The following is a 72089-nucleotide window of genomic DNA, read 5'->3' as shown; positions in this document are numbered from 1 at the left end:
ACTGTTCCTGCCGATGCTTTTAACATTATTCATTGACAACCATGTGCTGGTTTTTCCATTAATCTATTGTGGCTTTTTATTTTGCAAGCATCGATTTAACATTCATTGAGGGATTAATCACACTGGCGTCCTTATTGGACACCAATTGGATTCATTTGTTCATTTGTTAACTCATGTATTTATGCATGTGTTTGTATAAGAAATCATGATGGCGGCGCGCATTGTTGCAGCGGCTCACGGCTCTCCTTTTCAGTGTTTTTTTTTGTTGTTTTCGTATTATTTTTTTATTACTTGTTTGTGCACTATCGGTTCTGCGAACATCCGCTACACAAGCCAGAACCTTATGGACATTGGTGACCAGCACCAGATACCTATTTTGAGAGTCTTTCATCATACGCACAATATCCCAGACGACATAGCAAGACTGCCGGGCTCTCCGTGGATTGTTGTCGGGTCTAGGAGGCGGCGCAGACGGAGGAGGGAGAGGAAGCAGAAGCGGGGACGCAGGTCCGGTGTTATGTTAAGGTTAAGAAAACAACCACACAAGCCACCTTTACCGAGCCTGTATCTCTCCAATGCCAGATCCTTAGTGCATAAAACGGATGACTTGGAATTACAACTAGCTAGAAATCGCTACGTTCGTGATTGTTGTATTTTGATTATCACTGAAACCTGGCTTCATCCGAGGATACCCGATGCTAGCATACAGCTAGCAGGTCGCACTCCGTTGGGACAGGACTGAGGACTCCGGTATGTGCATGAGAACTGGTGTAATAACGGAACAATGACAGATAAACACTGTTCCCCTGACCTCGAGTACATGTCTGTAAGATGTTGGCCCTTTTTTCTACCGAGAGAGCTAACAGTAGTGATCATTACGGCTATGTATATTCCACCTGACGCTCTCTCTCTCCTGTTGAACACCATTAATGAACAATCCCGACGGTGTTCACATAATCGCAGGAGACTTTAATAAGGCGAACTTGAAGACTGTACTCCCGAAATTTTATCAACATGTCAAGTGTTCTACTAGAGGGGAGAACACTCTGGATCATGTTTACTCCAACATTAAGCATGCGTACAGAGCTACACCTCTCCCCCACCTCGGCCAATCAGACCATCTCTCCCTCCTGCTCTCCCCAGCCTACACCCCCCTCAGACGCAGTGCCACGCCCATCACAAAGACCGTTACCATCTGGCCTGACGATGCACTTTCCAAACTACAGGACTGCTTCAGACAGACAGACTGGGATTTATTTGAACACCAGGAGCTAGAAACATTCACAGGAACGGTACTGGACTATATCAAGTTCTGTATCGGAAATGTGACTGTGGACAAAAACATTCGGGTTTTCCCAAACCAGAAACCCTGGATGACCAACCAGGTCCGTACACTCCTCAGAGCCCGCGATGCTGCCTTCAGGTCTGGTGATAGAGCTCTGTACAGAGCCGCTCGTGCCAACCTGAAAAGTGGTATTAAGGAAGCCAAGGCGGACCATAAGAGCAGCATAGAGTCCCACCTGTCCAGCAACAATACACGGGAGGTGTGGCAGGGCATACAAGGCATCACAAACTACAGAGGCCGTGATGCGACAACAGGAGACCTGAGTGCGCCACTGGCAGAGGAGCTAAATTGCTTCTTTGCTCGCTTTGAAACATCACAACAGCAGCACTCATCTGCTCCAGCCCTGCCTCCACCCCCATTTGGCTCTTGCACCAGTCCAGCCCTGTCCCCATCCCCTCTTGGTTCCTGCACCACTCTACTCTCTGTGAGGGAGCACGATGTCAGACGGATGCTCCTGGCAGTGAACCCCAAGAAGGCTGCCGGCCCAGACGGAGTAACTGGTAAGGTGCTCAGAGCGTGTGCCCATCAGCTCACCCACATCTTTACCAGAATCTTCAACCTCTCCCTGACCCAAGCAGTCATCCCGTCCTGCCTAAAATCAGCCATAATTATCCCAGTGCCGAAGAAGTCTCCCACCACCAGCCTAAATGATTATCGTCCTGTGGCCCTCACTCCGGTTATCATGAAGTGCTTTGAGAGATTGGTTCTTCGGCACATCAAGGATTATCTCCCCCCAGACTTCGATCCCTATCAGTTTGCATATCGCGCAAACAGATCCACAGAGGATGCCATCGCCGTAGCTCTCCATTCTGCGCTGAGCCATCTAGAGCAGCAACAGAGCTACGTCCGGATGCTTTTTGTGGATTATAGCTCGGCTTTTAACACAATTATTCCGGATATTCTTATCACCAAATTGGTCACTCTTGGCCTCCCCCCCCTCACATGTGCTTGGATAAAGGACTTTCTCATTAACCGGCCCCAGATGGTGAGACTCAGACCCTACCTCTCCTCCACTCGCAGGCTGAGCACTGGCTCCCCACAGGGCTGTGTGCTGAGCCCCCTCCTGTACTGTCTCTACACCCACGACTGTAGTCCAGCCCACAATAACAACCTTATCGTCAAGTTTGCTGACGACACCACAGTGGTCGGACTCATCTCAAAGGGAGATGAGGTAGCTTACAGAGAGGAGGTCCTGAACTTGGCAGCCTGGTGTTCAGAGAACAACTTGGTTCTAAACACTAAGAAAACCAAGGAGATCATTGTAGACTTCAGGAAGCACAACATCGACCTAGCCCCCCTTTTCATCAATGGTGAGTGTGTGGAGAGGGTCCACACCTTCCGGTTTCTTGGCGTTCTTATCTCCGCTGACATCTCCTGGACAGACAACATCACAGCGATTATCAAGAAGGCTCAACAGCGGCTACACTTCCTGAGGGTCCTCAGGAAGTACAACCTGGATTCCAATCTGCTGCTGACCTTCTACCGCTCGTCCGTTGAGAGCCTGTTGACATACTGTATCACAGTATGGTACGGCAGCTGCACCGTGGCAGACAGGGAGAGGCTTCAGAGAGTAATAAGAGCAGCACAGAAGATCATTGGCTGCCCTCTCCCCTCCCTGATGGATATTTACATCTCCCGCTGCCTCAGCAGAGGAAAAACCATCATTAAGGACAGCTCCCATCCTGGTTCTGATCTGTTTAACCTGTTGCCCTCAGGGAGACGTTACAGGTGCATCAGAACAAGGACTAACAGATTCAAGAATAGTTTTTTCTCAAAAGTCATAACCACTCTAAACTTACACATGCATTGACTTCACAGTATAGGTATATAGCATCTCAGAACTGTGCACTTTATAGCCCCCCTCACCTCCCCCCCTGGGCACTATTTATTTTATCTTATGTTGTTATATTTATTTTATTTTATTTATCTTATTTATCTTATGTACATGTTGGCACTGAAAAAAGGAGTGGCTCTTAATCTCATTGTACATGTGTATAGTGACAATAAAGGCATTCATTCATTCATTCATTCAATCATTCATCATTCATTAACCCGGAGATGTATGCATTTGGACCAGGGCCTCGTTTACAAGGGGGTCCTGGAAAACAGTAAAATCGCAAAAGTCCAAAACTTAACTTTATACTTAACCAGCAGCCTACAGAGATCAATGACCAGAACACATAAGACGCGTATCTATCTGTTAGTGTGGACTGGAGGAGAAGCATTGGCAGGTTGTTCTAAGCCATTCCGTCACACGAAAACCAGAGAAAGAAAGGTGATCAAATTCCATCTTCATACCATGAGGCAAACAATTCCACGCCTTCGGGAGCTGTTATGCAAAAGATAATTCTCCCGTACAGTTGTGTGCAAATATGGGTTAGAATTTAGACACCCTAGAGAGGTATGGTAAAGCATATGGAAGCATTGTAAAGCACAGAGGGGTATGGTAAAGCATAGGGAAGCATTGTAAAGCACAGAGAGGTGTGGTAAAGCATAGGGACGCACTGTAAAGCACAGAGAGGTCTGGTAAAGCATAGGGAAGCATTGTAAAGCACAGAGAGGTATGGTAAAGCATAGGGAAGCATTGTAAAGCACAGAGAGGTGTGGTAAAGCATAGGGACGCACTGTAAAGCACAGAGAGGTCTGGTAAAGCATAGGGAAGCATTGTAAAGCACAGAGAGGTATGGTAAAGCATAGGGAAGCATTGTAAAGCAGAGAGGTATGGCAAAGCATAGGGAAGCATTGTAAAACACAGAGGGGTATGGTAAAGCATAGGGAAGCATTGTAAAGCACAGAGAGGTGTGGTAAAGCATAGGGACGCACTGTAAAGCACAGAGAGGTCTGGTAAAGCATAGGGAAGCATTGTAAAGCACAGAGACGTCTGGTAAAGCATAGGGAAGCATTGTAAAGCACAGAGAGGTATGATAAAGCATAGGCAGGCATTGTAAAGCAGAGAGGTATGGCAAAGCATAGGGAAGCATTGTAAAGCACAGAGAGGTATGGCAAAGCACAGGGAAGCATTGTAAAGAGCAGAGAGGGATGGTAAAGCATAGGGAAGCATTGTAAAGCACAGTGAAAGCATGGTAAAACATAGGGAAGCATTGTAAAGCTCAGATAGGTGTAGTAAAGCATAGGGAAGCATTGTAAAGTACAGTGAGGTGTGGTAAAACACACTGTTATTATGAAACATGGCAACGCAGGGTAAACTGTGGTACGTGCATAGTGTAAACACGGGGAGGGAAGGCACGGGAAAATGGCAAAAATACAAACTTGTATAGGAGAAAAGAAGAGTCTATTGATTTAAATTCGTCCAAATTAGGAGGAGAGATTCGCTCGCTCTCCCTCTCGACTCTCGCATCAGAAGAGGAGGGGCGGGGCCGTTCCGAGGAGCAAAAACCACCGTGACAATAGAACATAAGAACATAAGAAAGTTTACAAACGAGAGGAGGGCATTCAGCCCATCTTGCTCGTTTGGTTGTTAGTAGCTCATCAAGCAGCTTCTTGAAGGATCCCAGGGTCTCAGCTTCAAGTGAAGCGAGTTAGAGACTGAAAGGCAGGCGAGGGAGTGTGTAGCTGTGTGTCACGGGTGTAGCGGAGGGATAAAAACTGCGCAATTTCAAATCAGGTCGGCTTCTGTTTTCTTCCTTGAGAAAAAACAAAACAAAAAAAAACCTACCTATTTGGAAACCGGGAGGTGCTTCGGTCGTGTTTGGGATGCAGTTATATTAAACGTGAACAATATAACTGTTAAAAAAAGCGAAATATGTATATTTTTGGCGAGACAGTGCTGCTGTTGTTGTTATTGCGGTTGCACGTTTGCAGTGAAGTTATAACATAACTTATGTTTCCAGCAGAAGTGGATTGCGCACAAAAGAAGAAATAATGTTAAAGAAAATCGTTCGATTCGTTGGCTGCGGATCGTCTTACATAATTTGGTTGCAATTTCAGACTGCGTTGCTGAATGACTGTCAATCAGCAGAATACAACTGGAGTCGGCATTGTTATTTTAAAGCTGCAGAGAAAATATACGGATATATTTATATTTACATCAATATATTGCGTGGCGTAACAACATATCGCCACCCACAAACAAGGTAAGCGTGCCGGAAAATAATATAATAGGACTTTATAGTTCACAGCTTTTAACAGTATAACGTGACGAACATTTTTTTTCCCGCTTCTCTATTAAAATCCATAATGTGTGTATATTTATGTATTTATTTATTTATTTGTTTATATACTGTGTATTGTGTTCGTATATCTAGAAAACGTTGCACGGATTTATTTTATTTTATTTGCAAAATAATAATAAAATACAGCAGTTTTGCAATGTTATTTTTTAAGCAATTATATTCATTTAACAATTAAAAGCATTTGGTGGTCGTTTAAAATAGTGCGTGACACACTTCTGCAGCAAGATGCGTAGCCCTGCTTCTGAACTTAGTAAAGATACAAGAGCTGTTGTGTGTGTTTGCGTCTCAGTGTTCACTTTGTAATGGGAGTAGTTTTACGTGAACTGCTGCGATTTTGATTTGGAGTCTTTTATAATATTGCAAAACTGTTATGTGGCACAAGCACACTTATTTCATATATAACACGTGCATACATGTTTGTTTGTGTGTGTATGTGTGTGTATATATATATTTTATTATATATGTATTACATTACAATGTTTTTTCCAGAGTTGCTTTCTGGGCCTAGAAAATAAGGACGAGTGTCGCATTTTCGTTCTGAAATGTCATGTGGTTACATTGTAGCGCGCGCGTGTGTGGGTTTTTTTTTTTCCAGGAAGAACATTTTGATTATTTTTTTTTGTCACCTCCTGAGGTGACACAGGCCCGGTTTTTGGGATGGAACCGCATAACAGTCTCGCGTTTTGATTGGTCCATCTCTGTCACATGAATATGTCGTCACACGAGTGGAAAAGCGTACAGGCATTTTTAACATTGTGATCAGAGAGAAAGAGTGAGAGAGATCTGCTTTCCACAACCTTACCATTCAAATAAAATTTGGTATTACGCTGCACTGATATAACAAACTATGGGTGATTACTTTATATGAATTATCATGTTATGCACGAATGTAAGAATTGGCTTTCTGTGGTGGTGTACTTTTTTCTTTCAAGTAGCATATATCTATAATCGTTTTTGCGATATATTTTAATATAAAATGTATACACTATTGCAGTTTTGTTACAGGATACATTAGTTTATCTCTAATGTAATCACAGTTTTACATATAGACTGCCTCTGTTTTCATTTACGTCCCAAATTCTGGGCCGCTTTGCTTTTCAGACAATGTCCCAAATTCTGGGCCGCTTTGGTTTTTAGATAACGTCCCAAATTCTGGGCCGCCTTGGTTTTTAGATAGTGTCCCAAATTCTGGGCCGCTTTACATTTTCGAATTCAGCCCAGTTTTGGGGACTCAGCTGACAGCCGAGTTTCTAAGTCATCCATGCAGTTTACCATAAACTGGATCGTGAATTCATTTGAGAGTAACCCTTAGTACATGAATCAAAGTTAATGTATTTTTTACTCTCCCCAGAAATCTTTTTTTTTTTTTTTTTATGAAAATACAAATAAAATGTAAATGTTATTTCTTATTACATGAAGAAACTACATTGCACTGAAATAGATACGTGAAAATTAATTAAAGCATTCGTTTTCCTTTATTAAAGACTACTTTATTAAAGACTAATAGTGAAAATAAATGATTGTAGTAATTTTTCTTTTACTCTACCCTTCCCAGTCTTTTCCCCACCCCTCTTTTGCGCAAAACCTGCACTCAAATTCCTCTCCACACACGTGTACCACCATGCAACCCCGGCACGCACACACCCACCATTCAACCCCTGCATGCACACACCACCATGCAACCCCTACATGCACACACCAATATGCAACCCCTGCACGCACACACCACCATGCAACCCGTACATGCACACACTACCATGCAAGCCCTATATGCACAGACCACCATGCAACCCCTGCACGCACACACCACCATGCAACCCCATAGCAATTCTTTGCAAAATATATTTTCGGGTATTCAGCCCCATTCATGTCTATGGCAGTGTTAAAAAACACTTTTTCAGTGATATCTCTCGAACCAGAGCACGCAGAACCACCATTCAAAGTGATATAGACTCAGGGGAGCACCCCAAACCACCCCCTAAAACGGTGTGGTGGTTCACCCAAAAACTCATGTCATGAAAAAAAAATTCACTTTGCCAAGCCGTCCTGGCATCTGAACCATGAAAATGGTGACTCCTTGTGTGGGGCCCCAGGGGCCCTGCCACAAAAAAAAAATCAAGTTCCTAACCCCCACAGAACCCGAGATACGCCCTGTCAAAAATGTCAAAAAACTACCCTTTTCGGGGTCATATCTCCATGACCCTGGGGCCTAGATACTGGGTTGAACTTCCTAGGGTCATGTCTGGGGGCCCTCTTTCACAGGGAGCCACCTGTTTTCAAATGCTACATTTTCAACAAATTTACACATTTTCAGCATGATGGCATGTCAAGGATGCATTTCCAATAGCTTTTGAGCTCCAGGTTGGAAAAAAAGTCTAAACAGGTGTCCTTTCTAGCTGGGGACACGTCGCTTGGAGGGATCGACAGGGGCCCCGAGGTGGACCTCTGTACCGATTTTCAAGTCTCGGGGACCCCCGTAACCCAAGATATAACACCCTGAAAAATGTCTATGGGAAATCCCATTATAAAACCCCTTTGGGGCAACGCCCACCATCTGGCGGTGGGGTGGCGTATGAACCCGTGGCCAATGTCTTTCTTTAGCTAAGACTCTTGTGCACGCAAAGAGTGCCCTTCTGAGTTCGTTGGCCCAGGGGTCGTGGAGATACGGGTACGATAAGAGACCACCCCCTTCCCTATGGCAAATCCCATTATAAAAACACCATGGGGGTAAGGCTCGGCCAATGGCGGTCGTGGGTCATACGAACTCGAAGGAACCCATTTTCTTTAGCTAAGACTGTTGTGCATCTAAAGAGAGTACTAGCGAGTTTATTGGCCAAGGATTTGTGGACTCATGGGGTACGACAGGAGGACCCCCTCGCCCCGACTGCAATTTCCTATAGCAAAATACATACAAAAAATGTCCATTATATATAAGACCTGAAATGTTCTCATTTTGTAGTGTATTTATGCAACAGAAGCACCAATTTCAGTCCATTCCAAATGTTTTGTGATCACAGTATCAGCTTGAGTGTATCGGAGCATAGTTTTGCACCAAAAGCGAGCAGAGGCGAAAAAAAGCACTATATACCCTATTCTTTAAAATATCACTTTGCAGTGCAAATTTGAGGAACGCAACCACTTAGCAACTTGCAAATTGGTACTGCAATTTAAAGGCCTGTAGTGTCAGACTGGTAGTCCCTAACTGATTCAAGTGTTTTTGGAATGATTCCTGCAAAGACTGATTTATAAGAAAAAAGAGAGATTGACAAACAGCATTTTGCTTTATATGCAGAAATGGGCAACTACAAGAGGGTGTCAAACAAGCTGTGAATGTCCTAGGAGGCTACTGAGTACCTCTGGGTATGAATCCAGATGCTCGCAGTACCTGTTCTTAGATGTCCGAAACCACTGTATCGCTGTATAACTGTATACCCTATAAATATCACTTTTTATTGTGTATTTGAGGAACACAACCAATTACAAACTTCATTTGAATTGCTGTGCTATCAGAATATCAGTGTATAACTTTGCTGGGTATTGCAGTGTATGCTGGGTATCAAAAGGCCTTCACTTTTACAAAAGGCTGTCAAAATTTAAAAAAGGCCGTCAAAGTTACAAAAATATAGGTGTGCTCCTAACCCAATACTTGTCTTTTTAATTCTGTGCATCCAAATACTTGTAGTTAAAAGTTTTAAGACTTAAGCCTACTGTTTGTTGTTCTGTCCTAAACCAGCAGTTTGTCACCCAAATTTATTAAACAAATGGGGAGGGGGTCATCAGATTATTCTCCATTTTATTGTAACTGAGGTACCGTTCAGTTGAGCGAAAATTGTAAAGGGGTACTCAAGCTGAAACCTCCAGATAGAAGGGGTACAGTTCCAAAAAAAAGGTTGAAAACCCCTGACCTACAGTATAAACTATCAGGAATAGATAAGGGAAATGTTGACTAATACAATACAATAGGATTTATCTGAAGTTGTTGAAGGGCACTGGTCTCTTAAACCCAGAAGTTCTGATAAACTCCTACGGCTCACTATATATTGATGGACATTACATAAGCAAATGAGATGGTTTTTTTTTTTTTTTTTTTTTTTTGGTATACCATGTTCCTAAATGTTTTCTGGGGAGAGTAAAAAATACATTAACTTTGATTCATGTACTAAGGGTTATTCTCAAATGAATTCACGATCCAGTTTACGGTAAACTGTGCATGGATGACTTAGAAGCTCGGCTGTCCGTTGAGTCCCCAAAACTGGGCTGAATTCGAAAATGCAAAGCGGCCCAGAATTTGGGACGTTATCTAAAAACCAAAGCGGCCCAGAATTTGGGATGTTATCTAAAAAACAAGGCGGCCCAGAATTTGGGACGTTATCTAAAAACCAAAGCGGCCCAGAAATTGGGACGTTATCTGCAAACCAAATCGGCCCAGAATTTGGGACATTATCTGAAAAGCAAAGCAGCCCAGAATTTGCGACGTAAATGAAAACAGGGGCAGTCTATATGTAAAACTGTGATTACATCAGAGATAAACTAATGTATCCTCTAACAAAACTGCAATTGTGTATACATTTTATATCAAAATATATCGCAAAAACGATTATAGATATATGCTACTTGAAAGAAAAAAGTACACCACCACAGAAAGCCAATTCTTACATTCGTGCATAACATGATAATTCATATAAAGTAATTACCCATAGCTTGTTATATCAGTACAGCGTAATACCACATTATATTTTAATGGAAAGGTTGTGGAAAACAGATCTCTCTCACTCTCTGATCACAATGTTAAAAATGCCTGCACGCTTTTCCACTGACATATTCATGTGACAGACATGGACCAATCAAAACGCGAGACTGTTATGCGGTTCCATCCCAAAAACCGGGCCTGTGTCATACCTCCACCTCCTACTTCTTTTAGTAGTGCAATAATAACTGGGTAAATTTTTATAAGGGACCTGAGTGCTTCTCAGCATTCCCAATGAAATAAAGTTTAAAGGTTTCGCCAATCGCCCCGAATAGAACACACCCGGGTCTAACAAAAAATGTTCAAGAAAAACAAACATGTTGTTCTATTCACGTACAGCATGAACTTGCAGTACCGTTAATAATCCGCAAGAGGGCGCCAGATGCGTAGAAAACGGCCCCCGGAGCTTTGTAAAGACGTCATCGAACGTGACTTTGCTGCAGAGAATACTAGATCTCTGTGTGTTTAACACGCCTGTGTCTGAAAACAAACACTGGAGGGGCTTATAGGCTTTTGATGCCATGGCAACCACGCTCACTTATTTCTATTGAAATCTATTAACGCGTTTGCGATGTCATTGACTATATAGTTAATGATTATTATTATTATTATTATTTATTTCTTAGCAGACGCCCTTATCCAGGGCGACTTACAATTGTTACAAGATATCACATTATACATTATTTCACATTATACAGATATCACATTATTTTTACATACAATTCCCCATTTATACAGTTGGGTTTTTACTGGAGCAATCTAGGTAAAGTACCTTGCTCAAGGGTACAACAGCAGTGTCCCCCACTGGGGATTGAACCCACAACCCTCCGGTCAAGAGTCCAGAGCCCTAACCACTACTCCACACTGCTGCCCTGATGTAGCGATCTGCTAGTCCTGTCTGTAAAACCTGCAGGCGTCTGTGTATCCATTTATTATTATTATTATTATTATTATTATTATTATTATTATTATTATTATTATTATTATTATTTATTTCTTAGCAGACGCCCTTATCCAGGGCGACTTACAATCGTAAGCAAATACATTTCAAGTATCCCAGTACAAGTAATAATACAATTAAGTGCAAGATAAATACAATGACTTGGTTCTAGCAAGTACAAGTATATGACAAAATCTGATTCAGTAACGGAGCAGATGACAGTGTCAATGATAGTTACATCAGGATATAATTAAATACAAAATACTACAGATTAAATAACACTTGACAGAAATTACTGCTGTCCTGTTTCTGGTCATCTTGTATAAATTCTACATGCGTCCATTTTCAAAAGCGAAAAAGCTTAATAAGATGTTGCCTCCTTTAGCTGTGGATTCACATTGAAATCAGTTTTAATAAGCCCTTTTTCCGTTTGGCAGAGAATGGAGCAGGCTCTCACGGAGCAGCCAATCGGAGGGGAGAGGAGGCTTGTATCTGGGCGGATTTGCTTCAGAGAGGAGGGAGGATTCATGGAGTTCAGTGGGCGTGTCACTGCGGGTGGGCGGGGCCTCCATTGTATTTTCTCCCCAGATTCTCAGAAGTTTTGCCGGATATTTTCAGAAAGAAACCACAACGTGAGTAAGAGATCTGGTGTTTGTTCCACACACAGTATTGTTTACTTAGTGCGCTAGCTGAGAGCTAGGTTTCTTTTGTTTGTTTTATTAGTGGTTGTTTTGCCAGCGCGGTGTGACAAAAATAAAAGCAACACGGGTTTCAAGACTCCAGCCTGATCATTTACACTGTCCTCGACCACAATCAGCACAAGCGAGCCATCAGCAGTTTAAATAGAGTATATACATGTCAATGGTGCTCAATCACTGAGGACAGTACATCAAAACAAGTCCTGGTGGGTAAACAGCTTGTTATATGATCACAATCATGTTCACTCAAGGCAGCAGAATCCTATTTAACTGCAGTGTACTTGAGAAGCGATCGTCTCGTGAGGGTGCCTCGTTTAACAGCTTCATACCAGGAGGTTCAGATCCCGGCTCAGCCATTGACTCCCTGTGTGTGTGTGTGTGTGTGTGTGTGTGTGTGTGTGACCCTGAGCAAGTCACTGAACCTCCTTGTGCTCCGTTCTTCGGATGAGACGTAAAACAAACGAGCTCCAATTGGAATTGACTGCAGCAGCAGCAGTTGATGCATAGTTCACCCCCTAGCCTCTGTAAGTCGCTTTGGATAAAAGCATCTGCTGAATGACTGACTAAATTGTAATAATAATAACAACAATATACAGACGTGCTCAAATTTGTTGGTACCCCTCCACAAAAAACGAAGAATGCACAATTTTCTCTGAAATAACTTGAAACTGACAAAAGTAATTGTCATCCACCATTGTTTATTCCATATTTAATAGAAATCAGACTTTGCTTTTGATTTTTTTTATTCAACATAATATTGTAAATAATAAAACAAATGAAAATGGCATGGACAAAAATGATGGGACCGCTAACCTAATATTTTGTTGCACAACCTTTAGAGGCAATCACTGCAATCAAATGTTTTCTGTAGCTCTCAATGAGACTTCTGCACCTGTTAACAGGTAGTTTGGCCCACTCTTCCTGAGCAAACTGCTCCAGCTGTCTCAGGTTTGATGGGTGCCTTCTCCAGACTGCAAGTTTCAGCTCTTTCCATAGATGTTCGATAGGATTCAAAGCAGGACTCATAGAAGGCCACTTCAGAATAGTCCAATGTTTTGTTCTTATCCATTCTTGGGTGCTTTTAGCTGTGTGTTTTGGGTCATTATCCTGTTGGAGGACCCATGACCTGCGACTGAGACAGAGCTTTCTGACACTGGGCAGTACGTTTCGCTCCAGAATGCCTTGATAGTCTTGAGATTTCATTGTGCCCTGCACAGATTCAAGGCACCCAAAACATAACCGAGCCTCCTCCATGTTTCACTGTAGGTATGGTGTTCTTTTCTTTGAAAGCTTCATTTTTTGTCTGTGAACATAGAGCTGATGTGACTTGCCAAAAAGCTCCAGTTTTGACTCATCTGTCCAAAGGACATTCTCCCAGAAGGATTGTGGCTTGTCAATATGCATTTTAGCAAATTCCAGTGTGGCTTTTTTATGTTTTTCATTCAAAAGTGGAGTCCTCCTGGGTCTTCTTCCATGGAGCCCACTTTCGCTCAAAAAGCGACGGATGATGCGATCAGAAACTGACGTACCTTCACCTTGGAGTTCAGCTTGTATCTCTTTGGCAGTTATCCTTGGTTCTTTTTCTACCATTCGCACTATCCTTCTGTTCAGTCTGGGGTCGATTTTCCTCTTGCGGCCGCGCCCAGGGAGGTTGGCTACAGTTCCATGGACCTTAAACTTCTTAATAATATTTGCAACTGTTGTCACAGGAACATCAAGCTGCTTGGAGATGGTCTTGTAGCCTTTACCTTTACCATGGTTGTCTATTATTTTCTTTCTGATCTCCTCAGACAACTCTCTCCTTTGCTTTCTCTGGTCCATGTTCAGTGTGGTGCACACAATGATACCAAACAGCACAGTGACTACTTTTCTCCATTTAAATAGGCTGAATGACTGATTACAAGATTGGAGACATGTGTGATACTAATTAAAGAAACTAATTAGTTTGAAATATCACTATAATCCAATTATTTATTATCTTTTCTAAGGGGTACCAACAAATGTGTCCAGGCCATTTTAGAATATCTTTGTAGAATAAGCAATAATTCATCTCTTTTCACAGCTTCTTTGCTTTATTCTATGACATACCAAAGGCATGCAAGTATACATGATAAAATAGCTTTTAATTTCATCACTTTTCAGGAGGAATGAAGCATTATTTCAATGAGCTGTAAGGGTACCAACAAATTTGAGCACGTCTGTATTCGGTACTGTTCAAAAGTTTTGCAACAACAACTGATTTACAGCAAGACTAAGGCCCATGTTTCCTCACTCAGATGCCTTACTTAAATACCCTGGCATCACTGAATAGATAATTCTCTCCTCTTTAAACATATGTTCAATATTTTAATGAACAGTTCATCTCAGAAGTAGCCTGCTCCCCCGAAATGCTCTCCTGTTTCTAGGAAAGCAGCACCACTGTGATGGGGATTTTGTTGCTGGATAACTTCACTCGGACTCCTCGCTCACTAAATCTCTTGATAGCCCTGAATAGACAACAGTCTCCTCTTTAGAAATATGCCAAGGATTTTAATGAGCAGTCTGTCCTGCAAGTGCAGTGGTACTCCAAATAAGATCCACTTACTACCCTTGTATAACCAGACAGTCATGTGATTCAGCCATCAGAAATGTCTTGGCATCAGATTTTAGCTTATTTGTATATAGATGGCCATTTCAATTGCCTCCTCTCCTGTCCTGCAGAACAGGATGCTGGTTGGAGGGAGTGGGTCTTGGACCTCCCTGCAAAGGATCATTGGTAGATCTCCCAGAATTCAATGCTGAAGATTTCCCAAGAGCTGTCAAGGTAAGTCCTGGGTTTAATTCTCATGATCAGAAACAATGTCTGACCCATTTTCAAATGGCTCCAATACTGTAAAACAGGACCGGCATTTTGTCTTGTTATGAACATGTTTGCAGTTCTGGCTTTTGTCCATGAGGTGGGGATAGCGAGCTGATATTCGCTGCACTGATCCTAGGTGTAAAGCAGCTGTAAAGAAAGCAGGCTTTTTTGCGGTTATTAATGTAATGTGATCATTAATCGATTTTTATTTTTTTAAATTAGTATTCACAGTGTTTATTAACTACACATAGTCTAATTATCTTAAAGATTTCTTGATTTGAGGTTATTTGCGTAGATGGTGGTGTTTTTAAACCCAGAGAGAGAAGCAATTCTTTAAAATATAAATGCTTCATTTTGCGGATGTCTCACTGTGTGCATATTTAAAGCAGCTGATGTTTGCACTGTGCGTATACTGATGACAAACTGAATGGAGTATTAATGCTAATTGTGCAGCATGTACAGCTCTAGATAAGTGCTGCATCACCCTCTATAGAGAATGAACTGATTCTGCTTCATAAAGTGGAATGAAACTTGCTGAATAATGTTACCGTAAGATATTGAATCACACACCACTTTGTAGTTACCAAAATGGAATTATGTGACATTTGGAAATCTAACATGAAATACTACTGTACTGCTATTATGGCTTCCGGTAGAGTTTTATCCCAGTCCTAGGGTTAGATCATTTCAATAACAGGCTTCATTGAGGGGAGCTCTGAACCCCAGGACTGGGTGCAGCAGCAGGGCTAGTGTGAGTTTGTAACCCTGCTCAAACTCCTGGCTCCTGATCATTTCAATAACACATCTTACAAAGGGAGCTCTGAAAAGGGCCAATGTGAGCTTCAAGCTTGCCGCATGATTGCAAAGGTGTGTGAATCAAGCTGAGGGAGGGGGCTGTACCAGGGTGAGGTCACACAGGAAGCAGGGGGTGACAGGGCAGCGAGGCTGTCAATCACTCTCTCACACACGCCTCTGCACTGACCACATCAAAGGGAGTGTGCTGTGAGTGGGGGGGCATTACGTCAGTCATTGCATCACACCTATGGGGGGGGGGGGGGGGGGCGGATACACGTGTCTCTTAGACGTTAACTGAGGGATTTTTGTACTCTTATAAATAAGTGTCCCCTAGTAACAGCACAGCAAAGTGTAATGCAGCACAGTGGAAGCATTGTAAAGCACAGAGAGGTCTGGTAAAGCATAGGGAAGCATTGTAAAGCACAGAGGTGTGGTAAAGCATAGGGAAGCATTGTAAAGCACAGAGAGGTCTGGTAAAGCATAGGGAAGCATTGTAAAGCACAGAAAGGTCTGGTAAAGCATAGGGAAGCGTTGTAAAGCACAGAGAGGTCTGGTAAAGCATAGGGAAGCATTGTAAAGCACAGAGAGGTCTGGTAAAGCATAGGGAAGCATTGTAAAGCACAGAGAGGTCTGGTAAAGCATAGGGAAGCATTGTAAAGCACAGAGTGGTGTGGTAAAGCATAGGGAAGCATTGTAAAGCACAGAGAGGTCTGGTAAAGCATGGGGAAGCATTGTAAAACACAGAGAGGTCTGGGAAAGCATAGGGAAGTATTGTAAAGCACAGAGAGGTGTGGGAAAGCATAGGGAAGTATTGTAAAGCACAGAGAGGTGTGGGAAAGCATAGGGAAGCATTGTAAAGCACAGAGAGGTCTGGTAAAACATAGGGAAGCATTGTAAAGCACAGAGAGGTCTGGTAAAGCATAGGGAAGCATTGTAAAGTACAGAGAGGTCTGGTAAAGCATATTAAAAAATAAATTAAAAAAAATAAAATAAAAAAAGCCGTGATAACCCTATGCATATTATAACCATGGGAAAAGCGTGTGGTTTAGTGGAGACTGAAGCTGCACCCTGAAGAGGGCTGCATTCTCCCATTTATATATCTGGAACCCTCCTCTGTAAACCCAGTGACCGGAAACTACACCCCCACCCCCTGGTTCTGCACTCTGAAGAGGTCCTCTTTGCTGTAAAGAGAGGCCAGTTTAGGGGGACTTTTAATGTGTAAAGTCAACTGCTGCTTGCTTCCTGTTTTCCCACCCCCACCCCCTAAAGAAAACACAGACACACCCTCCAACACAATGAAGACATCAGATTGATTAGTAGATGATTATCTCAACCCCTTTAGATTTGATATCCTGTCCTGCAACTAATTACTTCAATACAAAGCACTGCTGTTGGACAGTGTTGGTGATTTGGATGCAGGGGGTGGAGGTTGGCATTAAGAAAGAGATGTGTTTTTTTATTTATTTATTTTTTATAAATCCGCGGAAAGCAAAGAGCAAACTGGGGGTGAGGGAGGGAGGGAGGGAGGGAGCAGTCCAGTCTCCATGTCACAAGCCTGCCCTGGGGCTGAGAGAGAGAGGGGACAGAATCGGGGGGGCAGGGAAGAGAGAGGGGACAGAATCGAGGGGGAGAGAGAGGGGACAGAATCGAGGGGGAGAGAGAGGGGACTCTGGCCTCCTCTCGTTTGTAAACTTTCTTATGTCCTCTTGAGTATAGAGGTTGTCTTTAATTCAAATACAGTTAGTGTACAGAAAACTAACATTTAAAAAAAAAAAAATGATTCGGAACAATATCTTAGTGGCGAAGTAATTTAATGAATTGCCCTAATTGCGATTCTTTGAAAATCCTAACCCTAACCCTATTCTTAACGTGTGTGTGTGTGTGTGTGTCAGCGAATGTCTGTGTCATTGTCAGTGTGTGTGTGTGTGTGTGTGTGTGTGTGTGTGTGTGTGTGTGTGTCAGTCCATAAATAAGAACTGATTTAAATCTTAAACTCGGTATTGGAATTCTCTCCGCTGTCTTTCTACACCGAAGCCTTCCTTTCGTTGGCATTAATAAATCGGCTTTTAAGTTTCGACAGCTTTCACATTGCATATTGTAACGTAAAGCAGGTTCAGGCTTCAGTCTGTCTCATCTCTCCATATATCTGCAGAACCGCTGATGCACTTGTAATGAAATGTGGCTCTAATCGGACCCTGAGCTTGTATCGTGGTCTCTGTCTGTCTGTCTGTCCGTCCTTCCATCTGTGTAACTCTTTTTGATTGCATAAATCTGGATCAGGTTGTGATTTGATATTTCGTTGCCTTTTCTAATTCAACGCCATTCTGTACACTCTGTTGTCGTCATGCATAGGTAGGTGTAGTGATAGGAGCTGTAAGGGAGGCTCAGTGTATTTAAACATCAAACAGACACAGCTGGCGTGTGGAGCTGTTATTGGAGCAGGGCCGTTTGTACAGGAGTCCTGCACACCCACTGTGCATGAACACATCATCATCATCCCTCCCGGGTTCAAACACAGGGCAGCGTTGCCGGGCTCAGACACACAGAGCCTGGGGGTGCATCTCCCTAGAGATGGAGATATAGGGGTCTCACACACACACTCACACACACAGAGACAGACAGACAGAGAGACACACAGACAGACAGACGCAGAGACACACACACACACACAGACAGTTACAGACAGAGAGACACAGATTGAGAGAGACACACATACACAGAGAGACAGACACACAGAGAGAGAGACATACACACACAGAGTGAGAGACACACACACAGAGACAGACCGATGGAGAGACACAGAGAGAGAGAGTGAGAGACACACACAAACAGAGACACACACAGACACAGGCGCACGTGCACACACACGGAGACACACGTAGAGACATGCACGCACACCCAGATACCGATACACATACACATTCATAGGCAAACACGCAGACAGACAGACACACACACACACGTTTGCATTGCTATATTTGTGGGGACTTCTGTTGACTCTCACTATTTTTTTACTAGGGTGAAAGTCGACAACAAACTAAATATTGTGGCACTTTTGTTATTTTTTTTTTTTAAAGACATATATAGTTCTTAGAAACATGTTTTACAAAGTGGGGACGTCCCCACAATGTCATTTTTTCAGGAGTTACTGTCTTTGTGGGGACATTTTATCAAATTGTGTGCACACTGATAGCAATACCTGCCCACACACACACACACACACACACACACACACACACACACACACACACACACACTCTTAGTTTCCATTTATGCTCTCCAGTCCTACTCTCTGCTAAATTTGAATTACTGACCCATGAAAATACAACAGGAGAACATAATACCAGTTGCAACAACAGAACGAAAGCCATGTGAACACGAGTGAGGCTGGCCTGGGACATGAGGCTGTCTGTCCTTTGCAAGCCCCAGCATCCTCAGGAGAACAGACTCCTCTCCCCCTCCTCTCTCTTTCCCATACCTCCTCCATTGAAGCATTCCCGACGGTTTCGATCGGAATTTCCTCTGCGGGTCTGGGCTTCTCTGGAGTGCCACTCGTGCGGCTGATCTCATGGCGGAGTTAACCCCTCGTGCGCTGACTGGCAAAGCTGCCCATTCCAGACCTTTTTCAATGGTCTAAAGAGAGACGGGTCTGGTTAGTACTGCTCCAAGCGCCCCCCTAGGGGAATTTATTAGCATGACTGCATCGCTTAGAAAAGCCTCATCCCACTGTAGCTGCCCTATGCGTGTGCCACCATTGTCCCTCATTAGAACACAAAACCATTATTCCATTGTCATTGTAGTGCCACTGTGTCTGGATTTCCATTGAAGATCATTGAGGGTGTTAGCATGCTGTGGTCCCATTCTACCAATGGCATCCCATTGTAGCTGCCCTATACTTGTGCTACCATCGCCCCTCAGTATAATACAGAATCATTATTGCATTGCCATTGAAGATCATTTAGGGTTTAGTTGGCACACAGTGGTCCAATTCTACTAGCCTTATCCCATAGTAACTGCCCTGTTCTCATCCTCCCATTGCCCCTCAGTATAGAACCATTACTATTGTAGTGTCTCTGTCCGCACAGACCAGCAAAGAGCTTAACAAATACAGCTCTCGGCTGCCTAAATCCTTATCTCGCCATCTGTCCCCACCCCACTTCCCCTGTCTCTCCGCTAATTAGAATCGCTCGGCAGTTTAGGAGATTGCTGAACACAGACGCTGCTTAACGCGACCACAAGATTTAGGAGGTTTCCCTATAACCCCCCCGCCCCCCACCCCCGACACACACAGACGGTCCCGTGCAGATGTTAGGCAGGGCTGTGGTGTTGGGACAGCGTCGTGTGTGGCACCAAGGGGCCCCCAGTATAATTGGGGCAGCCACAGTCTCCTGACTCTGCCTGCTAATTGCTGTCTGATGTGTTTTGTACAAGGGAGGTCTGTGCTGCATAGCACCCTGTAGAGACACATACATACATACATACATACATACATACATACATACACACACACACACACTCTCACACCCATACACACTTGCACACACACGGTACTGTAAAGCACAGTGATAGCATTGTAAAGCACAGAGAGGTATGGTAAAGCACAGAGAGGTATGGTAAAGCACAGTGATAGCATTGTAAAGCAAAGAGAGGTATGGTAAAGCATAGGGAAGCATTGCAAAGCACAGAGAGGTGTGGTAAAGCATAGGGAAGCATTGTAAAGCACAGAGAGGTGTGGTAAAGCATAGGGAAGCATTGTAAAGTACAGAGAGGTCTGGTAAAGCATATTAAAAAAACAAACCAGGGTAAACTGTGGTGAATGCATAGTATTGCTGTGGGAATCATTGGAAACCTGCAGAATACCGTGCAGATCTGCTGGGGTACGCTATTGTAATGGCAGTGTCACACAAGCAGGCATCAAGCTACAGACCCATTCGTCTCCATGGCTCATTTAAAGCAGCAGCCAACACTTTAAACATGGGAGAGAATACAAATAAACATTCATGGACTTGCTTGGGGCTAGCCCCCCTCTCCCCCTGCCCATTAATGGGACATGATACAGTTTGTGCGCACGCTTGTTTACACCAATCGGAAAAAAAGAAAGGAAACTGACATGTCTGCACCGAATGACCATTTTCTACCAGCTTATCATTAAAATTAGTTCCCTCCCTAGTCCTCCTTTACCGCGGTAAACTTGTTTGTAAAGTAGGCCAGCCCAGAAAACACACACAAACTAACGGAAGCAGACTCCCATCTCACAGCCACATTTTCATCAATGGGATGGAATTGACCTAAGGTGCTGCAGCGTGATTGGCTGTGAGTGCAGGGGGAGGAGGGGGGCGAGCGAGCGTGCCTGGAACCCTCAGGAAGAATCCAACAGCAGCACCTGTATCGCAGTCGATATCATGTTCCGCTGGTATCCACGGCGACCAGACTGCTGTGAGATCCCAAACACACAGGCAGTGCATTGTTCCGGGGTCTGATAGCGATCTCGCATGCAGACAGCAGGGTTCTGAAAGATAAAACAATTGTAATAGTAAAGCACAGTGTAGGAAAGACAGCTGACCTGTGTAACCAATCGCTGGGGAGCGGCCACTGCAGAACAGGATTGTGGGTATTCCAAACGGAAACATTGTTTCTCTACACAAAGATATCTTTAAATTAGCGATTTTGGGTCGAAACTAGAGTTCCCTTTCAAGTCGAAAATAACCATCAAGGTATGGGACATTGCCGTCAGACAGTAGGGATTGGCTGAGCTTTATGTCAAAGCTGCCGATAGGCCTCCGCGCAAGCTGCCGTGTAAGCCCGCCCCCCTGGGAGCTTACTATACGCAGCGCGCGGAGAGTCACTTCCTCTTTTGCCTTCAGCATCAGTAGCGGTAGGACTTAGAGCTATTTAACTGATTGTACTCACTAAGCTTAGGCTTGAGAAGCTGGTTTATCCCCTTCTCCGAGTTTATTTCAGTTATTATTGTTTATTATTGTGTATTTGTATTATTATTTAGGATATATTTTGTTTTTACATTATATATTCCTTTTCGCTTTGCTTCGGCATTGCGTTCTTCGTGGTCTCCCCGTCTTTCTTCTGTTCCTTTTATTATTATTGTGTGGGTTTTTTGTATATATATATTCTATATATATTATATTTATTGTGTATATATATATTGTTATATATTTACATTGTGTGTTGGACGCGTGTTGCGTTGGCCTTGGCCACGCGCAATTGCATCCTCGGTCTAGCTTAGGCTAAACCGTGTGTGTGTGCGGGTAGTCTGCTCTGCAGTGTTCCCCCCCGCGGCGCGTTCCCGCCACGTGGTATTGCACTACACTCCCTTTCCTTCTGCAGCGTCCACACAAAAAAAAAAAAAGTTTTTCCCTTCACTATACAGAGGAAGACAACCACCAACGTGCAAAATCCCCAGCACCTTTCAGGTAGGTATTGCACAGCATCAGACACTGTACCAGCACTTTGCGTCTCCGCTTGGCGGGTCAGCTGACGCTTAGGCGTCTGTGCTAGCGTTCCACGCTCGGTACTCGCGCTTCGGCGCTCGCGCTCCGGCGCTTTTGGTGTCAGCGCTTGGTGCAGCGCTTTGGCGCTTTGTGCAGCGCTTCTGCGCTTGGTGCTTAGTGCTTCTGCACTTGGGGCTCAGTGCTCGACGCTCGGCGCTCGGTGCTCGACGCTCGGTGCACGTTCCATCAACGTCGACGCTTCGGCGCTCGACGCTCGGTGCTCGGCGCTTGGCGCCTCGACGCACGCACCCTCGACGCTCGACGCATGCGCTCGACGCTCGACGCTCGGCGCACGCACCCTCGACGCACCTCGGTGCTCGACGCTCGGTGCTCGACGCTTCGGCGCTCGACGCTCGGTGCTCGGCGCTTGGCGCCTCGACGCACGCACCCTCGACGCTCGACGCACGCGCCTCGACGCTTCGACGCTCGGCGCTCGACGCTTCGGCGCTCGACGCCTCAACGCGCGCACCCTTGACGTCGACGCACGCACCTCGGTGCTCGACGCTTCGGCGCTCGGTGCTCGACGCACGCACCCTCGACGCCTCGGCGCTCGACGCGGCGGCGCTCGACGCACGCACTTCAGGTGCTTGACGCTTGGTGCCCAGCGCTCGACGCGCGCACCTCTTTAACGTCTCTTCGTGATTGACGTCAATACTAGACGCTTCGGCGTTTTACAATGTCTGGGTTCCACCGTTGTGTGACCTGTCAGGCCAAGTTGCCTGCCAGCGACCCTCACGAGGACTGCGTCGCATGCTTAGGGCCGGACCATGCGGCATCTGCCCTGGCAGACAGGGCATACTGCCAGCTATGTGCGGGGTTTCAAACACGCACCCTGCGCCAGAGAGCTAGGAAGGCGGTGGGAGGTCGTTCCCCATCCTCGGGCTCGTCCCACACCGTCTCGGCCCCTCCATCTTCTATCGTGTCGCTGCCGGCGACGTCTCAGCCTATGAGCTTACAGCTGGTCAAAGGTCTCCAATTAGGCGTGCTCGGGAACGTTCCCGCAGCCCCTCCTCTCGCGGGGCTCGCCCCCGTCGGGAGTCGCGATCCAGATCTCGATCGCCTCGCCGGAGAAGGCACTCCCGCTCCCCTCGAAGGGGTAGACGGCATCAGGACACATCTGGGGTGGCTGAGCTCACCTCCAAGATGTCGCAGTTTATGGAGCTCATGATGGGACAACAATCCCTCCTCATGACCCTAGCGAATGTGGCGCCTCGGGCCCCAGAGATGGTTACCGGACCCAGCGCTAGTCAGCCGATGGTTCCTCCACCAGTGCCCCAGGAAGTAGAGTGGGACGCCGATGCTGTCTCAAGGGACGCATCTGACGCAGACCCGCTCTTCGAAGATACAGAGCCTGAGGTGGCATCCCAGCACTCTGGGCAGGACGACCCTGAAGTGCTGGATACTAATGACCCTATCTGGTCAGTGGTGGAGAGGGCAGCCCGTCATCTAGGCGTGGACTGGCCTGCATCAGAGCCAACACGTCGCTCTCTATTTGAATTGCCATCGGCTCCGCCCCTTCAGTACAGGATGCTCCCGGCATTCCCGGATTTTATTAAGGAGGTGCAGTCCACCTGGGGAGCACCGGCCTCCGCCCCTGCGACTTCTCGCAAGGCTTCGGCCTTCACCATGCACGGGGCGAGCGAAGCTGGGCTGGCGTTGTTTCCGCCAGTGGGCGCCGCGTTCGCCGCGCTAGTAAAGACGCCGACACTTTCGGGGCTGGCTAAGGACCCTTCCTGCCCTAACAGGCAGTGTAGGATTACGGAGGCCCACCTAAAAAAGGGTTATGCCGCGGCTACAGAGGCAGTTAGACTGTCTAACGTGGCCAGCCTCCTGACAGTCTACCAGGCGGCGCTGATTCGCGACCTGATTCGAGTCCCCATCCGTCGGGCTCAGAACCGAGCTGGGTGCAGTTGCACAGCTTTTGGTCAGGCTGGCTCAGCTAAATGCGCGAGCACAGGGCAGGAGCATTGCTTCCCTCGTAGTAGCAAGGAGGCAGCTATGGCTCTCACAGGCCAGGGTACAGGAGCCTGATAAGGCCCCGTTGCTAGATGCTCCTATATCCCCGGGGCACACGTTTGGCCCAGCGGTGGAGGAGATGCTGCAACGCTCCGTCAAGGCGCGTGAGGCGTCGCAGCAGTTGGCTAAGATGTTGCCAAGCAAGCCTTTCCAGCCAAGGCGGCCGCAGGAGCGCCAGTGGCGCAGGGCGCCACCGCAGCAGCAGGCGCACCCACAGGGCAGTAAAACCGCCCCTTTGGGGGTTGCAGCACGCAGCCAACCCGCGTTTGCAAGACCGCAGCGCGGAGGGTGGCGCCCCAGAGGAGGTAGCAGACCATGCCCTCGTGGCTCTGGCCCCTCGTGAGCGAGCGCAGCCTAAGCAGCCCTGAGAAACCCCGGCAGCCGTTAACCCACCCCTACACTGTTCTACAGCTCCTGTTCTGGCAACAATGCACCAACGACATCTGGGTGCGCAAAACTATACTCACCGGGTACACCCTTCAATTCCGGTTAAACCCCCCCCCCCCCCTTCAGGGGAGTGGTGGTAACTGCAGTGAAGGACTCGGTTCAGTCCTCAGCTCTAAATGCAGAAATACAGGCATTGCTCAAGAAGCGTGCCATTCAACTAGTAGACCCTGCTCTGATCGACCAGGGGTTCTACTCCAAATACTTCCTTGTGCCAAAGAAGGATGGCGGGCTCCGCCCTATTCTAGACCTGCGTGTACTGAACAAATACCTACGGGTGTTGTCGTTCAAGATGCTTACGCACAGGCACATTGTCCAGTCTGTCCGGCAGGGCGACTGGTTTACCACCGTAGACCTCACAGATGCGTACTTTCACGTTCCCATCTGTCCGGGTCACAGGAAGTACCTACGTTTCGCATTTCAGAGCAGGGTCTACGAGTTTTGTGTCCTGCCATTCGGCCTGTCTCTAGCTCCTCGAACCTTTTCGAAGTGTATGGACGCCATTTTAGCCCCCTTGCGGGTTCAAGGCATTCGACTGCTGAACTATCTGGACGACTGGCTCGTATGCGCGCAGTCAAAGGAGCAGTTGGCACAGCACACAGTGATGGTTACAGACCATCTTCAGCGGCTAGGTCTGAAGGTCAATCCAGACAAGAGCCGCCTCGTGCCCAGCCAACAGACCGAGTTTTTGGGTCTGCATCTGGACTCAGTGTCCATGGAAGCGACCCTATCGACACAAAGAGTTGCCTCATTAGAGCGGTGTCTCTCCCTATTCAGGTTGAGAGAAACAGTCAGCATGGAGCTCTGTCAGCGCATGCTGGGGTTGATGGCTGCCGCCTCGCAAGCCCTTCCTTTGGGCTTACTACACCAGAGACCTCTGCAGGCCTGGTTCAATGCCTTCGCGTTGCACCCGCGGAGAGACAAGCACCGCAGGTTGAGGGTATCCCGAACCTGCTGGGAAGCATTACGCTGGTGGAAAGTTCAGTCGAACATCCGCCAGGGCGTGCGCTTGGGTCCCATCTTCCGAAGGGAAGTTATCACAACCGACGCTTCCAACCAAGGTTGGGGAGCAGTCTGGAACGGGACAGGGACCCGTGGTGTGTGGTCAGGACCCTGGAGGTCAGCCCACATCAACGCTCTGGAACTCAGAGCAGTGGACCTCGCCCTTCGGCACTTCTTGCCAGTGCTTCTAGACAAGCACGTGTTAGTGCGGTCAGACAACACCACAGTATTGGCGTATATCAATCGCCAGGGCGGATTGCGGTCCCCCGGTCTTCACCGGATGGTAACGCGGCTGCTGCTCTGGGCTCAACCGCGGTTAGCCTCTCTGCGTGCAGTTCATCTGCCGGGCAGAGCCAATTACGCAGCGGATCTCCTGTCCAGAGGAGGTCCTCTTGCGGGCGAATGGCGTCTTCACCCTCGGGTGGTAGAGCGCATTTGGGACTGGTTCGGCACAGCGCAAGTCGATCTCTTCGCTTCGCGAGAGACCACGCACTGCCCCCTATGGTTCTCGGTGAAGGACCTCGACAGCCCCCTAGGAGTCGATGCACTGGCTCACGAATGGCCGCCAGGGCTCCTGTACGCATTTCCACCGATTTCGATGCTCCCCGCCTTCTTGGAGAAGGTCAGGGTAGAGCAAGCGACAGTGATTCTGATCGCTCCTCGGTGGCCTCGGAGGATATGGTTCCCGAGTCTAGTGCAGTTGTTGCACGGTCGCCCGAGGGAGCTCCCTCTGCGAGCGGACCTGTTGTCCCAAGCCCAAGGAGGGCTATGGCATCCGAACCCCAAGCTCATGCAGCTATGGGCTTGGCCCCTGAGCGGGAGCGCCTGTCAGCCTTAGGGCTTTCGACGGCGGTTATATCCACTATTCAGAGTGCGCAATATGCGTATAAGTGGCAATTATTTCAGAGTTGGTGTCTGGCTGAGGGCCATGACCCGGTCTCCTGCCCTATGGCAGTGATATTACAGTTTATCTATATAGATTGAACTAATTGTGCTTCATAAAGTCACACCGCTTTGTAGTTTTCCATATACTTCACGACAACTGACAAATGTGACATTTCGAAATCTAACATGAAATACTACTGTACTACTATTATGGCTTCCAGTAGGCTTTTGCGATATCATTTTGTAGTTTTTCTTTGATTTACATGATGTTAAATAAAATATCTAAATTATGTTGGTATAGTTTTAGTTTTTCAGTGTCTCAATCCTAAAATTCTAGGTGATGCTAAACTTTTGGCCACAGCTATAAGCTCCTCTGCTTCCTAGTATCTGATTGATCTCCAAACTTGAAGGATCCCAGTGATTCTGCCTCAACAGCATGACTAGGTGACCCTGAGTAGCCCGTTCCACCCCCCTCACCGCTCTCTGTGTGTGAAGATTTATTTGCAGTTTTGCTTTTGTTGAGTCTTCTATTGCCTCTTTCTGCTCTGATGCGAGTTGATCTGTCCCGATCGCATTTCTGAACCGCGTCTCTTCTGCCCCCCCCCCCCCCCCCCTGCAGGCCACCAGGATAACAACTTCTGCTCTGTGAACCTCAACATTGGCCCAGGGGTCTGCGAGTGGTTTGCTGTTCACGAGAGCTACTGGGAAGTGATCAGCGATTTCTGTGAGAGGTGAGTACGGGCTGAACAACATCCCTGGTCTGCTTTAGCCAAGAGGAAAAAAAAAAAGTTTGAGGTAAAACCGGCAGGGAGTTCAAGCTGAAGACTGTCAAGTGGTTCGCTAGTGTGAGTGATTCACTCGATACCTCAATTAGTCAGATTTTAATACGAATGCATTTATTAAACTTCAATGCCAGCATGTGATATTTAAAGGGATGAATGCACAGAATTAGTCTACTAGAGCCACAATAGCATTGCAGTAGTATTTCATCTTACACGCCAAATACATTCCAATAACCCTCATAATCCTTTTTTCCTTCCCTCTCCCCAGCAGGCCAGGCTCAAACGGCCCAACGTCTCACCAGCAAACATTACCTGCGTGCCTTACAACTCTCACCAGCACCACCACCCTCATCACAACCAGCAAACTCTGCTGCCTCCCCCACTGACACCAGCCCGCGGCGAGTGCGGGAGTCGGCACAGAGCCCAAGAGGAAGGCGGCAGGTGGGGGAGTGGCCTCTTCCAGGGAGGGTGTGGGCGGCAGCTGGGGGGCCCTGGGCCCCGCGGACTTCCTGAAGCTCAAGGGCCTCTCGGATGGGCCCCCCAAGGAGCTGAAGATCCGCCTGATCAAAGTGGAGAGCGGGAGCGGTTCATCGCCTCCGAGGTGGAGGAGAAGAGGAGCATCCCGCTGTCCCAGATCACCATCCGTAACACGGCCAGCGAGGTCATCCAAGCCTGCAAGTAAGTGGACTCGAGAAACAAACCGGGGCTGTCCAGCCCATATCGGTCAGCCAGGGCTGTTCCTCCACTCCGGGGTTAACAAGTAAAATGAGATTGTGAATTAGGTCCTGGCGGAGGTTTAATTTGGTTCAGTTAAACGGTTTGGAATGGCCACCCCCCTCGTGTCTTAAACTATATGATCACCCCCAAACAAGTAAGTGGACTCCTGAAAGCAGGACTGTCCAGTCACGGCACTGGGGTATCTTAGACGTGACATTCGCTAATATTAAAGTGATAATCAGGAGCCTGGTTTAACAGTGATGGACTGGGTTATTTAGCTGTCCGTTCATGGAAATACTACAGAACTCTGAATGTTTCAGAAGTGCTGTCTATCTACTCTGCACACTATAGATGTAGTTTATGGGTTGGTGTCTTCTATATATAAGCAGCTATTGATGCAGGGGTGTCCAGTCCATCACAGAGGGTCCTGGAGGGCCATTTTTCAGCTCCAGGTTTGTTTAACAGGTAAAATGAGATAATGAACTATTTTAGGGTCCGGAAGGAGGTCTAATTGGTTCAGAAAGACAATTTTAGAGCAGGTTTTGAAACTCGGACTAGCAGTGGAAGGGCCAGCTTTGACCACCCTGGTGTAAACGCTGAGAAGTTCTGAAACACTGGAGGAACGATCCTGGCCGTCGCCCCCAGACTAACGGGTGTCCTGTTTTTGTTTTTAATTTCCAGTAATGCAAAAATCAAAGGGAGCTTTTAAGAGTCGTATCTCTTGCCTTCGTTTTCTGTGAAGCCCGTGATGTGAAACTCGGGCAGCCCCCAGGAGAGACTGAATCCTCCCACTCCCAGTATCTACGTGAGTGTCCCGGTGCAAACTGATCGGCTCCAGAAAGGGCAGCATTGGGGCTTCACTTGGTTGCTACACTGCCAAAAGTTTTGCATCACCTACAATTAAAACTATATGAACATCATTTTAGATATTTTATTTACTCATCATGTAATCAGTCAAAGAAACTATAGAATGACATCTCAGAATTTGTCAGTTTTTCGTTAAGTATATGGGGAAAACTACAAAGCGGTATGTAATTCAATATGTTAACGTAACATTATTCAGCAGGTTTCATTCAGCTTTATGAAGCAAAATGTGTTAATTCTATAGGTTGATAATGCAAAACGTTTGTTTTTAAGCTCACGTTGCTCTCCAGTGGCTGCAGGGGGGGTGACACCTACAGCTGCTGTTCTGAGTTTGATCTTCATCTCTGTGTTTGTCGTTCCAGCTGGAGAGAAAGCGGGACAGGTTCTCTCCGGTGCTCCTGCAGTTCTGCACGGACCCCCAAAACCCCATCACTGTCATTAGAGGGCTGGCTGGAACCCTGCGCCTCAGTGAGTACCCCAAACCCCAATCCCATTACACACACAAGCAGTGTGTCCACTTCACAAGGGCCCCCTTTTCAAAGCATTTACTCCAGTCGTTAATCAACTCCTATGTTTTCATGAAAGTGGTTTTGAACAAAATTAGAACCGCACTACTAAAGTTTACACGTTTTCAAGCTCCCTTCAAATGCTTTCCTAAGTGTTTTTTTGTTTCTCTTTTTTGTAAAAATCTACGCTATTATTATTATTATTATTATTATTATTATTATTATTATTATTATCATTAATGTATTTTTCTATTCAAACAGTAGGAGTTGATTAAAGAATGGAGCTGATGCTTTTTTTGTTATTTTGTTAAGGTTTGTGAATAGGAATAGTCCAACGCTGGTGACATGTTCATTTATTACTTCTTTCTCTCTCTCTCCCCCTCTCTCCACTCTCCAGACCTAGGCCTCTTCGGGGATCACTCGGTGGAGGTGCGGACGCAAGTCCAGCAGCCTTCCGATGAGCCGACTGGAGACAGGCAGACCTGGCCGTGCGAGAGCAGCCGTTCTCACACCACCATCGCCAAGTATGCCCAGTACCAAGCCTCCTCCTTCCAGGAGAGCCAGCAAGTGAGCCCAGCCAGAGTACTGCCTGCACCGCGCTTCCTCGCCACTGCAGCAGAGGACACAGTTTTAGCATCACCTGCAATTTTAAGATTGAGAACTAATAATAATAAAACAAACTAATAAAAGAACATCATTTTAGATCTTCTATCATGTAAATCAAAGAAACTACAAAATGCAAAAGTCTATACCGGAAGCCATAATATTAGTACAGTAGTATTTCATGTTAGATTTCGAAAATGTCACGTTTTTTCATGTCACACTTTTTCGTTTATGGGAAAATTACCAAGCGGTGTCTGATGCAGTATGTTAACGTGACATTATTCAGCAGGTTTCAATCGACTTTATGAAGCAGAATTAGTTCATTCTACAGGGTGATGCAAAAGTTTTAGCCCGAGCTGTGGACGGCTGACACTGTTCTTGAACTGTGTGTGAATCCCAGATAGCAGTGACTTGATTGTACGGCGTTCGCGTCGCTAGTCGATCTCTTGATTTCTCGACGAGGTTGGATTCTCCACACTAACTTGCTGCTTCGATTGCAGAAGGAGAAGGGAAGTGGTGAAGAGGAGGATGAAGAGGAGCCCCCTGTCGCCCCGGAGCCCCCCAGCAATGAGCAAAAATCATCCTAATACTGTCATACAATTCTGATTGTGAGAGCTCACGCACACACGCAGTGCAATCGGGATCATACAAGTGAACACAACTGAAGCCCCTTCAGTCACTGTGTGTAATCCTGACACAAAACCATGAAGTACCACCTTCATTTTTTCTGTGCTCTGATCACAAGCTGTGTGTATTTATTTATGTCATTTGATGCGTTACATTTAGACTTGCCTTTAGGGGTTAACAAAATGAGAGTCAGTTATCATAAGAATATCGCTAAAGAGAGAATTAAAACAACATGTCGACGATGCCAGTTAACAATGCTCCAAAAACTGTAGGGCTGCTTTAGAGTACACTGTAGGGCTGCTTTAGAGTACACTGTAGGGCTGCTTTAGAGTACACTGTAGGGCTGTATTTCTGCAGAGACTGCAATAACTAATCTACAGCTCTGGCCAAAAGTTTTGCATCGCCTAGAATTTTAGGATTGAGACTTTAATTAAAAAAATAAATGAATCAATAAAATAAACTACATGAACATAATTTAGATATTTTATTTAACATCGTGCAATAATATACCAGAAGCCATAATAGTAGTACAGTAGTTATTTCATGTTAGATTTCAAAATGTCACATTTTTCTATGTCAGTTTTTTGCTAAGTATATGAAAAAGTACAAAGCAGGCGTGTCATTCAATATGTTAACGTGACATTCAGCAGGTTTCATTCTACTTTGAAGCTAAGTGAGTTTATTCTGTAGGGAGATTACATTTGTACAGTGCACTAGACTGTATTGGTATACTATAGTATACCACAGGGTACTACACTACATAAGATAATATTGCACAGTAAGTATTATAGTATTGTGTGGTTTTCTACAGATAATTATGGGGGAGTAACAAACTTTTAACATCGACATTTTCTTGCAGTGTTTTTATTTCAGTGCTACGGATCAGAAACCCGTGGGGAAGATTATCAAATTCGGGACAAACATTGACCTGTCAGATGCCAAGCGGTAAGTCTCCTGGCTTCTCACGTAACACTTTACTTTAGGAATCTGTGATTTTTACAATTATTATTATTAATTAATGAGTCTTAAGGGGTGAGCTATGCATCATCAACAACTGCTGCTGCTGCTGCAGAGTCACTTGCAATAGGACCTTGTTTGTTTTACGTCCCATCGAAGGACGGCGCACAAGAAGGTTCAGTGACTTACTCAGGGTGACAAACACACACGCGCACACACACACACACACACAGCGAGTCAGTGGCTGAGTCAGGATTTGAACCTCCTGGTATGAAGCCCCACTGGACCAGCAAGCCTCACAATAGCAAAACCACTGGCAAGTGTATAATAATAAACCTATAAAGACACACAGATACACACCAAGGCAGACAGACGACTAGTATCTGTTGTAACTGATTTATGAACAATAGCAAAAGAAACAATGGTAAAAGTGTATAGTAATAGAGTTCTTATTTTCTAATCATATTCTACAATTGTTAATGGCATAATTAATAACGTGTTTGTAGATTTGTTTTTAAAGCACTTCTAACCTCAGTGTTGCTACTTCCGTCTCTTTGTGTGGCTCTGAGATCTCTCTGGAACTTTCAAGTCACGTTGAAACACCATGTGCTGCTCTCAGACTAAACGTGGGGGTGTGCTGCCACCTGGTGTGCAAACAGTGGTATTGCAGCTTGCTTTGTATTGGGGCACACAATGGATTTCTTTTTCATTTGGTCACTACTAACTAGATGAGATTAAAAGTTCCGCACCACACAGCGTTAATTATGTTTCGGTGACCTGGTTCTGTTAAAAGTACATGCAGAACTTAATGATTTTTTTTTATGTGTAAATTCAACACTTGAATCAAGTTAAGACAAAAAGTTTAGTGTTAACCGCAGAAAAAAAGGTAGCTGGAAATATGAACCTAACATAATGCTGAGTTAGAATCATATCTGAGTGTAAAACTGAACCTGATTGCGGGTCTTTATGGGCAGTTTATAAAGTGCTGCGGTTCTGTTACAATATTTTAAAATCCCAACGGTGAGAAGCACGATTGGAAGGAAAGAGTTTGCTTTTGCTGCCCCTCGGACTGGAATAAACTCCTCACCTGGCTCAGATCCACAGTGTCACTTTCTCTCAGTTTAAGAGGCTGCTGCTTGATCGCTTGAAGCAGCCTTGTGATTGCACTTGATGTGATGTGAATACAGTAACTCATGGAGTGTGAAGCAGTGAGCTCTCTGCATGCTTGTGTGTAGGGCAGCAGTATGGAGTAGTGGTTAGGGCTCTGGACTCTTGACCGGAGGGTCGTTGATTCAATCCCAGGTGGGGACACTGCTGCTGTACCCTTGAGCAAGGTACTTTACTCAGATTGCGCCAGTAAAAACCCAACTGTATAAATGGGTAATTGTATGTAAAAATAATGTGATATCTTGTAACAATTGTAAGTCGCCCTGGATAAGGGCATCTGCTAAAAATAAATAAATAACTGGAACTCTCTCCTCCCTCCCTCCCTCCCTCCCTCCCTCCCAGGATGCCTTTGCAAACCAGCTGTTTGCAGCTGAAATGGCTTTTCCAACAAATAAATCAATACTGTTCTGTTCCCTGATATGTGGTCATTGCTAACCCCCATCCTCTCCTCCTTCCCCCTCCACTCTCTCAGGTGGAAGTCCCAGCTGCAGGAGCTGTTCAAGCTGCCCTCTTTCATGCGCGTCTCGTCGAGTGGCATGAACACGGTGCAACTCTACATGAAGGTCCCGGGCAGCTGCACCCCAGGTAACGGGACCCAGAAACACAGACCTTCACAAAATGCATCCTCTAAAGGACTGGGGTTCTTAAAATGGGATTGCTTCTGCTTGGTGGGTGGGGCTGCATCAGATTTTACTGCTGCTATTTTTTTTTTTTTGCTAAACAGCAATAAAACGTTTAAGAGATTATTTGACCTTGACTTGTATAGCGTTGTCCATTGTTATCGTTCTATAAAATACTGAAACCTTTTTAATCACCTGAAATGTAAATCTCTTCTGTCAAGTTGTTTAAAGCCTTCAGGACCTCCTTCAGTTAAACAGGTTCTGTTTGCAATGCATTTAGGAACATAAGAAAGTTTACAAACGGGAGGAGGCCATTCTGCCGATCACAGCTCTGGCCAAAAGTTTTGCATCACCCTCTATATAGATTGAACTAATTGTGCTTCATAAAGTCACACCGCTTTGTAGTTTTCCATATACTTCACGACAAAACTGACAAATGTGACATTTCGAAATCTATCATGAAATACTACTGTGCTACTATTATGCCTTCCAGTAGGCTTTTGCGATATCATTTTGTAGTTTTTCTTTGATTTACATGATGTTAAATAAAATATCTAAATTATGTTGGTATAGTTTTAGTTTTTCAGTGTCTCAATCCTAAAATTCTAGGTGATGCTAAACTTTTGGCCACAGCTATAAGCTCCTCTGCTTCCTAGTATCTGATTGATCTCCAAACTTGAAGGATCCCAGTGATTCTGCCTCAACAGCATGACTAGGTGACCCTGAGTAGCCCGTTCCACCCCCCTCACCGCTCTCTGTGTGTGAAGATTTATTTGCAGTTTTGCTTTTGTTGAGTCTTCTATTGCCTCTTTCTGCTCTGATGCGAGTCGATCTGTCCTGATCGCATTTCTGAACCGCGTCACTTCTGCCCCCCCCCCCCCCCCCCCCCCCTGCAGGCCACCAGGAGAACAACAACTTCTCCTCTGTGAACATCAACATTGGCCCAGGGGTCTGCGAGTGGTTTGCTGTTCACGAGAGCTACTGGGAAGCGATCAGCGATTTCTGTGAGAGGTGAGTACGGGCTGAACAACGTCCTTGGTCTGCTTTAGCCAAGAGGAAAAAAAAAAGTTTGAGGTAAAACCGGCAGGGAGTTCAAGCTGAAGACTGTCAAGTGGTTCGCTAGTGTGAGTGATTCACTCGATAACTCAATTAGTCAGATTTTAATACGAATGCTTTTATTAAACTTCAATTCCAGCATATGATATGAAAAGGGATGAATGCACAGAATTATCGATTTTTGTGTGTCAGTCTTCCCTTTTTGCTCTGGTCTAACAAAATTGCTTTTACTACCAGTTTTGATTAGGTAACAAGCTCAGGTGTGTCTTAATAAACTCATAGTGAAACCAGGAATGGATCAAACTGCTCTGCAATGAGAGTCTTATTTTCATCCCTTTGATAACCAGCATTATTATTGCAGGGATGGAAATAAGACTCCTGTTGCACAGCAGTTTCACACATTCAGGTTTTACTACCAGCTTGATCAGCCCCAGTGTGTCTAGGCGACAAGCTCAGGTGTGTCTTATTAAAATTCGTAGCAATAACAAGGACTGGATCAAACTGCTCTGCAATGGGAGTCTTATTTCCACCCCTGGAGTCCAGTGGTTATTTCCCCTTTCCGTTGGGGCTCGTGGTTTGGTTTGTCAACCACAATCACGAATATTCAAGGTATATCCTCTGTTCAGGTAACAGACCATCGTAGTGACGGGAACGTTGTGGTGCACATGTTTAAAGCTAACTTGCATGTATTTTTTTTTCCTCAGTCACGGAGTGGACTACCTGACGGGGTTCTGGTGGCCGGTGCTGGAGGATCTGTACAGGGCAAACATCCCAGTGTACCGGTTCATCCAGCAGCCGGGGGACCTGGTGTAGATCAACGCCGGCACGGTGCACTGGGTGCAGGCTGTGGGCTGGTGCAACAACATCGCCTGGAACATGGGGCCCCTCACCCGTGAGTGCAAAAAATAAATCACACAAATCAATCATTTTATGATTTGCAGACTGCATTACCAGTGCCTGGCCAGCAGGTGTCACACAGGAGCTGTGCTCAGATTGTGTTTAGTCAGACTGTATCTCACTGCACCAGGGATGGAAGTAAGACTCCTATTGCATGGCGGTTTCACCCATTCCAGGTTTTACTACCAACTTGATTAGCCCCTGTGTGTATAGGTAACAAGCTCAGGTGTGAATTATTATTAAACTCCCAGTGAAACCAGGACTGGATCAGACTGCTGTGTAATATGAGTCTTATTTCCACCCCTGTAGAGTGTATTGAAATATGGTGAGCAGGCACTTCTGAACTTTAATAAACCAGCTTCCTGGACACCTACATTTTAATAGGTGTACATAAACCATCCAGAGGTACAGGGGCTGCACACATGACCAACACCAGCGACCCTCACCTGATTGTCAGTACCTGATTTCTGTGGCGAGCCCCTTCTGAACAGTGGAGTAATCAGTGTGCCCAGCACTGTTGAAATCCCCACACTAGATTGAGTTTGCACAGCCCTGTTAACAGTCGCACTCTGATCTGCAGCATACCAGTACCAGCTGGATCTGAGCTACGAGTGGAACGAGGTGAAGAAGGTGGTCCATCGTGCCCATGATCCACCTGTCCTGGAACATCGCCCGCACAGTCAAGGTGTCCAACCCTGACGTCTACAAGATGATCAAGTATGTGCCACCGCACTCTCACTCCAGCTCCCGCGCAGTCACTCTGACTCTCACTCCCGTACGCTCACTCCTGCACTCACTCCTGCACTCTCTCACTCCTGCACTCTCACTCCCACACTCTCTCACTCACACTCTCTCACTACTGCACTCCCACTCCCGCACTCACTCCCACTCTCTCTCTCACTCCTGCACTCTCACTCCCACACTCTCTCACTCCCACTCACACACACTCACTCCCGCGCACTCACTGACACACACACTCACTCCCGCGCGCACTCACTGACACACACACTCACTCCTGCGTGCACTCACTCCTGCGTGCACTCACTCCCGTGCACACTCACTCCTGCGCACTCACAATCTCACGCACACACTGACACACACCCACTCACACACACACTGACTGACAAACACTCAGTCGCGAGCACACACTGACACACACTCACTCACTCACTCGCGCGCACACACACACACTCGCGCGCACACACACTCACTCGCGCTCACTCACTCGCGCGCACACACTGACACACACTCACTCCTGCACACACACTGAAGGCCAAGGCACGCTGGATCCATCTGCTGCTTCTAGTCCTTCAATCAATGACTCTCCCTCTCCCCCTCTCCCTCTCTCCCAGGCATTGCTTGCTGCAGTCCATCAAGCACTCACAGATCCTGAGAGCCCAGCTGGTCCAGGATGGGAAGAAGATCTCGTATCAGAGCCATGTGAAGGACGAGCTGGCCTACTACTGCTATGAGTGTGATGTGAGTTGTTGTTGTTGTTGTTGTTGTTGTTGTTGTTGTTGTTGTTGTTGTTGTTGTTGTTGTTGTTGTTGTTATTAATTAATAATAATTAATAAATAATAATAATATTATTAATTTATTTGTCATTTAGCAGATGCTTTTGTAGGCTTTACAATGCTTTCCTATGCTCTACCAGACCTCTCTGTACTTTACAATGCTCCCCTATGCTTTACCAGACCTCTCTGTGCTTTACAATACTTCCCTATGCTTTACCAGACCTCTCTGTGCTTTACAATGCTTCCCTATGCTTTACCAGACCTCTTTGTGCTTTACAATGCTTCCCTATGCTTTACCATACCTCCCTGTGCTTTACAATGCTCCCCTATGCTTTACCATACCTCCCTGTGCTTTACAATGCTCCCCTATGCTTTACCATACCTCCCTGTGCTTTACAATGCTCCCCTATGCTTTACCATACCTCCCTGTGCTTTACAATGCTCCCCTATGCTTTACCATACCTCTCTGTGCTTTACAATGTTTCCCTATGCTTTACCATAATAGATAGGGGTCCGTGCAGAACTGCAGGAGCACCGTGGAGAACCCGTCCCGTTTTCTCTGGAGCTGGAACAAACAACACAGAGATGAAGATCAAGCTCAGCATAGCAGCTGTAGGTGTCACCCCCACTGCAGCCACTAGGGGGCAACGTGAGCTTAAAAACAAAAGTTTTGCATTATCAACCTATAGAATTAACACATTTTGCTTCATAAAGCTGAATGAAACCTGCTGAATAATGTTACGTTAACATATTGAATTACACACCGCTTTGTAGTTTTCCCCGATATACTTAACGAAAAACTGACAAAAATTGAGACAGAGACTGGCTCAGTGACCACAACCTGGCCATCGAAAAAGGCAGTCACAGGCAAACCTGGCTGGCCAGGGAGAACAGGCTTTGTGATCACTGTGAGACAGGAGAGGTCAAGACAGAGATTTACTTCCTAACACACTGTGAAAAATATAAAAACATAAGGGCCATTTTCTCCACCAAATTCGGCGATACCCAGAAGCTGTCAATCTTGCTGGTGGAAGACAAACACACAGCCAAATACTAGCTGGTCAATATGTGGCGACCTGTCATAGCCTGAGGGACAAACCGTGAACATGTCACACTAGACAGGGAAAAGAAAGAAGGATGGAGGGAGGGATTCTGTTTAATATACAGGGAGTGAGGGAGGGGGGGAAAGGGGGGTACTGTTTAATATAGAGAGAGAGAGAGGAGGGGGGAGGGGGGAGTTATTCAATATATAGGAAGGAGGAGATACTGTTTAGTATTAAAATATATGTTTTCTCTGTTTATGTTTTAGTTGTTTATGGCATGCATGTGCTTCGGCAACACAATTATTTTTATTTTCATGCTAATAAAGCCAATTTTAATTTGAATTTGAGAGCGAGAGGAGGGGAGAAAGTTCTGAACGTCAGTGAACCAGCAAAAACAATGAGCTCTTACAAAAATCTAAATATTTTGTTGTTTTTGAATGAAATGGATCACAAGATAATAGAAATCTAGTCAAAGTAACACATATTAGACAGAAGAAGCTTTCAAAACAATTAAAAATAAATAAATAAATAAATAAATAAATAAAATCAGATCCCTCAAGACAGAAGCTATCACCAAGGAAAGAAAGGAGAGGACTACAGAATTAAATAATCAAAGAATTAAATATCGATTTAACAGAGGTTTTATATGAGAAGAAGAAAGATAGAACAGGAAAGAACAAAGGAAAGAAAGAAAAGTAAGACAAAGATAGAACGGGAACAAAAACGAAACAAAAACAGTTATAGCAGCTAAGAAGGTAAGCCTATGTGCTACAATACTTGACATTATAATATATATATATAAATATTATATACAGGAATATAAATAAATAAATAGAATATTCCAGTATGAATGTACAATATTTCAAACAGCCATATGTAACATTTTCATTTGAACGGTTACCATGGCAACTGCAAACTCTCTATCAGTTTCTTCAGCTCATCCCCTCCCCCCTCGAAAAATTACTTTGAGAATCTATACCATCCAGCTGAGGACACACTAAATTCTGATCGGGCCACTATCACCCAAAAATTAAATGATTTAGAAAAAAATTATTAAAAACATCCAGGATGGCAAGAGCCGACAGCCCAAATTCATAAACTAAAGTCCAGTAGTCACAGCAGCCCTAAGCTGCAGGAGGCCATGCTAAAAATATTTAACTTAATTCTAAGAGCTGGGTGTTTCCCTGGTATCTGGAATCAAGGACTCAATAATGTTATTTAATCTGTAGTATTTTGCATTTAATTGTATCCTGATGTAACACTGTTATCTGCTCTGATATTGATTTGTATTTTGTAATATACTTGTACTTACTAGAACTGAATTCATTGTATTTTATCTTGCTCTTAATTGTGATTCTTGAAATGTATGTTTTGTTTAAGATTGTAAGTTGCCCTGGATAAGGGTGTCTGCTAAGAAATAATAATAATAATAATAATAATAATAATAATAATAATATTATTATTATTATTATTATTATTATTATTATTATTATTATTATTATTATTATTATTATTATTAACAACAACCCCTATTCATAAGAATGGGGACAAATTCGACCCCAACAACTACCGTGGCATCTGTGTGAGCAGAAATCTGGGGAAGTTATTCTGCAGTATCATTAAAACCCCAGGTACTAGCCTTCCTTACAGAACACAGTGTCCTGAGTAAGAGTCATAATGGCTTTTTTGCCAAACCAACGCACCTCCAACCACATTAACACCCCACACTCCAATCAACAAAAATGTACAAAACTAAAAAAAGGAACAATTTTGCTTGTTGATTTCTTAAAAAGCCTTTTACTCACTCTGGCACAAAGGACACATTTATTACCTCCTTCTAAGCGGTGTAGGGGGTAAAGTCTATAATGGAATAAAAATCAATCTCCACAGAGAAAAAATGTGGATTGAAAATTGAAAACAAAGAAAAACAAAGTCCTTCACTTAAGGGGCATGGGGTGAGCCTCACGCTCCACGATCCTGTTCTACGCAGATGCCCTGGAACTAGATGACTTTGCTCTGCTATCGCCCAGAGCAGGGGCTGTCACTGCTGGAGCAGTACTGTCAGAAATGGGCACTGAAGGTCAATCTAGACAAGACCAGAGTTATGGTATTCTCTCTCGAAATTCAAATTAAAATGTTCTTTATTGGCATGACTGTATTACAAGAACAGTATTGCCAAGTAAATGTATAATACAACAAATAAACATTACTAAATATTAAACATCTATGAGCAGAACACAATTAATAAATACAAATTAATTCTATAGGGTGATGCAAACCTTTTAACCAGAGCTGTAGATTCAGTGGTAAGCAGAATAAACTCATATTATGTATTCTCAACCCAAACTCAATTCCTAAGTGTCTACTTAAGGTTGTGTACTTACTTGTTCAAACCTTATTTTTGTGTATCTAATAAAATGCAATCATTGTATTTTTGAAGGGCTTTAAGTAGAGAATCTGCTGCAGTGATTATAGGTAATTGCAGGACATACACACGAAACGGCATTCATTAGTTCTGTGATTTGCCTTTTAGCATTGTGCTGTGAATTCATTTGCAGCAGCAATTTCTGCATGACATGTTTTGCCTGTTATATCATGCGCTACTTGAATCTATAAGTGGTCTCGGGGTGCAAAGGACTTAAATATGGGTCAAAGGTCAAGTATAATCGATGCCATTTTGAAGTCACTGTTGTGGTATTATGCCTTTTTTTTCGATTGGCTCAGGATGCAAATACAGCCTGCATCTGTGTATTTCATATAATATATATATATATATATATATATATATATATATATATATATATATATATATATATATAGATATAGATATATATATATATATATATATATAGATATATATATATATATATATACACAGTGCCTTGCAAAAGCAAGATATTTCAGTTTTTTATTTTTCTTAAAAACATTTTCCAACATAAAACCAATGTTACCTTACAATAATTGATTTTGAGTTTCAGTGTTTTAAAATATCAAACAGAACAAAATTTCTATGTACTATTTGTAATTCAGTAATATGAGAGAATTGGTCAGGGGTCTGAATAGTTTTGCAAGGCACTGTGTGTGTGTGTGTATATATATATATATATATATATATATATATATATATATATATATATATATATATATATATATATATTACTGTTTGTCAAATTAAATTTTAAATGAATGTAAATTCATCTTTGTTCAATAAAATATTCATATGCATAGGCTTCGTGTGGAATGTTATTTTTTATGATGACGTTTTAGGGGGGTGGGGGTCGGGATGGGGAGTTTATTATTAGTTAAATTATAAAAAATTGAGATTATAAAAAGAGATGTTTCTCAGGAATAATTTGTAATAATTATTTTCAAACCTTTGTCAAAGAAGTCTTGAATTCAATATTATTTCATTGTGATACATCAACAAAATAAAAGTGAAAGTATAAATATCAAATTGCTATGCATACTATTGAATATATACATACTGTATTATTGGTGTTTGTGCCACACCCTGCCGTGGGGTCCGTGGTGGCTCTAGCAGCGGAATGACGCGAAGAAGGTGGTTTCTGTATGCAGAGCTCAGAGTTCACGTCTATGAAATCTAAGGTGCATGTGTGTAATAGGCTATGATATATATATATGTAGAAATCCTTGCATTCAAGTTTGTTTTACTGAAATGTAATAAACATATGTTATGTTTCTCCGTACAGTATGCACTTTAAAAACACTTACAATTTGAACTAGGCTTTAATTGACTTCAGTTACACAAGTTCATTGTATGCTTAAAATTAATCTATAATAATCTAGCCATCTGAGAGACATCGATGAAACACTGAACTAACTGGGTTCAGTATCTCACTGAGGCTTCAAATCATTCACAGGAGCTCATTGAGGCTTCGGATCATTCACATGATTCAGTGATTCACGAAGGCTTCAGGTGATTCAAATGGTCATCTACTGCTTCACATGAAACAAACAAGTGTTTTAATAGTTCGATACAAAACATTCTGATATATTTCAGCATTATATGCTTAGAAGTGTTAAAAATGACAACAGGACTCTAAAACCTAATGTTACAATACCACCTACTTTATGTAACCCTGGAAATGTTTAAATCCTGATTCTTTCAATCAAAACTCTTTTTACAATGTAGGTAGATGTGTTATTTTGCTCAGTTAAAACACACACACACGGTTAACCCTTTGTTAAATTATCTGTAGCATGTCTGAAGGAAGTAGAAGACATTCAAGAGTTTGGGAATGTTTCACCTTGTTTGCCATTAACAAGGTAACATGTCTTTGTATGCGGCTCTTCTGTCCTACACCAAGAACACCTCAGGGATGGTGCGACACTCGCGAGCAAAGCATACTGAACAGTATAATGTGCTTCAAGACAGTGGTAGTGCTACACCTTCAGCACATCGTGTACCAGGTATGTTCCATTCAAATTCAAGTAATCACTACTTTTCACTGGGGTGCTTTTGGATAAAATGGGCATTGATACACTAAGGAATACAAGACAGTAGTACAGCACAGTACAAATAATAAGAGAGCAGTTAAGGGGCTTACATCAGTAAAAACACTGGTGCCAAAAAAGAGATGTGAATGGGGTTAAAACTGTAGAAATAAATGGATGAATCAAAGTTTATTATTATTATGTAATGTTTTTTTTGCCTCTTCAGGAACGGCCATGAGAAAAAAAAAAAAACAAACTGTATGATACGCGGGTTGATATGATTACCAGGGACTGACAGCCTTTAGTGGTTGAAGATGAAGGCTTCAGAAACTGTGTGCAGGTTAGTGATCCTCAGTATACATTACCAAGCAGGAAGACTCTCAAGAACATGGTTACTTGTCAGTATACCATTCATAAACAAACAGTAATGGAGGAGGTGCAGAGAGCTGACCATGTTTGCCTAACAACAGATTAAATCTAAGTGTGGACAGAAGAGATCAATTTTTCAAGGAGTTTTTGTTTATTTTTATATATAACTTGGCTATATACACACATATACATTTAGAATGTAAATTTCATAATGTTTTTTTTTTTTCAAATGAGCAACAAATGAAACGTTTAGTAAAGTTCCAGTATTTTTTTTAATCAAGATGCTGCGTCTTGTTTTTACTTTTTAACAAACATTTTAGTTGTATTTTTCAACCCAATGATCATAGCAGCGTATACAAATGGAGCTAATATATTATTTAACGTTGGATTTCAAATGCCGATTTTTTTTTTAAATACTTTACTATCATAAATTATTAGCTAAATTAAACTTTTAGTTTTGTATTACAGAAAATGTAATTACTTTTCTTAGGCTACAAGCACAATTCATCACCGGGGATTCGAACCCGTGGTTTAGCTAAACTTCCCTAAACGATTTCCCATTCATTCTCTATGGTAGTGCTAAACTACTACGGATGTAATACTGCTGCCGCCGCTACGTGGTTTTGGCGCTGTTGTGCAGGTCTGTTCCTAAACCAGAGCTCCCGCCTCAGCTCTGCAGAGTGAGTACAGTGAGTGAGATATGAACAGCATAACCTGCTCGCGTAGCTCGGAGTGAAATACGTTAAAATGCGGTTATTTTTGTTTATTGTTGTTGTTGTTGTTGTACGAGTAAGTAAACGTAAAAAGGAGCTATTCTAACTATATTTATATAGAGAATAGAAAAATATATATAAAGATATAAATATCCTTAATTTCTGTACACTGCAGTTTAACCTCCTCCAACATAAAACATATTCTATATACAGTTAATATGTATTGATAATTGATTGTATATTATTAAACATCATTCTGCCATAAACATCACAACTTTCTCGCGTAGCTCGGAGTGACAGGAAGAATGCGGTTATTGTTGTTGTTAATTATTATAAGAGTGAGTCAATGTCAAAAAGGAGCTATTCTAACTCTATATTATATAAATAATATTGTCTCCAAATACCGTTAATGTGACTTGAATGCGGTTATAACTGATTTTATATTATTATTATTATTTGTTTGCTTAGCAGATGCCTTATCCAGGTTGATTTAAATTTACAATTGTAACTGCAATACTTTACAGTAAGTTATGTGCAAGTATAACCATGTAAATATATGGACACTTATCACTCTTCCTTAAATGCGCTTTACTTGCTCTTATCTGTCCCCTATTTTACTGCATTTAATCCTGTACTTTACAGAGTACTGTACTGTAATCTGCCACTAGTGTTATTCAATCTGTATTGTTTTGTATTTAATTATATCCTGATGTAACTATCACGGACACTTATCTGCTCCATTATTTAATCGTATTTTGTCATATACTTATACTTGCTAGAACCAAAGTCATTGTATTTTATCTTGCTCTTAATTGTATTATTACTTGTACTGTGATTCATGAAATGTATTTTTGTTTACGACTGTAAGTCGCCCCGGATAAGGGCGTTTGCTAATAAATAAATAAATAAATAAATAAATAAATAAATAATCGTTTAAAAGCATTAGAGACAGTGTAGTTAACTGAAGGTTTTAAAGTGAAAATAGTTACAAGTAAGATCAAATACAATATAATTACAATTAAAGCAAATGCAACCTGTGCAGATACAAAGTGCCAAACAGACAAGTGCAAGAACAAAACAAATATTTGCTGGCTAGCTTTTTTATTTGTTTAATTTATAATAAGTTAATAACCAGTGTGAAGAGAGTTTCATTTAAATCTGTTAATTGGACACAATTTATTCTTCAACTCCTAACAATAAACATATGTATAGTTTAACCAACTTGGTTGTTATTGTACAATTATTATGTATTAATTTAAAAGAAAAAAGCATGTGCTCACTCACTCACAGATAGATTACAACTAAAGTACAGAGGGAGCTTCTACAGAATTGACTGGAAAGCTTTTGAATTTGCTGGTTTGTTTATTTAAGGTCATACAGAGGTAGTGATCAAGTGGGAACTCTTTAAAGTGTTTTCACAACAAAGGATTCTGGCATTTTTATTTTACATTTTACAAAAGCAGACTCTGAAAAGTTGTCTTTGTAGACTGATTGTCTACAAAGATTCCATAAACTCTCACAGGTTATTCCACGTTGGCCATCTGTGTAACTAGATATATAAATAATATGCAATATGTGTATGTGTGTGTGTGTGTGATGTGTGTGTGTGTGTGTGTGTGTGTGTGATGTGTGTGTGTACATAATCAATCAATCTATTTTATATAGCGCCTTTCATAGTGGACCACCATCACAAAGCGCTTATAATATAATGCATTATGTTGCTGCATTTTATTTTTTTATGTATTTAGTTTAATGTTTTATACTGTAAATAGCTTAATTTGCATTCAAAATATCCTAATGATGTCTAGATCATTACATTTCAGTAGTATAGTCTCTAAGTGTGCTGAGTTCTGCCAGTCTCTGCAGTGCTTCCAGTGTTATTACTGGTATTATTATCAAATGGGTTAAAATTATGATAATACTGTAAAATTTTATATATACAAGGAAAGCTAAGTAACAGAAATATTAAAAGTTAAATATGTCGTGCAGCAAAAAAGTGAAATAGTTTAAAAAATAGTTTTTAAATAGTGAAAAAAAAAAGTTTATTCCAGTCTCCTAGTGCTAATGATGTGTAATGCCCAGGGACAAAAAAAACCTGAAAACAGCCTTATGCAGCAGGATTTTCTGATACACCTATTCTCGACTGGCTCAATTTAAAGCATCTGCAATTACACTGAAGCACTGGTTTACTGGTGATATATAAAATGTCATACTTAAGTTACAACACAAATTTTCGCGCTGGGTGTCAATCTCCTGGAGATACAGCTTCTGACATGTCCCTTTATTGTTTATCTAAATCTGAGGGAACACGGAGCCCCTTTGCGGCTTGGAACTTGGTTTCAGGAGACGAGGTTTCAGGAGACTTTTTTTAAAGAGAAGTTCTATCTACAGAACAAAAGAAAATGGATTTGCCCGTGCCTTTCTCCAACAAGTACTTCAAACCTCGGTTCCCGAATCGCACTTACCTGGAGACGGTTCGGTTTTGTGTTCCCGCAGCTTAAGTGTTGCTTGCATATAAAGGCGAAACCATGGCAACTTGTCATAAACATTGCAGACAAAGAACTTACATTTTAGAGTAAAACTGACCAACATATGTTTTAAAAATGGCACATTGTGTTATCGTTGTCCTTAAAAAGTTTTTTAGATGCTTAACTGTTGTGCACATAAGTAGCAACACAAAATTCAGTAAAAAATGGGTAATTGTATGTAAAAATAATGTGATATCTGTATAATGTGATATCTTGTAACAATTGTAAGTCGCCCTGGATAAGGGCGTCTGGTAAGAAATCAGTAAAACAAAATGTTCTCGAGGGCGGAGCTACTGTAGTCTAAGCGTGCATTTCTACAACGAGACGCTGGATGATGCTGACGTGCTTCATATATACTCGAATCTGGAGTATTCAGAAACACTTAGTTTGTACCTGCAAACAGGACACTTGGGAACTGAGAATACAGACTACAGAAAGACAACATTAAAGAAAAAGAAACGAATACGTAAGTTGATATTATTATTATTATTATTATTATTATTATTAGTAGTAGTAGTAGTAGTAGTAGTAGTAGTAGTAGTAGTAGTAGTAGTATTTATTAGTATTATTATTATTAGTGTTATTTGTATTACTGCATTAGCCATGGAATCGTTATATATATATATATATATATATATATATATATATATATATATATATATATATATATATATATATATATATATATATATATTATATATTACTACAGTACTAGTTCTTAACACAACAGTAGGTCTACTAGTGACGTTTTATCATATGTTCTCATCTGTATGGAAAATATATGGCTACTTTTGAGGAACTGTTTATACTTTTAAAAAAATAAAAAATAAACACACATTTAGTGTCAAATTACCCAAACAACAATTCCATAAAAACAAAGAGTACGATTTTTTTTTTTTTTTTTACTGTACTGTCATTTGAACTTTAGTGTTTGTGTCACAACTGTAAGTCTGCTGAATACTATCCCCCATTGAACAATGCCATCTATTTATTTCACAAAGCAATTTAAGCTAAATTTAATATATATATATATATATATTCTGCTGGTTACAAAACTGATATTTTACTTTAAGTCAGCCTTCATTTGTGCAAATCTTGGACGGAAACAAACAAACCTCTTACCCTACTTTTTTTCAGATTAAACAAATCGACCCGTTCCATCAAGGTAAGCCATTTGTTTTTATTCATTACAATGTCTCTAATTGTCCTTTGATTAACAGTATATGCCTCACTTAGGAGAGAAAACATTTGCAATGTCTTGCTGACTTGCTTTCTTATTTTCAGATGCTTACATGCAGATTTTATGTTGTGCTTTCGGAGCGGGAGTTTTGATGACATTGGTATGAACGTTCAGTTAACAACAAATTAGGAAAGCGAGTCAAAGGTTAACTGCATAACTTTGTTGTTTTAATTGGCCATGATTATTTCGCTGGCGCTACAATGAGGGAAACTACAATGCTTATATTTACGTTTGCTTGGCTTGGGAAGCTGGCGGGTGGAGGAGGGGTGGCGATATAACGGAAAAATAGCACTGTTTTTAAATTGGTGATATTTATTCAGAGAGAATAGCTTTTGGTATGTGAGGGTGGTGTTATAAAGTGGGACTGTAGTAGTACTATTTTTTTGTATTATTATTATTATTATTATTATTATTATTATTATTATTATTATTATTATTAGCAACTGTCAAGTTTTAAAGAAAAGTTCTATCTACAGAACAAAAGAAAATGGATTTGCCCGTGCCTTTCTCCACCAAGTACTTCAAACCTCGGTTTCCGAATCGCACTTCCCTGGAGACGGTCCGTCAGGATTTCAACACGTCCTTCGGCACCCTGTCTTTGCAGGACGTCTGTGATATGATAGCTTTACTGCATGCCGACAACAACACGCAGAAGACCCTGCTAATTGTCGCCTACTTGTTCATCATGACCTTCTCGCTTTTCGGAAACCTGCTGGTGTGCCTCGTCGTGGTCAAGATGAAAATTAAGCATGCCATCACCAATTTCTTCATCTTCAATCTGGCTTTAGCACATCTAATGCTAACTATTCTCAACATGCCGTTTACATTGGTAAGGGTTAATTCTCTCAAGATCCCCTCGTTGCTCCTCCCGCCTCCAAAAGAAAAAAAAACGCTAATTTGATTGTCTTAGGCCCTAAGTTCTCAACCGGGTGGGGGGCGTGTGAAACCTTCCAGGGGGGCGCGGTATTCGATATTTAGTTTGTGTTTGTTGGTTAATGCGTTGTCACATTATTTCTATCCTCCTCCTTCCTCCCTTTGTAACTTACTTACTCCTGTGTCAAAAGCGAACACGAACAGTGTATATGTATTTGATTGAACGGACAGTGTGACTATCCAGGCGGCTAAATAAACGCACTATATTAAATAGACAGTAATAAAAAAAATATATATATATAAAAAAAAGTTAAATAAAAAAAGAGGGGGGGCGGCATAGCAAATGTAAAAATAATTTACTAATGAAGTTAGCAGAGTCATACTTTCTCACTAAACAGCATGCATCAATTTATCATTTTATCTGGTGAATGAAGCAGTTCAACATGGTAAAAGCAGTACAGAGGCAGGTGGAGAAACAGGGTTGCAGGTGAGGTCTGTAATGGCGTAGTGATTATAACAGTGAAAGTGTTAGACTCAGTTTTGAGATATATTATTGTTTGAGGCACATTGTGATATGATAGTAGGCTAATGCTGAATAGTAATACTCAGCAAATAAAGTTAGCATAGCCATATATTTTCTCTTTATATGGCATGCATCAATTTATTATTTGTTCAGGTGAATGAAGCAATGCAACCAGGTGCGAGCAGCAGCACAGACACAGGAGAGCTAGGGATAAATGTTTGTGTCAGATAACTACAGACCTGAAAGCAAGACTGTTAACTGCACTCTATGTGAATAAACCTATAACTGCTTTTTGAAACATATGCCCTCTACAATGCAGTATCTTGTGTGTGTGTGTGTGTGTGTGTGTGTGTGTGTGTGTGTGCGTGCACGTAAGCTTGCATGTGCTCATGCTAGTAGCGGCAGGGGTATTGGTAGCTTACAGTAAGGCTGGGATAGGTTATAATTCAGGTTATTAGTAATTCTATAGCAGGGATGTCAAACCAGCTTTCAGGAGGGCCACTTTATCATAGTGTTTTGAGTGTATACCAGCCAACTTCATGTCAATCAAATTGTCCCCGATTCATGTCCAGCATTCATTTCAAGCCACCAGAAGTGACCATTTAACAGCTGTCTCCTAGTGACCGTGACTCTGCCCCCCTAAATAATTGTGTCTCCACCAATGTTCAAACCAAACCTACGCCCTTGCGGTATTTCTACCCTGCATCCAAAGAGGTTCCAGTGAAGCCATTTGATCTCAATTAGTTGCGGCTGTAGTAAGTTCAGCCTTTGCCAGCCTTTGCCTGTGCTTTGCGTTGTGAAATTCAGCACCATGGCCAGCGCTCTGACGTGCCGTTACTCTCTCGGTCTGTGTGCGAACAAGCCACAGTGAATCTGTCTTTTAATTGGTCTCACAATGCTTTAGACCCAAATAGCCTTCAACACTATGCATCACCTTGTTACAAGCCCTTTTCTTTAACCACTCGACCACACAGCCCTCGTCTATGCGTCGTTCCTATTCAAGCACCGCCGCAGTCCTTTTTTTAAACACACCTCGTTGTAATTTTATTTATGTCCTGTATTTTGTAAATTGCTCCAGTTAAAACGCTACAAGCCAGAAAGAGACCATCAGAAAGCGATACATCCGGGGCTCTCGAGTGGCACATCCAGTAAAAGCACTCACATAGAGTGCGCCCTATAGCCTAGACGTCGCCAGTTCGAGTCCCAGCTGTTCCTTTGCCGACCGAGGACTGGAGCTCCCAGGCGGTGGCGCACAATTGGAGGGAGGGAGAGTGTCCTCGGCTCACGCTCACAGCGCACCAGCCAATGTTCTTCCAGCGAACCGAGAGAGAGAGGTGTTTTTGAGCCAGGTTTTCCTCTACATTGTAGAGAAACCGGTGCATAATTCCCTAAAGCATTACTTATATTTATTTGATGATAAAATACTAGAATGCTAGCAGGCAATAAAGAGTCCAGCTATATGCAAACTTATTAACGTTAATGCCGGTTTTCCATCACTCGACTGTCGCTCGACTAAAAAAACAGTGAGAGCCGATGCTACAGACTAATTCTCACCGCAGGCTAATTCTCACTCCCAGGGCTGTGAAGGTTTTTTGAGATTTTAGCGATCCGAGAAGAGAGGATATGTGTCCTTAGTGTGATTTAACCTTTTTGTTATGTTAATTAAATTAAGATTTATTATTTTTATTATTTTAATTAAATTTACTTAGTATCCTTAATTTTAGTCATGGAGTGAGATTCACATTTGTATGTGTCTGTGATTTGTTTTATTGATAGTTACGTTTAAATTGTTATATTTTAATTAGTACATTTAAATGTGTATATATATATATATATATATATATATATATATATATATATATATATATATATATATATATATATTCAAATGTCATTCATGTACAGCTAATTTTATACAAGTTCTTTAAACTGGAGGTGCACACTTGTCTGAAACTTATATATATATATATATATATATATATATATATATATATATATATATATATATATATATATATATATATATATATATATCATCAGCTCTGATGCTAATCAATAAAGATCCTGCCAACTATGCATTGTATTAACAGATTATTTATAATTATTTATTTAGCAGACGCTTTTATCCAAGGCAGCTTAGAGACTAGGGGGTGAACGATGCATCACAACTGCTGCTGCAGTCACTTACAATAGGTTTTACGTCTCATCCAGATGTTTACGTTTTGTTTGTTTGATCATTTTTTCCCCATTGAAAATAGGGTCAGGTGAATGTGGGCTCAGTTTGTTTCCTATCCACCTGTTTGCAGGCTCGCTTTGTGAGCAGCACTTGGGACTTCAGGAAGGCGATGTGTCATATGAACCGCTTCACACATTACTGCTCCCTCCACGTGTCCACCTTCACCCTCACTGCTATCTCGCTGGAAATATATCAGGTCAGTGCGATCTACAAGACATGCCTGCCGTAACACGTTCTGTTCTTCACCTTACTCAATATAGTCACCCCTTATTGTTTTTTTTCTTTAAACCCAGCCTCACAAGCCAGAATCTAGTTGCATGAATAAAGTAAGCTCTTCTCATTTCAAGAAGGCACAGGCATTACAGGGTTAAACACATTTATTCTTTCTTTTTGTTTTGCTGAACATGCATTAGAATACATTTGAAGACATTGCAAAAAAGACCTCTAGTCGAAACATTTGTCAAAGACCGTTTCTTTTGGTATTGCCGCATATACTGCTAAGTAGAATTGATTTTTTTTCTTAGAGTTATGGGGTCAACGCCAAATGACAAAGTCGTGTATGTTTCCAAGATATCTCACACACCCAATGCCAACCCAGCGTGTTTTCCCTGTTTCAGGCAATCATGCATCCACTGAAGCCACGCATGACAGCAGCCCGAGGGATCACCTACATCTCATTCCTCTGGATCATGGCTTCCTGCTTCTCTTTGCCCCACACCATTTACCAAAAGCTGATGCATTTTGATCTTGGGTAAATGTATTGACCGCTGCACTCACACACAGCTGAGCACAGATCAGAAAGATCACCTCCCTTATTCACCTGAACGAGTTTTAAATGGTCTCTCCAGTTTTTAAAAAGTTTACTACTCTATACCATGGTCAAAGTATATCAGCGAGCGCAGCATGGTAAAGCGTATGCATAGTACAGCCTGGTAAAAACTGTAGTAAAGCAGGGTAAAGCAGGCTGGTACTGTATTATGATCGCACAGATGTTGTGAGGGGGTTACATTGGTTTTTATAATCACATTTATAACCGAAGAAACTAAGAACATTTAAGAATGAGAGGAGGCCATTTGGTCTATCAGTGCTTGTCCAGTTCTTAGAAGTTAATTGATTTCCAAACTTTGTCAAGTTGGGTCTTAAAGGATCCCAAGGATTAACCATCAAGAACATGACTAGGTAACCCATTCTGTACCCCCGGTGTAACAGAAGTGTTTCCTATTCTGTTAACTTAATTTCCAACTGTGTCACCTGTTTTTGTGCTGCACATAAAGTTCTGGCTTCAGTGGTCAACTTCTTTGAATTTAAATTATTTATTGTAGACTCATTACTGTAGTCTCATTAAATTTGTACATTGATGTGATGTATATGGATTTGTAAATTAACAAAGTTCTGAGATCAGCCGGCTACTGGGAACTGAACATGCAATGCTGGGCTGAATGGGCTTCTCACATTCATGAGTTTTCTTACGGGAGTAGCCGACGGCTTCCATGGCTTTTTAGCTGGCGATCTCACCAGCATGTGTTTTGGCATTCTTTTAATCACACCGTCTTTATCTGTCATCCAGGCAAGACAACACCCAGCAGCTGTGCCTGCCAGACTTCCCTGCTCCCTCAGACCTCTACTGCAAGTACCTGGACTTGGTCACGTTCATCATACTGTACGTGGTGCCCCTGCTGGTGATCACTGTCACCTACACCATAGTGAGCAAGAGGCTGTGGTGGCGCAAAATCACCAGGAACATTAACAGCAAGCAGTGGCGCCGCAATCAGAAGACCATCAAGATGCTCATGCTGGTGGTACTTGTGTTTGCCGTCTGCTGGTTCCCCCTCAACTGCTTCATGGTCCTCTCCGCCAGCAATGTCATCAGTATCAACAACACCCTCTACTTTGCCTTCCACTGGCTCGCCATGAGCAGCACCTGCTACAACCCCTTCATCTACTGCTGGCTCAACATCAAGTTCCGCACCGGGATAAAGGCCCTGCTCCAGATCTGTGTCTGGGAGAGGGACCCCGGCCGGGTGGACATTCCCGCTGTGTCGCTGGAAGCAGGGAGAAGGATTGCATTGCCCAAGGCTGGAGGAAGGAGGAAGTCCGACGGGGATTTGCGCAAACCTCGCCCGTTCACCTCCAGAAGGATGTCCGAGGTCCACGGTTCGGGCATCGAAATGGGTATGATTAACAACGCATTCTAAGGGAGGGCAAATCTTGTATGGGTGTTTCTCGTGTTCGCCAACTATGGAGATCTCCATTGCGCAACCCAGGACATTTAATATATAAAGTGCTGCTGTTGTGAATCAGTGTATGCAGTAGTATGCAAAGACCTTATGGAAAAAATGCCACTGGAGATCCTCATTACAATCCCAGTGTATTACCCTAGCAGAACCATTCGGAAAACACAGCATTACCAGCAACAAATTGAGGTGGAAAAAAAGAAATCCAGAGCGGTGCTGGTATATACAGCAATGGCCAAAAGATTTGCATCACCTAGAATTTTAGGAAGAGACATAATTAAAAAAAAACCTATATGAACATAATTTAGATCTTGAATTCAACATCATGCAATCAAAATAACTACAAAATGATATCGCAAAAGTCTAGCGGAAGCCATTATAGTAGTACAGTATTTCATGTTTTGATTTCGAAATATCACATTTTTCAATTTTTGTCAGTTTTTCATTAAGTATATGAAAACACTACAGCGGTATGTCATTCAATATGTTTACGTAACATTATTCATCAGGTTTCATTTCACTTTATGATGCAATATTAGTTAATTCTATAGGGTGATGATGCTAAACTTTTGAGCATATCTGTACTTTATATATCACTGATATGTTACCATGGTATTGCAATGGATTAGCAGCAGTGTGTATAGATGCATTGTGATACCATTGGAATGTGAACACACAACACCAATTTCATTTACTTTATATAGTATCTGTCACGAACAAACATCCCAGTGCGCTTAATAAACACAACAAATTGAATAAAAAAAATAACTCTTAACAGACAGATAATAAAAGGCCAACATTTTGGGTGCACTAACCATGGGACAGTTAGTCCACCAAATAGGGGAGGGGGGTCTAACTAACTTAAAACCCCTTTCGTCAACACACGCTAAATAATAATTTTGAACTGAACATTTTTTAATGCATACATGACTATATTTACAACTGTATATAAAATTTAGATTTTCAACAAAAAAAGTATTTGTTGGATAGCGTCCGTGGTAGTAATGGGTGTTGTTTGCGGGGTAGAGTAATGATTTCTATTACATTTTCATGCAAAGTGCAGTTTCTTAAGTTATACAGTCGTCTGCAGATTTATTAGAACACTCCATTGCTTTGGTTGTTCTGATTGTTGTGCATATAAAATCAAACCACTGTAACTGAAAATCTTTGAAAATTGTCAAAAGAGGCAAATAATCATTGTCTAATTTAACTGATGACTTTAAAATAGGTCACACATAGTTATTAAAAGTCGTAAGAGAAAAGGAACACACCACCACACATTGTAAAATGCAGGAGACTTTTCAGAAGTTGTTTAAGATGCCCAATTAAAGCACAAAGTGGTCTAACATTTTCACTCGAGTGCCTATTGTTTTTATATCACTCATTACAGAGCGGAAATAGAGCCCAGTACAGCTAACATAGTTTGGTGATTCCTGTTTATACCATTAAAATGTCAAAAAAGAGAAGTTGAGGTGCTCTAATACATTTGCACACTACTGTATAATGACTTGTTGTTGCCACTAATTATGACCTGCTTAACTTGTACAGTAAGTCATGACCAAGCCGAGTCAATAGAATGGTATTCAAGGTAAGATTTACACCAAAAAAAAATAAAAAATACATAAAGATTTCAGATTTGTGTTGTTCAGCTGTGGTTGTAAGCGGTGCTTTTACACATGCTGTTTATTTATTTTATTGCACGTTTCTTTGTAGTTATAGAATGCACTTTTTTTGTTGACAGAGTATGTCGATTTGATTTTATTTTAACTGTGTGATTTTGGATTTCACTGTGTTGTTTATTAATTTACATTGATTATTAATTTGATGGACACTGATTATCACTGCAGAAATGATTCCCCTGCTGGACCTGCTATTTGATCACAGGCGTTTTGTTATAAAAATTAACTGGAAGCTTGTTAAAAAATCTGGAACGGGTATAAAAGATTCAGGATGACAGCTGGCAGACAGACATGGCTGTTCTTGTGTTAAAGAGAAGGGCAAAATGGGATTACTGTTTGTGTTTGTTGTGTATAAACAGACTGCTGTTATTTTGTTTTAAAGGGAGGATTGGGCCAACTACCTGAGCTGAAACCGATTAACCGCCGTGTTTGCCAGCATTGATCTTGTGGAGCTTCGCCTGTATCCGTGCACTAGGACTTCTATAAAGGATGTTGTTCGATATATGGATTTGTGATGAAGCAGAAAACTAATGTGTGTGAACTTTGTCTGGGTAGAAAGATAAATGTCGTAAATATTACAGCTCTAAATATGTTTTAACTGTATGACTTGCTTGGCATTTTAATTATCGTAAGACTACTAGTATTTTAAGATTAGTTTTAAAAATATCTGTTGTACCAGTGTCTCTCTGATTGCTTTGTTTTGCTACATTACTGAATATATATTACTGAATACAAAGAACCTGAGCAGAGATAATCTCTTTATCTTTGTTTTCTTTTATTTTGGGTGTTAATTACCTTGGCATAGTCGGACCACAATTCAAAATTCTAAATACAGAATTATTACAAGCTTTATTGCTATCCCTGGTTGGTTTCTATGGGGTGCTTACTGTAAATACAAGTTTAATATCCAAGAGCATTGATTTCCTTAGATGGTTCTGTGCAAAACACTCTGAGCTGTAGGTGTTGCTTTTGAAAACTATAGTATATGAAGGAGGGGGTCAGTCTGGGGGTGTGTTTGTTACCTGTTTCGCTCTGTGTTGATCGGTAATGTCCTTTGTAACAAAGTCATCTTTTAAAAAAGAAAAATGTGTTCCTTGAATTGGATTTATTTGTTGATTTATTGTTTAATTTGTACAATGTGTGTTTTCTTTTTTAAACAAATGGTTAAAGATCTCCCACTTGTATTCAGACTGAGCAACCTCCCTCTGTTCTGTTCTGATGGAGAAGAGAGAGAAAGGGAGGCTCTTACACTCTCAGATCAGTCTCTCTATGTGCTGTACTCTTTGACCAATAACGTTCACTGTAGAATGCAATGTTTGGTATTTGTAACTAATAAATGGCAAACCTGGTTAAAATGTGAAACATGGTCTGGTCTCATCCTTATAGCATAAAAAAGGAGCTTATTCCACATTTAACTTAATTTTTAAACCTTACATTTGCACTGTCTTGCCAGTTGCTGGTATAAAGATTTAACATGCGTTTTCATACCAGGATGCATATAGTTAAGTATTTTTGTTTTTGTCCATCTAAAGCTTAGAGCAGTATACCTACCCAATTAAACCTGTACGCAACAGCGGAGGTATCTATCAATCAATTTGCTTCTCCACTATTATCATAATTATTTATTTCTTAGCAGACGCCCTTATCCAGGGCGACTTACAATTGTTACAAGATATCACATTATACATTATTTCACATTATACAGATGGTTCTCTGTCACCGGGCCGAGTGACTGGGTTTGGCTTGCCAAAAAGGATGATAAAAACACCAGAATTAAATTGCAAAAAAAACCGATTTATTTATATGAAACAAAAGAAACACAAGAGAAAGTAATACACCATGAGTCTCTCCAGCACCCACCTTCAAGGTTAGAACTCTCCCCCTGAGCATTCCAAGGCCTTTATATATAGAATTAATTTCCCATAAGGCAACTCTCATTTAAAGATACAGCTCTCATTTAAAAAAATAAATAAATAAATACAGATGCAAAAATGCTTCATTAGCATCATCAAAAAATATTTTGTCCAGATCCACACACATAAGGTTAACCATACACATATATAAGACAACAACATAAAGAAAAGTGCACTTTTAAATATTAGCTATGACCTTTAACCTCAGCAACCATTTTGTTTCTGCTGATGTGGCACTATCAGCCATCTTTATATGCTGAGGTATCACTGGCGGCCATCTTTTATACACTGCTGATCAGCTACTACCAGCAACAAGGATTTTTATACACAGGTATGAATAATACAAACTTTGGTTTTTTAATTATATTTTCTCTTTGCTTGTGTTGTTCTCCAAGAATGGGGATACACTGCAGTGATTTGGGGAAAATAGGGGAAATGGTAAGTCAGAATTCATTACTCATGCATATCACAAGCACACAGACATTCAGACATGAAGGGAAGTAGGAAAGGTTCTTGGAGTCAACAAAAATACCTTGGTACAAAAATAAATTAAAAAGCCACCCTGTCACATACCCTTCCCCTTAAGAGGGAACCATAGTTTCCGACATTTCTTTTTCCTGACCCACCTCAAATCCATACCTTGAGAGGTGGTCTGCATTCTGATGCTTACTTCCCGCTCTGTGGTTCACCTGGAAGTGATATGGTTGTAATGCTAGATACCACCTAGCTATGCGGGCATTTTTGTCTTTCATCCTATTGATCCAAGTAAGTGGATGGTGATCAGTAACCAGTGTGAATGTACTGCCTAAGAGGTAGTACCTTAAAGTCTCCAAGGCCCATTTGATTGCCAGGCACTCCTTCTCAATTGTACTGTATCGCGTTTCTCGGGGGAATAGTTTCCGACTTATGTAAAGGATTGGATGTTCCTCCCCTCCAGTTCCTTGACATAGTACTGCTCCTAAACCCACCTCCGATGCATCTGTTTGCACAATGAAGGGTTTGGTAAAATCAGGGCTAGTTAACACAGGTTCAGAACATAGTGCCTTTTTCAGTGTCTCAAACCCTACTTGACATTCATCTGTCCAATTTACCTGGTTCTTTTTGGACTTCTTGATTAACTCAGTCAAAGGTGCTGCAATTTGTGAAAACTTTGGGATAAATCTACGGTAGTAGCCAGCTAACCCAAGGAAAGATCTGACTTCTTTCTTTGTTGTCGGTATGGCTGCCTCTGCTACTGCTTCCACCTTTGACACCTCTGGCTTCACCTGTCCATTCCCCACTATGTATCCCAGATACTTTGTCTCAGAGCTGCCCAATACACATTTTTGAGGATTGATGGTCAAACCTGCTTTAGCTATTTCCCTCACCACTAGTTCTATATGTTTCAGGTGACTCTCCCAGTCTGGACTATAAATAATTACATCATCAAGGTATGCAGCAGCGTAGCCTAGATGACCTTGTAGTAGCCGGTCCATCAGACGTTGAAACGTTGCTGGTGCCCCATGTAAACCAAAAGGCATTGTGCGGAACTGATAGAGGCCATGGGAAGTAGAAAAAGCAGTCTTACTTCTAGAACCTTCCTCTAAGGGAATCTGCCAATAACCTTTGGTTAAATCTAAAGTGGTTATAAACTTAGCACCACCTAACAGATCTAGCAGCTCATCTACTCTTGGCATCGGGTAAGTATCAAATTTGGATATTGCATTCAATTTTCGAAAGTCGATGCAAAACCTAATTTGCCCATCCTTCTTGGGTACAATGACTACTGGTGAGCACCACGGACTGGTTGATGGCTCAATTACCCCTAAAGCTAGCATTTGCTCTATTTCCTCTGCCACTTTAGCTTTTAGTTTCTCAGGAACTCGATATGGTCTTTGTCTGATAGGGACATGCTGTTCAGTATCAATCACATGCTGAATTACATCGGTCTTGCCAGGCAGACCTATGAAAACATTCTCAAACATTTCCAACAATTTATCCAGATCAGCATGCTGATCTATTGACAAATTACAACCCCTTGGGATATCACACTTGGTTTCAGGATCTTTTAGTCTAGAATAGGCCTCTTCTGCCATATCCTTACCTAGCTCAGGCAGGATAGTGAGAGAAAGATTACTTTGTGCCCTATCAAACCAAGGTTTTAATAGGTTAATGTGAAAAATCTTTTTCTTTCGTTCAGATAGAGCAATTTCATAATCTACAGGACCTATTTGTCTGAGCACAGTAAAGGGACCCTGCCACCTTGCCATTAACTTATTCTCTGTGGTAGGCAACAACAACAAAACTTTACTCCCCACCTTGAGCTGTCTTTCTTTGGCATGTTTGTTATACCAGTTCCCCTGCTTGATTTGGGCTTCCATTACATTCTCTTTTGCCAATTTTGCAAAGTTAGCAAGCTTTTCCCTCATATTTACGATGTAATCAATTATGTTGGTGGAATCAGCAGTTTGCCCCTCCCAACTCTCTTTAATGAGGTCTAATGGGCCTCGAGGCTGTCGTCCATATAGCATCTCAAAGGGTGAGAACCCTGTTGAGGCCTGGGGAACCTCTCGATATGCAAAAAGAAGATATGGCAGCATTCTGTCCCACTCTTTAGGCTCTGACTGTACGTATTTCTTTAACATACGTTTTAGGGTCTTGAGGATGATAGGGACTGGTTCTTATTGCAGTGATACCCAGGAGGTGATATAACTCCTTTAACAAAGATGATGTAAAATTAGTGCCCTGATCAGTCAGTATTTCTTTGGGTATTCCCACACGACTGAACAATTTGACTAACTCATCTGCAATTCTTTTAGCTGTAGCACTTCTTAGAGGTACTGCTTCTGGATACCTGGTCATGTAATCGCTTATTACCAAAATATACTTGTTACCCTTGGAGCTGCATATTAATGGACCCACAATATCCATAGCAATCCTCTCAAAAGGGGTGTCTACAACTGGAATAGAGATCAATTTGTGTCTGTTTCTGAGCAGATCAGGCGCAACCAATTGACATTCTGGACAGGACTGACAATACTCTGCCACATCCTGATGGACATTTGGCCAAAAGAATCTTTGTAAAATTTTTGCCAGTGTTTTGTCTCTCCCCATGTGACCAGCTAGGGGAATTTGGTGGGCAACCTTCAAAATGTCCTTTCTAAAAGGCTTTGGGACCAACAGCTGTTTTACCCTTTTCCCAGTTTTGGGATGTTCACAATTTCTATACAATATCTCATGTTGTACCGTGTAAAAAGGGAATTTAACATTTTCAACATCACCATCATAAAGACCCTTGTACAGACTTGTTAGTGTAGTGTCCTCTCGTTGATGCTTAGCAATGTCCACCTTTTTTATTTCCTGTCTTAATGGTAATCCTGCGGATCTCAACCTTTTAGCCCTTTTCTTTTCTCCCTTTGTGAGATGTTTTTTCCCACCTCCCTCAAAGATATCTGGAGAAAAGGGAAAAAGTTCATCCTCTTCCAGGTCTGAGTCTTTACATGCACGAGACTGACTGCGTGTGATAACTGAAACAACAGAAGGTCTCACCTGAGGATTATTCAGCAAGTCAGTAAAGATGGGAATGTCTTGACCCAGTATTACTGGGTAGGGTAGGTTTTTAACCAACCCCACGTTCATCTGTAACTCCTGCTCATTAATCTTCATCTTTACATTTGTCACAGGATATTCCCTAGTATCCCCATGGACACAAGTGATAGGGGTGACCCCTACTGGTTTTTTGTTCCTGAGCAGGTTAGTTTTAACCAAAGTCTGGCGACTTCCAGAGTCTACTAAGCCTTCTATTGATTTTCCGTCTAATGTCACAGTTTTAAACATAAAGTTCCCTGCCAATAAGGACAGGTCATCTGGTTTCCCTTTAAAAGAAGTCTGGTTCTTTGGGCAAAAACGGTACAAGTGTCCAGATTTACCACAATTATAACACAGTCTCTCATGAGTCCCCTCTTCCCGTACCCTCTGATCAACTACTTTTCTTTCCGAAAAAACAGTATTTTGGATGGGTCTTACCATAGGTCGCCGTCGATCCGATTCCTTCCGAGCCAAAGTGTAATCCTCTGCTAGAGAGATGGCTTTCTCCAAGGTCTCGGGACGGTGCTCTTTAACCCAGGTCTGTAAGTCATCGGGAAGGACTGTCAAAAACTGCTCCAAGACGAGGATCTCCGTCATCTGCACTGTAGTCCGAGTTTCAGGTTTGATCCATTTATTGAAGAGCTCCTTCAGACGATTGCAAACCTCTCGAGGACTCTCTGCATCTCTGTAGCGGAATTTGCGGAACCTCTGCCGATATGTTTCAGAGTTAATATCATATCTTTTCAATATGGTATCCTTTACTTTGGCATAGTTTTTGGCATCTTGAATGTCCATTCCACTGTAGGCTTTCTGGGCCTTCCCTGTTAAGTTTGGTGCAAGCCGCAACACCCACTGTTCCTGTGGCCACTGACATGACTGTGCTACTCTCTCAAAAGTAGTCAAATATGCCTCAATGTCATCATCTGGCATCAGCCTAACCAGCTTGGGATCCTTCCAGACCGGCACTTGGCGAGATTCTGCTTCTTTCAGAGCTTTCAGCATGTCTGTCCAATCTTGGCGCTGCTGTTCTTCTCTCTGAAGCTGCTCCTTAAGCAGTTTCAGCTCTCGGAACTGCTGTTCTTCACGGAACCTCTGGAATTCCTCCACCCGGCGTTTCTCATCCTCCTGTCATCTTTTTTCAGTTTCCAGCTGCTGAATAGCCAGCCATTTTAACAGTGACCCTATATCTTCCGGTGGGCCACCTGACAGTTCAGCTGCTGGTTCAGAAACTGTGGTTGCTGTCATATTCTCTAAAACTTTTTAGTAATAATTCACTAGAGTTATTGGGCTGGGGTGGGTAAAAAGTTGAGCTAGGAGTTAACAGAGTAAGAACATTGAGAGGAAAGCATCAAAAGGCAATGCTGAGGAGTGGAGTGCAGGACTAAAGTGAAAATCCTAAAGGGCTCTTGAGAAAGCATTGCACAGATGCTGTGCCTTCAAAACAAGAAGCAGCCTCTATGCTCCAAATCTGACTTATAAAAAGGGCTTCATTTTAAGTGGGGTTCTAATGTAGTTATATGACACATCATTGCAACCATGTCATTTTTAAATTGAATTCTGACGTGCTTTTGCCTTCTGTCATGACCAAGCCTGGTGAATAGCGCTATATTTAAGGTAATATTTACTAATTGTAATAGCATGGTACGCTTATTGAAAAGATCAAAGCGTTCTGCCAAAATTGTCAGTCAGTTAAAATCTATGCTAATCAAATCGAAGCTCACTTTGGTATCAGTTTTACTCTGTGTTGATCAGTAATGTTGTCATCCTTTAACACAATTGAACACAATTATGTTGATTAACAATAAAGCAAAGAATCCTTTACCAAATTGAGTTCAAAGTTTCATGGACCCTATAATACTTGGGTGGAACAATGACAGGTTTCAGCAACCGTCAAAGGAAATTGCTATATGTCCAATGGCTATATTCACTCATCCTACACAAAGGGTGTGTGCGTGGCGTGCTGTATTCACTCTTCACAGATGTCTGGATACAGCTATGGCTAAAAGTTTTGCATCAGCTAGAATTTTAGGACTCTTTTTTTTAAGATAATAAAAAAAATTAAATAATATAATAATCTTTATTTTATAAAGCACCTAAATGCACGCATCTCAAAGTGCTGTACAAACACAAAAAAACACAGAGAACCATATATACATACATCATATTAAGAGTATATGTAATATAAAAAGAAATGACACAAATCAAAAAACCAAATCATGATAAAAATGCCTGATAGTAAAAGTGTGTCTTTAACTCTTTTTTAAAAGCATCAAGGGTCTTTGCATCCCTGATAGACTGAGAAAGGTCGTTCAAAGTTTGGGCACATAGCAGCAAAAAGCCCTTTCACCCATGGAGCGAAGTTTAGTTTTTGGGTATTGCCAATAAACCCGAGGATGAAGAATGCAGATTACGTACGGGTGTGTAATGTGTAAACAATTCAGCAATGTAACATGACGCGAAACTGTTCAGAGTCTTATAGGTTAACAGTAGTTTTAAATCAAGCCTGCTTTCAACCGGCAACCAGTGCAAAGAAGCAAGAACCGGTGTAATATGCGCGCCCAGTTTAGTTAAAATGCGAGCAGCGGAGTTCTGAATATATTGTAGCCTGCTGATAGCAGTCTTGGAGACACATGCAAACAACGCGTTGCAATGACTGAGCCGGGAAGAAACAAAGGCATGAACTAGCTTTTCTGCATCAGGCACAGACAGCATGGGGCGCAGACAAGCAATGTTACGAAGGTGAAAAAAGGATACCTTGGTGACATTGTGGATATGTGACTCGAAAGTAAGGCTAGGGTAAAAGATCACACCAAGATTCCTAAATACATGAACATAATATAGATCTTTTATTTAACATCATGTAATCAAAGAAACTACAAAAAGATACAGCCATAGTCTAGGAAGGCATAATAGTAGTACAGTGGTATTTCATGTTAGATTAGGAAATGTTGTGGTGCGTAATTCAACATGTTAACGTAACATTATTCAGCAGGTTTCATTGATTTTATGAAGCAAAATGTAATTGTATTGGGTGGTTCAAAACTTTGCTAATCAGTACTGCAGCTGAAATGGAAGGCGTCAATAAGACAGCTGGCCTAGAAGATCAATTCAAACACCTTTTTGTGTCTTCGATCCTTTCCAGTTAACATTAATTGCACAAAATGGGTGCTTGTTAGGACCTCTATCCTACAACTATACTGGCAAATCTTCTCAATAATGAGCCGCAATTATTGTAGTGGCTTCACCTTTCAATCCTTTTGAACATGTCCTGTTTTGTTATCTGCTGTGCAATTGATTTTCTGTTGATAAGCAAGACTGCAAGACATCCATGTGCAATCTAACATTTACACATACAAGTGCCTTTTGTTCCTATATCACTGATTATTGACTGAACAATGTAATTCTCACACACTGAGGTTTTCATGCAGGTATATAAAGGATGAGTTCTAATAAAATATGCACACTGCTGTACAGTCTATTATTTCTATAATGTTTTTGGAGTTAGTTGATAAACAGAAAAAAATTGTTAAAAAAATGACATTGAAAAGCTGCACTGTTTCGCCATGTTCAGGTAGCATGATGGAGTTAATTTATAGTGGATGGGCAGACTGATGATGTTATTTGTCAGTCTGAAGCTACTTGAGAAATCACACTAAGTGAAGGTTCTGCTGTTTATACTGATGACACATTGTACACTGATTACTCCTCTAAGAAAACAAACCATGTATATTATTATTATTATTATTATTATTATTATTATTATTATTATTATTTATTTGGCAGATGCTTTTATCCAAGGCGACTTACAAGTGTTACACGGCAGTACAAGGTTACAATGCAAGATTAGTATTTAAATACAGTATAGTTTCCAGTAAGTGCAAATAATACCACTAAAATACAATATGAAATAGGATGCTACAAGTTAGGATTGCAACAAGTTATATCTACAAATACATATTAGTAGTGCAGTAGTGTAAGGACAGTGCATTAGCTGAGGAGTCCAGTGCAGAGCCCCCCATATCCCCCTTGGAATTCAGTCTCCTATTTTATATTTATACATGTTAAACAGCTCTAAACAGTCAGCCCTTTCAAATCGCTTTCTTTTTGCATTTCCAGTCCCGTGTGTCATTTTCATTTTCTGCACATGCAACCCATGATTAAGTAGCATTGGCCTAACACAGTATAATGGGGCATCTTTTTTTGCTGCATCTAAAGCAGTTGTTCATTAATACTGCATCAATTTAAAGGACAGTTCCTACATTTATTTTATTATTTTTATTTAGGTCTCTTCATCCTAAATACTCTGCAGCCATGGCCAAAAAATATCAAAAGCCTACGAAAAATATCAAAACAATCAGAAGGATGTTTAAAAATATATTCATGCTGTACACAGGATACAGTAAAAAAAAAAAAGAAAAATTACAAGAACGACATTGTGTTCTGTAACAAATCAATACTAAAAACAAACCAGCTGGTAACCCTTATACAAATTTACCACAGTATTTTTGCAGTTCTACCATGCGATGTAAAACGAGGTCCTATTGTAAGTGACTCTGCAGCAGCAGCGGCACATTACAATTAAACTTATTTATAAAAAGTTCCTAGCAGTATTTTCCATACTAAAAACTATCACAAGATGCTTCTGATTATTATTCCCCACCCCCCACCACGGTGACTTTTTGTAGCTAAATTAAAAAAACAACACATAATAAATCCAATACATTGCTTTATCTTTCACACAAGGTGTTTCAGTTCTGCTAAATTTGAGAATCAATACTTTACAGCTAATGCCTAATTTCCTAGGTCAGTATGACCTGGTCAGTACAAAAGAAAATCCATAGTGGTGGTTATGGTGATCAGACCCCGGCTGATGCACACGGTACATTAAGGATGGTGAAAGTGTTCCGAGAATTTCACGCAGGTTCAATGGGCCAGCAAAAGCACTTTGAAGACAGAAAGAAAATCAGAAACAGGAAACCAAATCAACACTCAAAATGATGTAGCCCAGAAGAAGAAAATAACTAAAGAAAAATTTAAAAACAAAAAACAAGGTCAGAACAGCAGACAACCATTGACAAAATAGATGCTGATGCAGAAAGCTTATACTGCACAGAATTATATTCTGTCAGTGGTGGAGAATGAATCCAGTGTGAAACAACAACAACTTTGATTTGTATAGCACCTTATCACGTGCAGACCTGCACACCTCATGGTCCTGGAAAATGTGCTATGGTGAGTATCATGGATGGGCACACATGCTGTCTCTGGTGATGGTTTCATACATTTATTAAGTCTCCATGCATTGAACCTCATTTGTTCTTGCGCTGGTCTGGATACCACCACCCTGGGAGAGCTGGATTGATCCTACATCTAAGACGTGTATAAAAAAACAAGGTGTGTAACAGTGCTCCAGCTTTAAATGGGTGTTGGTAGGAGAATAATCCCATACATCCTACATGATGTCATTATTTTATAACATTCATTACAAAGGGCTTATGTGTGCTATTTTGAAGAAGAAAAAATAGCCACTGACTTGCTGTGTGTGTCCCTGAGCAAGTCCCTTAACCTCCTTGTGCTCCGTCTTTCGGGTGAGACATCATTATTATTATTTATTTCTTAGCAGACGCCCTTATCCAGAGCGTCTTACAAGATATTACATTATACACTATTTCAGATTATACAGATATCACATTATTTTTTACATACAATTATAAAGTTGGGTTTTTACTGGCGCAATCTAGGTAAAGTACCTTGCTCAAGGATACAGCAGCAGTGTCCCCCACCTGCGAATGAACCCACGACCCTCCGGTCAAGAGTCCAGAGCCCTAACCACTACTCCACACTGCAGCTGATGCATAGTTCACACACCCTGGTCTCTGTAAATTACCATGGATAAAGGCGTCTGCTAAATAAACTAATAATAATAATAATAATAATAATAATAATAATAATAATAATAATAATGATGTATACATTTTCTTAAAGGAAAGAAAAAAAGTTTAGCAAAACATTTGACAAACAGAAAGGTTTGAAAAATACCACTGGGTTTTATAATATAACAAATGTTGACGTTTTAAAACACTGTACATATAGAACACAAAACTAGTGGTGAACAAAAACACAGACACAAGTAGTAAAGACCAAACTACAAAATAAAAACAAAGCTACAGCTATGACCAATAGTTTTGCATCACCTAGAATTTTAGGATTGAGACTTTTTTTAACTATATGAACATAATTTAGATATTTTATTTAACATTGTGTAATTAAAGAATCTACAAAATTATATCACAAAAGTCTACCGGAAGCCATAATAGAAGTACAGTAATATTTCATGTTAGATTTCGAAATGTCACACTTTTCAATTTTTTGGCAGTTTTTAGTTATGTATATGGAAAACTACGAAACAGTATGTAACTCAACATGTTAATGTAACATTATTCAGCAGGTTTCATTCGACTTTATGAAGCAAAATTAGTTCATTCTGTAGGGAGATGCAACACGTTTGGCCGGAGCTGTATGCTTTACCATGCTTTATTACGCTTTGCTGTTCATTTACTCTAGGAAACCTTTACAAGGATGGGAGTGGAAATCTGCAGCCCTCTGTTTGTTGGATCAGCTGTCTTGAAACCTTTCCTTTAAACGGGGAGATACAGTAATATTCCAATTACACACTACAGAAACAGAGCAGCAAATAGAACAAAAAACATCAGGGCGTTGACACAGAAGAGAGGCAGACCATTAACAATTACTTTTGTCAGTTCCCTTTACATTGAATGATTTATATAATAGATGTATACTTCTAAATACGTTCCACATTTTCACTGCCTCTCCACTTGTCCATTCATTCAGCCTCCATTCATTGAACCTCATTTGTTCTTGCATTGTTCTGGACACCACCGTCCTGGGAGAGCTGTATTGATGTATAAAAAGAACAAGCTCTAATTGGATGTTGGTAGGAAAATAATCCCATTATATATATAAATATATATATGTATATATATATATATATAAAACATTCATTACAAAGGTCTCATGTGTGCTATTTTGAAGAACAAAAAAAAAATGTGTTTTAGTAAGCATGTGTCTTTTTAGAACTTAATAGAATTCCCTCTATTAAGTTCTGTTGAACATGACTTTAAAATGTTTATTTATTTATTTATTTATTTATTTATTTGTTTATTTATTTAGTTATTTTATTATTAGTAGTATTATCGATGATAAGAATGCATTGAGAAAATAAATTTCCACTCAAGAATACTTGCATGTTGTATCTTGTATTATCAGCTGCTTTTACAAAAAGAAAAAGCATTAGCATACTGTGTACATGTTTTCGAAGGCTTTTAGCTCATCTTTTGTTTGATAATTGTAAGTGACTTGGGTAATTATGTGCTACAGAAAAAAAGAAATGCATCCAACAAAGAGCCTCACTATAATAAGCTATAATTGCATTTAATGAAGGATAAAAAATAACCCTGTATGCGCTAATGCCCTCGACCCCACCTCCCTCCAGAGCTACCATCCTCTCTTACCCTTCCTCTCCAAAACCCTCGAGCGGACTGTACACCGCCAGCTCTCTGCTTTCCTGTCCAACCACTCTCTGCTTGACCCTCTCCAATCTGGCTTCCGCTCTGCTCACTCCACTGAAACCGCCCTCCTGTCTGTCACCAACTCACTTAAGTGTGCCCGAGCTGCCTCTCTCTCCTCTGTCCTAATTCTCCTCGACCTCTCTGCTGCCTTTGACACTGTTGATCACTCTATTCTACTATCATCTCTTGCTGACCTGGTTCTCCTCCTACCTCTCCAACCACACTTACCAGGTAACCTGGCGTGGAGCAACCTCCACACCTCACCCTCTCTTAACTGGAGTCCCCCAAGGGTCAGTCTTGGGTCCTCTCCTGTTCTCTCTCTACACCCGCTCCCTGGGCCCCCTCATCACATCCTATGGTTTCTCATACCATTTCTATGCTGATGATGCTCAGATTTTCCTCTCCTTCCCCACCTCTGACTCCACCATCTCCTCCCGTATCTCTACCTGTCTGTCTGCTGTTTCCTCCTGGATGCACTCGCATCACCTCAAACTCAACCTCTCTAAATCTGACCTCCTTTTCTTTCCCTCCTCCTCCCCCTCCTCTGATCTCTCTATCTCTGTTCCTCTGGAATCTACCACACTCTCTCTCAATAGCAGACAGACAGGTAGAGATACTCTCTACCTCTTCCTCCGCTAAGAACCTTGGAGTCACCCTGGACCCCTGCCTCTCTTATTCCCAGCACATCTCCACTCTGGCACGCACTTGCCGATTCTTCCTGAGCAACATCCGAAGAATCCGACCCTTCCTCACCAACTATGCTACCCAGCTCCTGGTCCAGGCCCTGGTACTCTCCCGCCTAGACTACTGCAACTCCCTCCTGGCTGGCCTCCCTGCGTCCGCCACCCGTCTGCTCCAGCTCATCCAGAACTCTGCTGCCCGCCTGGTGTTCTCTCTGCCTCGCTTCGCCCACGCTACTCCACTACTCCGCTCGCTCCACTGGCTCCCGATCACCGCTCGCATCCAGTTCAAGACTCTTGTACTAGCCTACAGATGCCTTGACCAGACTGCACCCAGCTACCTCCAGACCCTCATCTCTCCCTACACCCCCACTCGACCTCTCCACTCCGCCTGCACTAGAAGTCTGGCTCTACCTCCGCTATGCTCCCCTGCCTCCCGAGCCCGCTCCTTCTCCACCCTTGCTCCGCAGTGGTGGAACGACCTTCCTACAGATGTCAGGACTGCCCAGTCCCTGACCACATTCCGGCGCCTCCTTAAGACTCACCTCTTCAAACAGCACCTGTAGAACTCCTCTGTTGTATCCTGGGACACTATCACCCTTCATTTAAATATGCTTTATTTTGCTCTTATCTGCCCCCTATTTTACTACATTTAATCCTGTACTTCAGAATATTGTAATCTGCCAAGTGTTTAACCTGTAGTATTTTGTACTTAATCATATCCTGATGTAACTATCATTATTTAATCATATCCTGATGTAACTTTCACTATCTGCGGTATTATTGAATTGTGGTTTGTCACACTTGAAAAAATTGTATTTCTTGCTCTTAATGTATGACTTGTATTGTAACACTTGAATGTATTTGTATTTGCTTGCGATTGTAAGTCGCCCTGGATAAGGGCGTCTGCTAAGAAATAAATAATAATAATAATAATAATGATTGTTTCTGACCACTGTCACATTGCATTAAAATACCAAGATTATGGACTAAGAACAAAGAAGATCTTCAGCTGAGAAAAAAGTCCAGATGCTTCTGTACACATAAGAACATAAGAAAGTTTACAAACGAAAGGAGGCCATTCAGCCCATCTTGCTACACAAGTCAATGGAAGCAATATTATCATCTGATTATCAACAACGCATATGGTCACTTCAAAATGGTTTGTCCAGCAAATTTCTAGCAGTCTCTTTAGGAAGGGCCATTGTACTTTTGAGTAATGTAGTGCCGATGAAAGAATGCATACAGAGAACTACAAAGATCAAACAATCTCTTTGCACATGGTTCACTCTGAATTGCATGCACTAGTACTAAGTGGAGCTGATGGTTGTAACAATATATGTACAGTATGTGTCTTCCTAGTTTTCTTTGCAGTAAAGCCTGCACACCTCCATTAACCCCAATCATCACTGATGCACCGTTGAAGCACTGGCTGATGATGTTGTCAGCATTAAAACCTACTTCCGAGAGGTGTTGAAGTATTTGAGTTGTAATGTATTCTGCATGTAACTGATGCAATTTAAGAGGGTCAATCAGATGCTCCTCAGGTATTGAACCAGTAACAAATCTTACCATGATGAACAGATTTTCTACATTGCACTTATCTCGTGTCCCATCACTTTTGATACAGTACCCACTACAATCAGAATGCATATGGTAAGCTGGTGCGGGGTTGGGGTAAGTATAGATTGTGATAGACAGGTGGTAAGATGCAAAACACCAGACACTGAGAGATTGTAATATGGTTTGAATAGCACAGTGTCTGTATATTTAATTGTTTTCCACAGTTTATAGCCTTCCAATAAGGCGGCCGATTACATTTCTTTTTAAACTGCATAGCAGTTTCACCCGTTTCAGGTTTTGCTACACGCTTGATCAGCCACATGTATGGATAACAAGCTCAGGTGTATCTTTTTAAACTCGCCATAAAACCAGGACTGGATCAAACTGCTATGCAATGGGAGTCTTATTTCCATCCCTGATGTACCGATGTACTGGCAGGGGAATTAAAGTAAAGTAATTACAATCTTCTACTCTTTCAATCTCTGCATTTCTGCCATCTTTCTTTCTCACATTCTCACTGAACTGGGATACATGAAACTTAAATGGAAGTATAACATTTATATGACTAAATACACTAAAAGACAAAGTAGAAATGTGAGCTATATATAAAATGAGCTCTTGTGAGCTGTGTTGCAGAGGCGCTCATAAGATTACAATGGCTCACCACTGTTTAAGCACTGCAAACACTGCAAATCTGCACTCTAACAGTAGTTTGAAATTATCATCCAGGACTCAGAAAGACTTAAGCTTCAGAAAAAATACAAAAGTTTTGTCGTCCCAGACAGAAGCACTTCCATGTTTATTTTAATACACTTAAAGCTTACTAACTGAACATGAAAAGTTCTTAAATATATACTGCACAGTACCTCTTTATTTAAGCTCTTCTTTAAGCTGGAAGGAAACTAATGTCCAGTTATGTTGTGTCAAAAAATATCTGGTGCGACAATTCGAGAAAGTCCGGTAGCAGTATATAATAAGGTCCAATAATAAACACTTTATTAACTCTAGATGATGAATACATAGTATATGAAACTATGAACAAGCAGGTTATAAATATTTATGAAGCACCTTATTCAGCCATTATTAATGCTTTATATTGTCCGCTAAAAAATCTCTATCAACCATTTATTAATGACTAATAAATGCTACATAAATATGAAAGAGCAAACTATAAATATCTATAACGCCATTTATAAATTAGGTTATTAGGGAGAAATCAGTGTAGGGAGCTGCGATTAGTCAAGCACATTATAAAAGTCATTAATAAGTATTAAAGCACTAGAAAAATGTGACATTTTGAATTCTAACATGAAATGCTGCTGTACAACTATCATGGCTTCTGGTAGACTTTTGCAGTATATCATTTTGTAGTTTCTTTCAGTACATGATGTTAAATAAAACATCTAAAATTATGTTTGTATAGTTTTTTTTGTTTGTTTTTTGTTTTTTAATTTTTCTCAATCTAAAAATTCTAGGTACATGGAAAATATTTGGCCACAGCTGGTATGTAGCTCATGAAGTGCATGAGACATTGTTGCTTTTGATCTTAATTTTTCAAAGTGCAAATGACCATTTGGTTCCATTTTGGTCCAAATAAGATTCTTTTCAAAAAATTCAACCAGAACTGAAGTGCTGGCCCCTATTTGTTTATTTCCCATTGTACATTATCTCCCAGCTGTACTGTGTGCCCACTTAGAAAGAATGAGAATGCTAGCATCAACGTCACATGGCAGTAGAAAGAGTGGAACGTTTTCTGAAGCAGCAAAACAAATCTGTTAAGTCTTCATTATTATACAAAACATTTGGAGTACAGCTCTCAGATAAATGGATTTCCTGATTAAAGTCTTTTTTGTTGGTAGCATGGAACACAGCTGGTATTTCTATAGACTTATTTAGCCAGATATGGATACGTTTCCAGGTTAAATGCTACCAAATAATCGTCTAATATAAAATAATAAATAAATGCAAATTTATTACCCTCTCACAAGAGCAATAGTACCCAAAAATGTTATTGCTTTCCTAAGAATGATGAATGACCGGGAGTGGGGTGTTTATTTCCCTTTTTAACCCCAATCGGACCCTTGATTACTACATTTCTCAGTATTGCTGAATAGATAATTGGCCCATCAACAGGCAAAAGACACTACCCATTTACTACCACTGT

General features: G+C 41.8%; 1 protein-coding gene and 1 pseudogene across 1 annotated transcript; both read left to right on the top strand.

Annotated features, from left to right (window-relative positions):
* Positions 1-27578: 27578 nt before the first annotated feature.
* On the top strand, positions 27579-40172 carry LOC117968476 (lysine-specific demethylase 6B-like; annotated as a pseudogene).
* Positions 40173-47555: 7383 nt separating this feature from the next.
* On the top strand, positions 47556-55957 carry LOC117971819 (G-protein coupled receptor 83-like). Its single transcript, XM_059027854.1, has 5 exons — positions 47556-47897; positions 50771-50896; positions 51318-51451; positions 52268-52872; positions 54996-55957. Exons 1-5 carry the CDS (start codon positions 47556-47558, stop codon positions 55016-55018), a joined length of 1230 nt encoding a protein of 409 aa, XP_058883837.1. The 3' UTR covers positions 55019-55957.
* The last annotated feature ends 16132 nt before the right edge of the window (positions 55958-72089 follow it).

This window comes from Acipenser ruthenus, chromosome 7, assembly GCF_902713425.1.
Source record: "Acipenser ruthenus chromosome 7, fAciRut3.2 maternal haplotype, whole genome shotgun sequence".
NCBI lineage: Eukaryota > Metazoa > Chordata > Actinopteri > Acipenseriformes > Acipenseridae > Acipenser > Acipenser ruthenus.
This window is presented reverse-complemented; position numbering and strand designations above follow the sequence as displayed.

What these genes read in the sequence shown, in the direction of transcription:
- LOC117971819 (XM_059027854.1), top strand. Translation starts at nt 47,556, where the DNA reads ATGGATTTGCCCGTGCCTTTCTCCACCAAGTACTTCAAACCTCGGTTT. An exon ending in TCAACATGCCGTTTACATTG is followed by an intron (nt 47,898 to 50,770) that starts GTAAGGGTTAAT and finishes ACCTGTTTGCAG; the next exon opens with GCTCGCTTTGTGAGCAGCAC. An exon ending in TCTCGCTGGAAATATATCAG is followed by an intron (nt 50,897 to 51,317) that starts GTCAGTGCGATC and finishes TCCCTGTTTCAG; the next exon opens with GCAATCATGCATCCACTGAA.